Raw genomic sequence first — 72,089 nt, forward strand, 5'->3', positions numbered from 1 at the left:
AGAAAATAAATGCTACGTAGACATAAAAAGCATGCATAAAAACATCCAGTTCACCAAGGAAAAAGGAAAAACACACACAATGAAATGCAGCAATAAACACAAGTTTGGCATTTACAGAAAGCCACCAGCAGCAAATAGTTATACATGGTACATAAACCACTCAAAGTAGCAGCTTTCGAACACATGATACACATACTGAATAAAATCCCATTCAGCAGAGAAAACTGTGAAAAAGGGGAAGCAGAACAGTTCATAGCAAAAAATAATGGATGTAGCACACTCAACCACAGAACTAAAGGAAAAAAGAATAAGAAGGGGACATCAGGATCACAAAACTCCACAAACAGTATACAGTACAGCACACACAAGCACACGGAATATGAACACTTATGACATGAGTAACAGAAAGAAACGGTACAAATGGTTCTAATGGCTCTGAGCACTATGGGACTCAACTGCTGTGGTCAACAGCCCCCTAGAACTTAGAACTAATTAAACCTAACTAACCTAAGGACATTACACACATCCATGCCCGAGGCAGGATTCGAACCTGCGACCGTAGCAGCAGCGCGGCTCCGGACTGGAGCGCCTAGAACCGTACGACCACCGCGGCCGGCAAGAAACGGTACAGTTTAACATGCAAACACAAAACACACACAGTAGCAAATAGCCCGATGAAACAAGGTTCATACAAAACATCTTACATTTACAGATACTAATACAAAACGAAATACCAACACACACCAGTTACAATGTCGAGATTGCAAATCAATGTGTGTCGGAATGACAGGAAGGCATTTCAAAACAAGAGTATATACGAAGCTGAAAGGATGAAAATAACCGTTCTACTTTTTCTGAACACACTAATATTTAACAGGATATGAAAGCTATTAGAAAGAAAAATACTAACAGAAAAATCCTAACATTACAGGAAAGCTGTCATAAGTCATGGCAATAAACAAAAAAGTAATAAATGACAAAATCAGTATAAGTAACAAATCGTGGATCATGTTAGCCACTGAAGCAATAAGAGACAGCAGTAATCTCCCACAAAAACCGCGTGTATACATACAACAAATGAATACCAAACTAAATACAGACATCACAATACAAACAAAACACGAACGGAAAACACAGCGACAGTGGCCAATAAAAAAGTGTTCAATTGAAATGTGTGCGTAAAACGCCGAAAATCATTGTGTTGTATGCCGGCCAACAAGGCACAACCTCTGGACGACACGTACGGATTAACAAGATCACAAAATGGGAAGTAGAACCAAATAGTAATTTAAACTTTTGGAACTTGCGTCATAATAATTATTTCTCCCCTAATAACAAGAGAACAACAAAGAAAGCAGTATATAGTAACATATATGAACTAGATAAAGCAATTACTATGTGCATAAACCAACGCTTTGTAAATAGAGACGTGTAGGCCACAATGCAAATAGCCTTTCATTTGGTTGCAATAAACGAACTACGTTTCCAAGAAAACCACATTAAATGTATTTGTCTGTTGCCTTTTCTTTTATTCCACAAATTCATCACTTAATGTCAGTGTTAAGCTGCATCTATATTTGGTGTGTCCATTGATGTTGATTTGCCAACATCCCATCTCTGTACCTCGCTCGCGGCTTTGGTTCGACAGGTGAGTCCTTCCGTCCCTCTGCCACCATTTTTTGTGTGGCACATTTGGGGTAAAAGATTCAATGTACCGCACTGCAAGAGAATGGGTTTTCTTGTCCTGACATGATGCACATGCATACTTAAATTCAGATTAGCTCTCAATTTCATTTGAGGAAGACACGAGACTGAAGTAACTTTTAACATTTTTTACAGTGTCTTGACTTGAGCCTACACTTGTGGCTGGATATTCTAGTCGCCAACTTATATAGGTTTGTTATAAGTGGTGAGCGAGTCACCTGTATCGTATGTTTTTTAGGATCTAATCGTTAATTTTCTCTGCTGGAGGAATAATTCCACATTCCTGTGTTCCTCCACAAAGCAAAACTGTGTTGCAACTATTAAGTTTCTATACTGCTGCAAAAGACTGCATAGTAATCAGTACTAACGCTTTTAAAAAGAGCTGAAATTGCTAAAACTCGAGATGTCACTAGTGTTCGGCCCAGTTCATGTCAGGTTCTACATAAAAATTTTGTTCAGTTATCTTCGATCTCGACTATAATTTTCCCAAAAATATATAGACGGAGCTAATCCACAGAGATACAATCCTATACAGGGTGTTAAAAAAGTTTCTATATTTTGAGATGTGGTACTGTGGACGAAAAGGAGAAGAAAGGTCCAATAAACATTGGGTCTAAAATGCGTATCTTACGAGCTTTGAGCACTTGAATGTCTTGGCTGCTATGAAATACATCTCCTCTACTTCACGCTCTTTGGTGTTACGAACGACCCAGAATGCAGTAAATAAATGAGAACACAGTATTCCATTACTGTGAAACAGCAGGTCGTGTAACGTGATATGCTTCCTATAAGAGACGACATCCACTCGTGAGAGTGGTGCTCAATGTGGTGTCTCTCGTACTAAGATCTGTTCAAACGGTTCATATGGCTCTGAGCACTATGGGACTTAACTTCCAAGGACATCACACACACTCATGCCCGAGGCAGGATTCGAACCTGCGACCGTAGCGGTCGGGCGGCTCCAGACTGTAGCGCCTAGAACCGCTCGGCCACCCCGGCCGGCTAAGATCTGTTCCTGTCCACCATTTAGGGTATCACACACTTCACAAAAACTCGAGGTTGCACACGGATACGCTGGTAGGCATTAACGACGTGTTCTTGCAGTGTTTCCATTATCATCTGTGGGGATTGCATTCGACAAAGATTTCAAGGGTTCAGCCGGCCGCTGTGACCGAGTGGTTCTAGGCGCTTCAGTCAGGAACGGCAATGCTGCTACGCTCGCAGGTTCGAATCCTGCCTCGGGCATCGATGTGTGTGATGTCCTTAGGTTAGTTAGGTTCAAGAAGTTCTAAGTCTAGAGGACTGATGACCTCAGCTGTTAAATCCCATAGTGCATAGAGCCATTTGAACCATTTTTTTTCCAAGGGTCCAAACAACTAACAATTTATGGGATAAAGCTCAAAAAAGAGCTAGCCAACACACTGGATCTCCCAGACCAGTCGTAGTGATCATTACACTGAGGTGGCAAGTCATGGAAAACCGATACACACATTTAGATATGGTTGTAATATCGCGTACACAGTGGATTGGAGGAGCAGTCATTTGTACTCAGGCGATTCATGTGAGAAGATTTCCGACTCGATTGTGGACGCACGACGGCAATTAAGGCTTTGAGTGCGGAATTGCAGTAACAGCTAGATGCATTGGGATATTCCATATCAGAAATCGTTAGGGAGTTCAAAATTCCGAGATCTACAGTGTCAAGAGTGTGCTGAGAATACCAAATTTTGAAGTATTCCCTCTGATCACGGACAAAGCAGTGGTCGACGGCCTTCACTTAACGATCGAGAGCAGCGGCGTTTGCGTAGACTTTCCAGCGCTAACAGACAAAAAACACTGCGGGAAATAACCGCACAAATGAATGGGGGACGTACGACATTCGTACCCATTAGGACAGTGCGGCGAAAGTTGGACGTTAATGGGGCGTGGCAGCAGACGAACAGCGCGTGTCCTTACTATCAGCCCGGCATCACTTGCAGCGCCTGTTCTGGGCTCGTGCTCATATCGGTTGGACCGTGGACGAATGGAAAACCGTGGCGTAGTCAGATGAGTCCCGTTTACTGTTGGTTAGAAGTGACAGGATTAGAGTACAGCGCAGACCCAGTGAAGCCGTGGACCCAAGTTGCCATCAAGACACTGTGCAAGCTGGCACCCCATAATGGTGTGGGTTGTGGTTACGTGGAATTAACTGGGTTTTCTTGTCCAACTGAGAGGCAATGGCCTTGCCGCAGTGGATACACCGGTTCCCATGAGATCACCAAAGTTAAGCGCTGTCGAACGTGGCCGGCATTTGGATGGATGACCATCCAGGCCGCCATGCACTGTTGCCATTTTTCGGGATGCACTCAGCCTCGTGATGCCAATTGAGGAGTTACTCGACCGAATAGGAGCGCCTTCGGTCAAGAATACCATCATAATGACTGAGAGAGCGGTGTGCTGACCACACGCCCCTCCTATCCGCATCCTCCACTGAGGATGACACGGCTGTCGGATGGTCCCGGTAGGCCACTCGTGGCCTGAAGACGGAGTGATCTCGTCCGACTGAATCGATCATTGACTGGAAGTGTTTATGTTCTGCTACATGGAGACTATTTAGAACCATTCATGGATGTAATGTTTCCAAACGATGCATTGTGCCACAACTGTCTGCGATTGGTTTGAAGAACATTAGAACAGCTCGAGTGGATGGTTTTGTCACCCAGATCGCCGCACATGAATACCATCAAACATTTATGTGACAAAATGGAGAAGTCACTTCATGCACAAAATCCTGCAGTGCGAGTATTTCGTAATTATGGGCGGGTATAGACGCAGCCCAGGTCAGTATTTCTGTAGGTGACTTCCGACGATTTGTTGAGACCATGCCAAGTCGAGCTGCCACACTATGCTGGATAAAAGCAGGTCCACATGATGTTAGGAGATATCCTGCGACATTTTTCGCTTCAATGTAAGTGTCTGTGAGATGTGATCTCGGGCATTTTGGAGAAAACGGGTTGGTGCCCCATCACGGATGAGCCACGTCTCCAGCTGTTGTTGGATTCGTACCAGCCCTAGCAGGACACGCAAGTCGTTTGATAGAAACTGACGACACTTCTCACCAGGCAACCTGTTTGGTAGTACTGGACGTCGTAACTGCAAGGAGCTTCTGGCAGAAGAGACGTTTCACAGCAACTAAGGTTAACAAGCATTTTAGAGGGCACGTTTACTGGACTCTTTGTCTAGCTTTGGCACGCACCACCTCTCAAAATACGGAATGCTTCAATCAATTGTGTCGTTCTAGAGCAAATTGAGTTCCTGCATGATGGCCTGCATTTTAATGTACAGAAATATTGATATCTCGATAATGTGAACACACAACCGCACTCTTCACACACGAAATGCGACATACCATGAGCAGAAGGAACCAGATCGGTCCGGTGTTTCCAGAATTCTGTAAACGTTTCGAGGAACATAGTTGGATGTAACACAGAAACCAAGTTTTTTCACATTTGCGATTAGACTGAATAAGTTCCCGAGTACAAGCACGCTGCACTTCCTCCTGCATCATCTACAGCACAGAAACAGGAGTGACACCAGGTAAGTGTGATAGGACTGTTATTATTAATAGCATATACTAACGGCAAAGAGGGTAATGTTATTTCTAAGGTTAGACTTTTTTCGCATGACGTGGTCATATACTGTTCGCAGCTCGTGGTCGTGCGGTAGCGTTCTCGCTTCCCGCGCTCGAGTTCCCGGGTTCGATTCCCGGCGGGGTCAGGGATTTTCTCTGCCTCGTGATGACTGGGTGTTGTGTGATGTCCTTAGGTTAGTTAGGTTTAAGTAGTTCTAAGTTCTAGGGGACTGATCACCTCAGATGTTAAGTCCCATAGTGCTCACAGCCATTTGAACCAATTTTGGTTATATACTGAATGTGTCCGCAGTGACGTCACGCTCTTTGAGGAATGTTGCAGAACAACAAATGAACAAATTTATAGAATACTGGCCTGCAACAAACGAAACGGATCGAATGGGTCCAAGATTGTTGTGAGAATTATGAAACACAGTTTGATCCGTATGTTTCTTAGCGCAACTGAAACCAGACTGGTCATAGCTATCGTTTCACTACTAAGCAGCATATAATGATTCGACAAGACAGTGATTCAAAACTGAACAATTGTTGGTTTTTTCCCTTATAGCGTCCAGCTGTGCAAAAAATAGTTCAAATGGCTCTGAGCACTATGGGGCTTAACATCTGAGGTCATCAGTCCCCTAGAACTTCGAACTACTTAAACCTAACTAACCTAAGGACATCACACACATCCATGCCCGAGGCAGGGTTCGAACCTGTCACAGTAGCGGTCCCGCGGTTCCAGACGGAAAGGCTTAGAACCGCTAGGCCACAGCGGCCGGCCAAGCTGTACAGTTGAAAATGTTTCCTCTGTTAGGTAATCATTCATCTTAAATGCAAAGAATAACGAACCCATCAGAAGTGACACATTATTCATGAGTAACCTTTCCACCTAACATGACAGTAATGTGCGAGATTATTCCGCGCAGTATTTAAAAAGCAGCGTCAGTTGAAACAGCACCCGTCTATCTGTCTTGCCTGCTCTTAAAATCATATAACACGCACAGGGCAGGTAGTTATCAGTAATGTTTTGTGACTGCAACTCAGTACGTGGTTCCGACACGCCATACTACTCATGGACTGCGAGGCGCATCAATGTTGTAGAAGATGACGGCTTCGCAACTTGGCACTGTATTACGCGTAAGTAACGAAGAATGTTTTAGTTCGGGATCGAAAACAATTCAGGATGAATAAGGACATACTCTTAAAAAGCCGACATACTACGAAGGAATTGTCCCAACGGGACGGATATCGGCTGATGCAGAGGCTAACAAATGATTACAATTTCAGAAAAGTTGGATGGTTTTTTCAAGAGCTCTACGAACTGAGCAAGTCAATAATGCATTGACCCACCTATGGCCCTTACGCAAGCAGTTATTAGGCTTGGCATTGATTCATAGAGTTGCTGGATGCCCTACTGAGGGCTGTCGTTTTCAGTCCAGAGACTGGTTTGTTGCAGCTCTCCATGCTACTCTATCCCTTGCAATGTTCATAATCTCCCAGTACCTACTGCATCCTACATCCTTCTGAATCTGCTAAGTGTATTCATCTCTTGGCCTCCCTCTACGATTTTTACCCTCCTCGCTGCCCTCCAATACTAAACTGGTGATCCCTTGATGCCTCAGAACACGTCCTACCAACCGATACCTTCTTCTAGTCAAGTTGTGACACACATTTCTCTCCAATTCTATTCAGTACCTCATTAGTGTGTGATCTGATCTACCTATCTAATCTGAGGGCTATGGTGAAAAAATCCGTACAACCGGTGCCTTGGATCGTCAAAATGCGGAACCGGTTGGAGGGCCCATCTACATCTACATATATACTCCGCAATCCACCATACGGTGCGTGGCGGAGGGTACTTCGTACCACAACTAGCATCTTCTCTCCCTGTTCCACTCCCAAACAGAACGAGGGAAAAATGACTGCTTATATGCCTCTGTACAAGCCCTAATCTCTCTTATCTTTGTGGTCTTTCCGCGAAATGTAAGTTGGCGGTAGTAAAATCGTACTGCAGTCAGCCTCAAATGCTGCTTCTCTAAATTTCCTCAGTAGCGATTCACGAAAAGAACGCCTCCTTTCCTCTAGAGACTACCACTCGAGTTCCTGAAGCATTTCCGTAACACTCGCGTGATGATCAAACCTACCAGTAACAAATCTAGCAGCCCGCCTCTGAATTGCTTCTATGTCCTCCCTCAATCCGACCTGATAGGGATCCCAAACGCTCGAACAGTACTCAAGAACAGGTCGTGTTAGTGTTTTATAAGCGGTCTCCTTTATAGATGAACCACATCTTCCCAAAATTCTACCAATGAACCGAAGACGACTATCCACCTTCCCCACAATTGCCATTACATGCTTGTCCCACTTCATATCGCTCTGCAATGTTACGCCCAAATATTTAATCGACGTGAATGTGTCAAGCGCTACACTACGAATGGCGTATTCAAACATTGCAGGATTCTTTCTCCTATTCATCTGCATTAATTTACATTTATCTATATTGAGAGTTAGATGCCATTCTTTACACTAATCACAAATCCTGTCCAAGTCATCTTCTATCCTCCTACAGCCACTCGACGACGACACCTTCCCGTACACCGCAGCATCATCAGCAAACAGCCGCACATTGCTATCCACCCTATCCCAAAGATCATTTATGTAGATAGAAAACAACAGCGGACCTACCACACTTCCCTGGGGCACTCCAGATGATACCCTCACCTCCAATGAACACTCACAATCGAGGACAACGTACTGGGTTCTATTACTTATCTATAATACTGCAACTGTGCTGGACTGGGAAGATGTTCGGTGACCACGCTGGCCAAGGTGGGTGAAGTGAATCAATGGAAACCCTCGCCGTGTGCGGGCGAGCATTATTTTGCTGAAATGTAAGCCCACGATGGATTGCCCATGAAGGGCGACGAAAATGGGCGTAGAATGTCGCCGACGTAGTGCTGTGCTGTAAGGGCGCCGCGGATGACAAGGGATCCTGCTATAAAATGAAATGGTACCTCAGGACATCACTCCTAGTTGTCAGGCAGGCCGTATGGCTGGATACAATCAGGTTGGTATTCCACTGCTGTCTGGAGCGTCCACAGACACGTCTTCCCGCATCATCCGAGCTCATATCGAAGCAGGACTCATCACTGAAGATAGTTCTGTTCCAGCCAATAAGGTTCCAGATCAAATGTGCCCTACACCGCCGCAAACGGGCTTGTAGGTGTAAAGAGGCCCCCTTTCTACGAACCGCCTATGAAAGGCCCTTGTGGTCACTAGAGCATCAGATGCATATCGCATGGATGATAATGGTGAATCCGGTGCTGCGAGTGCCTCTTTGACGATTGGTCGGTCTTCAATTCTGTTTCTTTCTAGGTCAGCCGCTTCCTTCTTGATGCTGTGTTCAGTCATGGTTCACTCATTTCTGCCAACGTCGTGGAATGGTCGCATCGCTCCCGTTCAGATTTTGAGCTATTCGCATTTTACTCCAATTGATTTCTTTGAGACCAACTACATGTCCTCCCTCAATTGCTGACATCTGCGTTTATATATACAGGGTGAGTCACCTAACGTTACCGCTGGATATATTTCGTAAACCACATCAAATACTGACGAATCGATTCCACAGACCGAACGTGAGGAGAGGGGCTAGTGTAATTGGTTAACACAAACCATAAAAAAAATGCACGGGAGTATGTTTTTAACACAAACCTACGTTTTTTTTTAAATGGAACGCCGTTACTTTTGTTAGCACATCTGAACATATAAACAAATACGTAATCAGTACCGCTTGTTGCACTGTAAAATGTTAATTACATCCGGAGATATTGTAAACTAAAGTTGACGCTTGAGTACCACTCCTCCGCTGTTCGATCGTGTGTATCGCAGAGCACCGAATTACGTAGGGATCCAAAGGGAACGGTGATGGACCTTAGGTACAGAAGAGACTGGAACAGCACATTACGTCCACATGCTAACACCTTTTTACTGGTCTTTTTCACTGACACATATGTACATTACCATGAGGGGTGAGATAAACGTACACACGTGGTTTCCGTTTTCAATTACGAAGTGGAATAGAATGTGTCCCACTGGAAACGCGTCGACGTATGTGGTATCAGAATGATGGTGCACCTCCACATTCCGCAATTAGCACTAGGCTGACCCTTGACAGGATGTTCGACGGGCGTTTCATAGGACGTGGAGGACGCATAAATTGGCCAGCCCGTTCTCCTGATCTTACACCTCTGCACTTCTTTCTGTGGGGAACGTTAAAGGAGAATGTGTACCGTGATGTGCCTACAACCCCAGAGGATATGAAACAACGTATTGTGGCAGCCTGCGGCGACATTACACCAGATGTACTGCGGCGTGTACGACATTCATTACGCCAGAAATTACAATTGTGTGCAGCAAATGATGGCTACCACATTGAACATCTATTGGCCTGACATGTAGGGACGCACTCTATTCGACTCCGTAATTGAAAACGGAAACCACGTGTGTACGTGTACCTCACCCCTCATTGTAATGTACATGTGCGTCAGTGAAAAAGACCAATAAAAAGGTGTTAGCATGTGGACGTAATGTGCTGTTCCAGTCTCTTCTGTTCCTAAGATCCATCACCGTTCCCTTTGGATCCCTACGTAATTCGGTGCTCTCCGATACACACGATCGAACAGCGGAGGAGTGGTACTCAAGCGTCAACTTTAGGTTACAATATCTCCGGATGTAATTAACATTTTAGAATGCAACAAACGGCACTGATTACGTATTTCCTTATATGTTCGGATGTGCTAACAAAAGTAACGGCGTTCCGTTTCAAAAAACGTAGGTTTGTGTTAAAAAACATACTTCTGTGCATTTTTTTATGGTTTGTATTAACCAATTACACTAGCCCCTCTCCTCACGTTCGGTCTGTGGAATCGATTCGTCAGTATTTGATGTGGTTTACGAAATATATCCAGCGGTAATGTTAGGTGACTCACCCTGTATATGTCCGCAGCTCGTTGTCTAGTGGCTAGCATTGCTGCCTCTGGGTCCCGGGGTCCCGGGGTCCCGGGTTCGATTTCCGGCCGGGTTTGGGGTTTTCTCTGCCCAGCGACTGAGTGTTTGTGTTGTCCTCACCATCATCATCATCATCATCATCATCATCATCATCACCACTACCACTCAGTGCCTAAACTGGACTGAGTAAAGGAATTGGACTGTGTGAAACATTGGGACTTTGTATGGGCGCTGATGACCGCCCAACCAAAGCAAACACAATCATCTCATCTGCGTTTATCGTACACGCCTATCTGCAAGGTGTAGTTGCTGTCCAAGTGAGTATGCGGAATGAAATTCATGTCCATTACAATTATCCGGGGTGTTATACCGTGGGCGGTTGATGAATTATGTGTCAGTTGACACAGAATTCATCAACCGACCATGGCATAACAGCCCTGATAATTATAATTGACATAACATTTCCGGCCGTGAATGTCTACATTTTGGAATTAAATTCGCAAAGACGTAATGGCCTTCTTCAAAGTCAGTACCGCCATTAGATTGTGGTTTTTTTTTTTTTTTTTTTTTTTTTTTTTTTTTTTTTTTTTTTTTTTTGCATTTACACGATCATGATTTCGGCTTTAAGTTGCCATTATCAAGTGTTTTAATGTTATACAGTGCCTAAGATGGCATACTGTCGTATTTAAAATACACTATTAGACAAAATGTGTCTAATAGTGTATTTCAGTATGTACGTAGATAGGCATTTGTTTTTCTCTCCCACTCTCGCTGTTCAAAATAATAAATCAAAAGTTTCTCTTTTAAAGTTGTCTTCGAATGTGTAAGTAATTCTCTATCATTTTGTCGAACGACTTAAACACACCTCTCCAGGCTCCGGTGTATAATAAAAGTTGCAACGTTTTTCCATGTACAATTAATTTCTTTAAGTTTTATATATATGCAAACCCAGCATTAACTTTCCGCATTGAAAACATTTCTTTGATGTTTTGAGTTCTGTATATCTGAATGTAAAAAGGCAGTCTGATAAAACCGCATTCAACTCACAACTCTTTGAGATACGTAACGCTACATAAAAAAAATTACAATAAAAAATCTTACAGGTAGTTGTTCTGAGAAACGATGGACATTGGCGCATTACGACTTACGACCAGACATTGGAAAGCTTGGTCCGTTCTTAGAGGTGTCATTCAGTCTCTGGTAATCAGCTGTTACACGGAAAAAGAAAAATGCAGTTTCTGTATTTAGACGCCTTACAAATAAACATTTTAACGTACATACATTTGATCGACGATTTTGTGACACTACAGTGATCACTCACATACTGTATTATGAAGCGGGTTTAATAAATCTGTTTTGTACATGAATGCCGGAAATTCAACTATAATAACCATACATTCACCCTCATCATAATTATAGCTGATTTCTTATTTTAATTTTATATTTATCAGTGGAATCAAGGCCATGTAACTATCTATGGCAGAACACTTTGACAATCCTGAAATGAAACACTGTTTTACTTGAAGATTCGCGACACTAACAATCATTTAGTATAATTTTTCATGTGACATTGGAATCAACGCCACGTAAGTATCTCTAGACCAGAGGCTCCCAAGCATTTCCTCTGGTGAAACATTTTGAGAACCTTGCATGTGTGAATGGAATCAAGGCGATGTAAGTAAGTATCTCTAGAGCAGGGGTTCCCAAAATTTTCCTCTGGTGGAACGTTTTGAGACTCTTGGAACGCGGATGGAACACACTGTTTGGTGTGAAGGTTCGCCACATTTACAGCTGATAACTTATTTTAATTTCATATGGGTAAATGGAATCACATCAATGTCTGTCTGTCCAGAGCGTGGGTTCAGAATCTTTTCCTCTGGCAGAACATTTTGAGGCGCGTGGAACTTGGATGAAACTCGCTGATTAATGTGAAGAATTGCCACCTTTATACCTGATAATTTAATTTTACATATGTCAATGGACTCAAGGCCACGTAAGGATCTCTGGAGCAGGGGTTCCCAAACTACCCCACTGGCAGAACATTTTGAGAATAATGGAACTTGGATGGAACACATTGTTAAATGTGAAGGTTCAGTTCATTTACAGCAGATTACTTAGTTTAATTTCATATGTGTCAATGTAATCAACGCGACATAAGTATCTCTAGAGCAGGGGTTCCCAAAATTGTTCGAACATTTTGAGAATCCTGGAACTGAGATGGAAAACACAGTTTATGTGAAGGTTAATAACCTCTTTTAAAAAGAGAAAAACCTGATTGATCAAGTGATTACTTCAACTTTAAATCAAAACTAATAACACAGAAATCACAAAAATATTTTAAACGGCTTGTATCAATAAAACTTCGAAAAACCGCCATGTTATTAATAGTTTTCACACAGCATTTATTCACTCCCTGCATTGCACCAATGTTCCGTGGAAAACAGTTTGGTTCTCAGCCATTGAAGCAAGAAGTAAGTTCTCTTCATTACAAAATACGCAGGTAGGTTGCGTTTCTGCTCTCAAAAAGCACAAGCACCTTGGAAGGCATAAATGACAGTTTGTACGTACAATTCATACGACACAGTGACCAGAACAGTAAATTTGTGATATTACTTCTAGAAAAGACACAGGCGTGAATCAAGATGCAGCTTATTATTTTGTAAGCAATTTTCATTGAGGAGGTGCTGTACTTGTCATTTGCGGCTAGAATGTGTGGTGAAATGGACGCCTTTTGAAAATTAATCAGCCCGCATCTCGTGGTCGTGCGGTAGCGTTCTCGCTTCCCACGCCCGGGTTCCCGGGTTCGATTCCCGGCGGGGTCAGGGATTTTCTCTGCCTCGTGATGGCTGGGTGTTGTGTGATGTCCTTAGGTTAGTTAGGTTTAAGTAGTTCTAAGTTGTAGGGGACTGATGACCATAGATGTTAAGTCCCATAATGCTCAGAGCCAAAGCCAAAATTAATCAATGATTTATTTACTCAGTCACTTCAGAAACATATAGTATGACTTACACGCTACTGCAATCTTTGAACAAAATACTACAATGAGAATGATGGTATTGTTTCTACTGACAGTTAACGACACCAGCTAATTATATGCCGGAGAAATACACACAAAATACGATCAGACAAGAATGCAGTCAAATCCTCACGTTACAGTGAGAGCATGCAGTTGGGTACAACTTACTGGCAGGATGAGCATTGTCTCTTCTTCACCACATTTGGGTAAATGTAGAATTTCAGATCCCTCTACTTGTATCTTCTACCTTGTCGATATCCAGTTTCATAACAAACCATTCAGGTCAATTTGAACAAATACGAGCACAGGTTGAATTGTCCATGAAGTAAAAATTATGATAAAAAGTTATGATAAAAATGAATTTAGTAATTTTTTACTTTACTTCTCTTCAATCGATGTATTTTGAAGTCTTCCTTGGAACTGTAGGTAGAAGTATGATATTTCTACTGGGAGGAGGATATTCAGATTTCGCTTTAAAACATGTATGTGAAATAACTTATTGCGGGCGCATTGCCTTTCACACAGAACATTTAATTTCTACAACCAGTTGCAAGCAGAGGTTTATTGTTATTTTATCCATGTCGGATCTTGTGGACTCCTCGACCGTTAATGATTGTTGGTGAATGTCGCAAGCAGCCACAAATACTTTTTAAATGTTTTATTTTAGTGCCATAACCGGTTTTGGGCCACCATGCCCATCTTCAGGTGGCTAATATTTTCATTACAGATATGTTTTAATCAACAACATGTCGTCAGCTCCACACTGCACAAGAATATTTAAGTATTTAGTGCCACCTTAGCGTACGTTTATTAATCAAACAACTGATTAAGTGCTTACATTTTTTATATTTGTGTGATGTAAAATAATTGTGTAAGTGAACACATTTAATTTGTCCCCTGAAATAAATATATTTACGTAAAAAAAATTGTGTTTTCGTTGTTGGTATTATGTTGGTAACTGAAATGTTTTTGTTAGCAGACAAGAGTCTTTGGAACGCAAAGGTCTGAATGCGAAAATGTTGTTATTGGTGTGTTTACTGCTGCGCTCATTGTACCAGAAAAATAAAGTTTAAAGCAATAAATTGCTGCATCAGTGATTTAGAGATCTACCTCGCTTAACATATCCACTGAAGTAAATTAATCTTTCTGTGAAGTGTTAAATTCCGTTACACAACCTCACCTGCACGCAAATAACAATAAGAACAGATTACCCCCTTAAGTGTCAAAATGGCCCAGCAGAACAGTAAAACACATATTAGTAAGTACTCTTTGGGAATAGTAATTAGTAAAACTGTTGAACTTATTATGTATTTCCAAGCACGTCATGAGGTAAGGGGTGGTAAATATTCGTACCAGTGAATCAGGAGCAAAAAATCATTCATCGTAGTTTCACTTCTAAGTTTGAAAACACCTGCAGGAAATTAGCATCGCTAACTTGTGTTGGTAAACATATGAAGGGCTTATTTTAATAATGGTACAAGTGCATTACTCCACTTTTCTGTCTGTAATGCTTCTGAAATTAGTGAGCCAAACAAAAAGAAAGAAATGTCCATCTCTAGCAAGAAGCCATATGCTTGAATATTTCTGGTATCTCAACTGCAGATTTTTCAACACTTATTTAACTTTAGGACTCTGTATCTCAATATGAACAAAAATGGACTTGTACCACTATTGAAATAAGCCGTTCATATGCCCTCAGGAGTGGAGTTCACAGTCAGCTTTTGGCCATGTGTATAAATCCACATTTACAGCCATTTCAACATCAGAGTGAGTTTGACTTCCATGAAATAATTCGGCAAGTATAGCAAAGAGTCTACCGCACCTGGTGCATGTTTAGTAGACCTTTCGCCTACTGGTCCACTTGACACGATGTTACGCACACTACTCTCAGTTACTGTAGTTTGTTTCTCAAACTGTAGTAACAGTAGTGACATTGTATGCAACAAAGGCTCCTCAAAATTATGAATCTACTGCATGATCTTCTGTAATTAATTCCCATCAGTTCATTACATGTTCAGCCAGAAATTAATATGCCATGAAACTATGCCACCTCATTGACTCTTCTTATAGACCCAAAAGAAACCTTCACGATTGTCAGTATGATCTCTCTAATTGTATAAAAAACAAACAAAGTGCGTAAATAATGTGTCTGTTACATTCTACTGTGTACATAAACCGTTTTCGTTATGTCAATATTCTGAATAATCATCTTGCATGTGCACTGTCAGTGGAAATAATTTATTTTATCTCAGCAGCTAACATTTGCGACGTAATTTGTGGAACAATATTATCTGCAATATTCACTCTTCATTAGAAGAATGTTACGTACAAAGCTGGGATGCTATTTCAGTGAAAGAGAGCCTCGGCAATATTGACAATTTAAGAAGGGGAAAAATGGGATGAAGGTGTGAATTGAACTTTTAGTAAGGGCAGGGGGCGGGGGGGGGGGGGGGCATTCGAGTAGGGTAGCTCATGAAGTTGTGCTAACGACAGTGCACTGGTGGTGTGGTGGTTAGCATGTAAGCCTACTAAGCAAGTAATTTGGGTTCGAGTCCCGACTATAACACAAATTTTACATCATCGTTTCAGCTTCCATCCTTAGTGAAGATATTAAATTTGCGACTCACATCTCTCCAGGAAAATGTAATTCCATTACATCAGTACATCACATATTTCAGAAGTACAGACAGAATTTTCCTATGACATACAAAGTTCGGGTGCTATTTCAGTGAAAGAGAGCCTCGGCAATATTGACAATTTTAGAAGGGAAAAATTGGATGAAGGTGTGAATTGAACTTTTAGTAAGGGTAGGGGGGCGGCATTCGTCTAGGGTAGCTCATGAAACGAAGCTAACAACAGTGCAGTGGTGGTGTAGTGGTTAGCACATAAGCTTACTTAGCAGGCAATTTGGGTTCGAGTCCTGGCCATAGCACAAACTTTAAATTATTGTTTCAGCTTCTGTCCTTAGTGAAGATAAAGTTGAGACACACATGTCTCCAGAAAAATGTAATTCATTAAATCTGTAGATCACTTAGCCTGAGGTACAGACCGGATTTCCCCATTACATACAAGGCTGGGATGCTATTCCAGTGTCAGGGAGCCTTGGTAATGCTTACGAGTTTAGAAGGGGAAAATGAGTTGAAGTGGTGAATTGAACTTTGTGGTAGGGAGGGCAGTAGACTACAGTAGCCCTTGAAGGTTTAGTACCCACCTTGTGGTGGTGGTGTAGTGGCTATCACATCTGTTTCCCGAGCAAGAGACGTGGGTTCGAGTATCAGCTGCACTGCAGATTTTAACTCATTGCTTCGGCTTCTGTCATCGTCGAAGATAGAGATTCATATGTGTACAGGAAAATGTAGTTCATCAGATCAGTAGGTCACCTATGTCTGAAGTACAGGTAGGATTCTCTTATCAAGTACAAAGCTGGGGTGCTATTCCATTGTCAGAGAGCTTTGGTAATACTGACGATTTAAAAAGGGGAAAACTGGCTGAAGGGGGAATTGAAGTTTGTTTCAGGGAGGGCATTAGACAAGGGTAGATCATGAAGGTATCGCAGCTGCGTTGTTATGGTGGTGTATTGGTTAGTCCCTCAATCTACTGACGAAAAGGACTATGTTCAAGTCCTGGCTGTCCCACAAATTTTAATTCGTTTGCTTCAGCTTGTATCCTTATCAAAGGTACATTTGAGACTCACATATCTACAGGAAAATGTTATTCCATCTCATCAGTAGACCACTTGTACCTGAATTACAGGCAGGATTTCTTAATTACATACAAAACTGGGGTGCTACACCAATGTCAGGGAACCTTTGCAATACTGACGATTTAAGGATAGGAAAATGTGTTGAAGATGTGAATTTAAATTTGTGTTGGGGGGCTTTCTACCACAGTAGCTTGTGAAGGACTGCTAGCTACAGTGCTATGGTGGTGTAGTGGTTAGCGTCTTTATCTACTAAGCAGGCGACCACAGTTCAAGTCTCTACCGATGCATTAATTTTAATTCATTACTTCAGCTTATGTCTTTATCGAAGATCGGTATTCAAATAGCAGTGGAACAAGCGTTTTGGAAGCTGCCTACTTTGTTGATTGATTGTGTTTCATGAGTATTTATCCAATGAATTTCAGTCAGGCAGCCTGCTACCAATTTTATGGGTTAATTCCACTTTAGATCGCTCTCAGTAAGGAAAGTATATAAGTGGAGCAGAGACGAACGGAGTATATTTCGATTGATGGTACTGACCGGAAGCAGGACAACTGACTGGCCAGTCGCTTGTGTTTTCGCTCAGTCGGTTTTTTTGGTTGGTTGGTTGGTTTGGGGAAGACCAGACAGCTTGGTCATCGGTCTCATCGGATTAGGGAAGGATGGGGAAGGAAGTCGGCCGTGCCCTTTCAGAGGAACCATCCCGGCATTTGCCTGGAGTGATTTAGGGAAATCACGGAAAACCTAAATCAGGATGGCCGGACGCGGGATTGAACCGTCGTCCTTCCGAATGCGAGTCCAGTGTCTAACCACTGCGCCACCTCGCTCGGTCGGTTTTTTTTTTCAGTAGAATGAAAACAACCGAATGAAACTAGTCACTTTCCAGGTTTGAGTGGATTTGCTGAATGTGAGACAACCGATGGACACAAGTTCACCTCGGTTACGTCAATATTATGAGCATTTCCACGCAGTCTCCGGGTTCGAGTGATTTCACTAGGGATGACGGTTGTCGCTCAAACAAGCAGTTTTCGATTATATCGCTTGTTTTCCACGCCAGTTTAACCGAACTGTTTAACCGTTCAAAATAAAGGATTTCTGAAATAAGCGATTTTCGGTTTTTATTCCTATTATTTCCTATAATAAACGGAGAAATCCAACAAAAATCGAAAAATCTGGACTCAGTTTCGAGGTACACAGAATGAAATTTTTAATTTAAATAGGCAAATAAAAGAAAATTTAGCCAGGCCACAGCCACTGCTATTCTCGAAAAGTAATCAGTGGTTGAAAAACACAAAAAAGTCACCAGTATTCTCCTACTGATCCTAATTTTTTTTTAAACTCTGCTCAACAATCAGGTTGTGATCGGGGACTCTACCACATTATGAAATCAGTGCGAAAGGGGGAAAACCGAGTTTGAAGAACTCTGTTTTTTGTGTTAATTTGTCCTTTTCAAGGGGTACAAGCAGATAAAGACACATTACGTAGATGCAGGCACCAGACCAGCTACTTTCTATTTTTGTTGTTACCATGGATGAATTGTTGTTACGTTTTCAATTTCTTACCACAATTTCTTTTCTCTCCTATTATTCCACAGAAATTGCAAACTAATCTTCAAGCTTTTATAGCAGTACCTCGGCGCTACGTCACTTCATAAAAATTTTTCCAGTTGCTACCGTTCTGCAATACAATGGATGTCCGGCGACGAGAGCGACAACCTAACGTGTATGCGGGAGCAAATTTTGCACACCGCATGTGTCCGCGTGTACCTTAAGCCACGATACTCAGCAACAAGAACATTATTGTCTCAACAATACTCCACCAATTCTTATGACATGTGTTTCTGTCGACATCGTTATTAAAATAGCATTCATCACTTTGCCCATTTTCTTCAACAAAGAAATATTTCAAACCATTGCAAATTTTACAAATAAAAATTATTTCCTTTTTAAAAAATGGATTTGAGAACGAAAAATTTTAGATAGCGCTGATTGAGGTTATTAGGGAAAAAAAAATCTGTTGTAACCGAGACCAAACAAATTGAGGAAAATACCGGTTGTTGAGAACTAAAGTACGGCTTCGGTTTTAACTGGTCGGTTTTTTCATTATTTTCCGTGAGAAGCGCCGTAAACCCTCCTCGCGTTGCTGTCAGGGCCAGGGCTGTAGCCGACACGAGGAGGTGGTGCGGTGGCCGGCGATTTGCGGCGCATGCGCAGTAATGCGCAGTGGCGACTGGCCACTACGCCACCTCCTCACACCGGATGATACCCTGGCCCTGGCAGCAGCAAGACGTTGACGTGGAGCGTGCAGGCAGGACTCGGGCGCAATTGCTGCCTCTGCGATGCTAGGGACAGGGGAACATCCGGTGTGAGGAGGTGGCGTAGTGGCCAGTCGCCGCTGTGCATTACTGCGCATGCGCCGCAAATCGCCGGCCACCGCGCCACCTCCTCGTGTCGGCTACAGCCCTGGCCCTGACAGCAACGCGAGGACGTTTACGGCGCTTCTCACGGAAAAGAATGAAAAAAAAGTCATCTAGAATTGGAAAAATCGACCAGTTAAAGCCGAAGTCGTAGTTTTTTTTTTAAAAAAAAAAAAACAAAGAATCTTCTTCATTTGTAATTCTATCTTTCCCATGGGCTGCTAATTTATTTCTTACGATTTTCACAATCTTCCCGCTATGTGTTGTTTGTATCATTTATGTACTCACCCACTCGTTCGTTAATGGAGCCCCTCTGAATCTTGGAGTGCTTCCTTCTAAATCCTTCGCAGAATTTTTTTCATTTCCATGGCTTTGTTTTCGATGTATCCGGTTTTGTCCCAGCGTGTACACCATAATTAGTATCACTATTGTTTTGTATATTCTTGCCTTTGTAGCTTTTACTATATACGTGTTTTTCCAAACAAAATCATTAAAACACCCTGCCACTTTATCTGTTTTTGCTACTTGTTCTATAACTTTAAGTTTCCACTGCTGGACGGCTCAGTACCAAGATACTTAAATGTCATTTTAGCTGTTGGATAATTTTTCTATCCCCCCTCCAGTTTGCTCCTAACTTGGCTGGTTGGGTTGTTTTGGGGGATGAGACCAAACTGCGAGGCCATCGGTCTCATTGGATTAGGGAAGGATGAAGTCGGCCCTGACCTTTTCAAAGGAACCATACCAGCATTTGCCTGAAGAGATTTAGGGAAATCACAGAAAACCTAAATCAGGATGACCGGACGCGGGATTGAACCGTCGTCCTCAAGAATGCGAATCCATGGCGTCTAACTTGTACCGCCAGTGGGGTCGTAGATTTGATTATCTTTTTTTTTTTTTTTTTTTTTTTTTTTTTTTTTTTAAATGATATTACGATATTTAGTTTCTTGGGTGCCACGGTGTAAAAGTTTCTGCAGGTTGTCTTCACTGTTTGCCAGTAGAACTCCATGGTCGGCATGAAAAATGATATTTATTCTTTGTCCCCTGTTCTATAAATTCTACCAGCATTTTTAAATTAAAATGGTTCTCATTGACAGGACATCATCATACCTTTTACGTAAAACAGAATACAAACAGTTGTAATAATCTGACAACATTCCTTTCTCTTTCACCCGCTCTCACAAGAGAACTTTCATGATTCCCCAGCTTTGTACTCCCAACGAAGCTTTTTTATTAGTTACACGTTAATTGCACCTGGAAAACAGTTTAATGCACAGCAGTCTGTTTGTCAGTTTAAAATGGTGGAAACGAGAATTAGTCTTTCAGCACATAATTGAATGTCTAACCTGATGACTAAATGCTTATTTTTTTGACTTTGGGATACTCATAACATAACTGAATGATTATCTGTATATATGCGTGTGTGTTCGTGTAGAAGTGTGCAAAAACATAACAGGACATAGAGAATGCTCCACTGAACAATTTGAGGTTGGAAACCTGGGGTCGAGGAAGACAGATTAAGGAGATACGGAAGTAAACTTGTCTGCCGCTTTGTCTGGCATTACTGTTTTCCAAGTTATTTGCAACCAACATGCGTATATGTTTACATGTACTGTGCTGTTTATTTACATGTCATTTTTATTTCCGACTGCAAACGAGGAGGACGAGCCCGAATACTAGGAAGTCCCTCCTGATCGTTGGATTGGCAGAAGAAGAGGTCTTATTCCATGGCCTGCGAGGTCGCCTGACCCGACTCCCTTTGTTATTTACTATGGCGATATCTAAATTCACTTTTGTATGAGACCTCAGTGGATACGGAGATGGAATTAGTTGCCAGAACTGTAGCTACCTGTGATGTGATTCGAAACACTCCAGGGATATTTGTCAGGGTGCATCAGAATCTTATTCGCCCATGTCAAGCTTGCGTTGAGGTTGATGACCATCAGTTTCAGCACATTTTGTAAGATACAGTGCAGATGGTAGGTTCATTGTGTCAGTGATGGTATTTGCAGTTAACTGTAACTAATCTAAATAAACAAGTACGCAATAATGTGATTTTATTCCCGTTATCTCCTTAAGCTGGATCCGACTGCTGGTTCCCTACCTCAGATTGTTCAGTGGAGCATCCTCTATATACTGTTAAATTTTTGCACACTCTTACGGAAACGCCCTGTACATAATCGAATGACTCCAGTTTGTATTGTATACCACTGCTTTAACACTAATGAAAGTGCTACAGACGGGCTTCTCGCAGTAGAATAGCTGGATAATTCAGTCAACTAAGCCACTAAACAGTGCTTTCCGTTGAATGAAGGAATGAATAGATGCTTCAACTGACAGAAAAACTAAAGACTGCTTTCACTTGAAAAGAACGAATAACTCAGTCACTATACAAATCACAAGCAGTGTATCGACAATTTTTTCATTATGGTGCTCCCAGAGGCTGCTTTCACGCTAAAGAAATGAATGAATGAATGAATAATAATCCAACTGTTGCGTAAAACTACAGCCAACTAAATAGATTGTTTCGATTCAGTTGCTCCAATAGACTAGTTTTACTCAAAAGAATGAATGATATGTGAAACTCCAAGTGTCCATTGTTTTCCAACAACCGACTCAGTCGACTGATGCAATTCGATTGTTCCCTTCACTACCCGTAGCTGGGAACGGCGGAGCAGGTCGGTTGTTCGTGATTCGTGAACTACTGTTCTGAGGTTGTACGTAAACTGGTTGAAGGACAGTGAAACTTCGGGTAGTTGACAAGGAGTTGGATGTCGACGCCTCATCACAGATCTTAAAATCAGAGGCTTTCCCACTCTCTTAAGCGGGATGGATGGTGATCTGGGGCTTTGGTCATTATCATAGACAAAGCACAGTGGTTGTGCAGGCACAAATGTTTTAGCCGCACCGTCCCATGTAGATCATTCAAAGTGGGAATTCCCTTCAAACGACCCCTACATTCTACTATGTTGACCCAACATCGTCAATTACAACTGGGAAGGGATAATCGAGATTGGGCCATGGAACAGTGGAAACATGTCGACCAGTCTGAAGAACCCCTTTTTGTGTTAGTGCGTGTAGCATGACGGCCTGGTGCAAGCCTTCCAATTGGACACCACTTCGATGACTTGCATATCCTGAAAAAACCAACAGCAGCAAATTTTGCTTGTAGGGTCACCCGTCCAAATACTACCTGGGCCCAACGTTGCTTAACTTTGGTGAGCTGGCGGGAACCCATGTTACCGACTCAGTCGATCATAGTGTCCGGATCGGTTGTCAAACAGTCGACTGGATGCTCAGAACATCCACCACTGCATGAATGTGCAGTAATGGGGGAGTGTCATGCTGTGAGGGGTATTCAAATGGGCTTCCATGGGACTGTGGTAGTAATTGAATGCATTATGACAGCTGTGGACTATGTGAAGATGATTGCTGGCGGCTGTGGCCGAGTGGTTCTAGGAGCTTCAGTCCAGAACCACACTGCTGCTACGGTCGCAGTTTCGAATCCTGCCTCAGGCATGGATGTGTGTGGTGTTCTTAGGTTAGTGAGGTTTAAGTAGTTGTAAGTCTAGGGAACTGATGACCTCAGATGTTAAGTCCCATAGTGTTTGGAGCCATTTGAACAATTTCTTTGAAGATTGGTGCAGACTCGCTTGATGTTTTCCCTGACAATAATGGCATCTTCCAGCAGGATAACTGTCTGCATCACAAGACCTGAACAGTTCTTCAATGGTTTAAAGAAATTTGTAGTTAGTCACGTTGTTGTCTTGACCATCAAACTCGGCTGATCTGAACCTGATGCAACACGTTAGGGATGCTATCAGATGCCAGCTCCGCATTCACAAATCAGTGTCCCGTAATTTACACGAATTGCGTGACCTCTGTGAAACTACCAAGGACTTATATGAATTGCATGACATCTTGAAACTACCAAGGACTAGTACAAACCACACCATGTAGAACCGTGTAAGGTGGCTATAATTTCACACCTTACAAGCACTCATCTACATACTTTACCGTGATTTACAACTGGGATGAGGTATCGTTTGATTGGCTGTACATCGTATACTTGAAGAAGACTGACATTGTCATGTACACCTTGTCAATAGTTGTTAATGCTTATTGCATGAAAGGTGATGGAGTGTCTTTATTACAAATATGGTGTAATGAATGATTGCTTATACTAGTAGAGGTTGGAATGCCAGTGGAAATGAAACAGCAGGTGTAACTCAAGCCCTGGGTGGAAAATCCTGCACAGGTGTGTTGGTCCTGCTCCACACAGAAAGTAATCATGACTGACGGTTGGGGCAGCTGAGCGCTGAAGCACAATACAGCAGCGGCCGGCCGGTGTTGTAGCGGGGATGGAAGGATAACTGGATAATACTTGGGAAACTGAATATCTTGGACGCCACAGAAGAGTGTTACCTCAGAAATCACGCAGGCTGGGTGATGTCTGAGGGTTTTTACTCCGAGGAGCGTACCATTGTATGTATTCCTAATTAACGTTGATGGGTATTTCCTCGCAAACTTTCCGCTCTGGACGAGAAAAGACTAAAATATGGTTGGTCGGCGTTCAGAATGTAGAGAGGGTGGATATTTCGTGGTTTCGAGAATGTGATTCACCTTCTACAGTTACGAGGGAGGGGCGCAGAGCTTTGTTGTGAAGCCAGTGTTGGAGAGAAATGGTCTTCTATTTTGAGCGCTCGTGTTTGACGGCCGCTTAGTATCAGCTTTTGTTGCTACAGATGGACTTGCCGTCTTTGCTCTCAGGAGGTTTTATAGTCAGAACAATTAGGCACTATACTGTTGTGAACGAGTCTGGACTTGGCCTCTGGGTAGGCAGTCATGGTTGAGTACGCAGTGTTCAGTGACTGAGAGCACTTCTTCTGGCTACACTCACGTTGAGACGTTATCTGAACTCCATCCTTATGGCTGGGCGTTCACGTTTCTCGTCTGTAGAACACAGAGAGGAGAAGATAGTATTAGATTATACTAGTCAGAGGACCGCCTTCTGCCGTCCTAGTGTATGAATGAGTTTATCTGTGGCTGGAGTTCTTCCGTCGTCGCAGACGTGTACGAGAACCATCAGTCCGACGCACCGGACGCAGCACATACGGTGATATTGCTAATTGCTTCGGCTTATTAGGGCTATAAGGCTAAACAGCTGTGATCACGTGAATTTTATTTCCACTGAGGTTGCACACCACTGTAGATCATCTTTGAAAAATAGTGACTTCCAGTGTTTGGTATGTAGATGATGTCTGTCATCTCGCGGTATTTATATTAGATCACGTAGCCGTAAAAAAGGGACAGATTTGGGCAATTGATCAATCGTATTAGTTAGGAAATCCATTTGTATCTCTCTATGTCCATTGGACATCGACATAAAAACATTTGTAATGTATAAAGGGGTTTTAATCTACAATAAATGTATCAGCAGAAACAGCATTTATCATTTTGTAATCATTCATTTATGTTTATGTTGTAATTTATATGTTAAAAAACAAGAAGAAGGAGATAATATCACCATTGAGAGATCCTAAGATCTGCTTCAGGGGATAGTCAGACAGGGCCAAATCTTCATTTTCGCGTTCAGTATTTTCCGTTGCACACATTCATTTTATACCCACCTGCAGTAGTATCTTGGCAGCAGGTGAACCAGCACACTATTAACATGATGGTGACAAAAGTTGTGCCTCTTCAGTGAATGTCCCAAGTGGAAGTGTACAATGTGTTATCTTCTTACATATGTACCTCGTGAAATGATAAAGATGGAAATATTGGAACGCCTAGAGCTCATATGAATGCTTACAAACAGTGATTATCTTTATGCACAATCTGTGGAGCGGAGGAATAGGTAAGCGAGGAAATGGTAGTGCTACCAGAAATGGGCTGCTTAACGTACTGTAAGGTGGCACCCAGAATTTTAGTACGTAGAATATACATAGATACGGAAACCTCAAAATTGTACACATTTTTGAATCAATCCGCAGTATGCATAAGTAATTCCATGATGGAACAAATATGGAATGATGCAGTTGAACCATAGCCTGGAATTAATTACCTAACGCACACTGCAAATTTCTCTGTCCAACGTTTTCTACATTATATTCTGAAAATGTTTATTTACCGCAGAACATTTTGCTGTAACGAATTGGTATTATGCAATATACTTATCGATATTATGGCTTCTTCGTGTTAGTAATAAACTGCCACAATTTCCTTTATATTAAAATAAAACAGTTACAGTTGCAATAACATTTATAGGATAGTTATTTACCTAGCGTCCTTTTTGATTTCAGATAACCTGATGATGCCTAAGTAAGGCGAAAGGCGTTATTTTTAAATAAAAATAGCTTTGCAGCAGTGACTGTTTTATTTTAATATAACCGTCAGCCTAGGATGGAATGAAATGAATGCCACGATTTTGTTTGTTCGTATTTGGTGGTTTAATGCTGAACCTTAAACCATTTGTCAAATACACTTGCGTTACTAACGATGAATGTTGAATGCAAGCAAACAGACGTGCATGTATTGTGTTATACAGGTGCCGTATGTCAAGTTTGAGGGAAGTAGTATTATGGTTGTGGCATTTGTTCGGTCAGTACACGGACAGTTAATGCTGAAGTTTGACGATGTCCCATAATCATACGTACTCGAATAGAAATAGATATGGTAATCGAGCAGGCCAAGGCAACACGTCGACACACTGTAGAGGACGCTGGGTTACAACAGCGGTACGAGGGCGACTGTTATCCTGTTGGAAAATGAACTGGGCGTACTTACACTAAAGCAGCGTAATGCACTTTTAAGCGGTAGGGCTGGGTCAAAAGGCAAGAAAGCAGTGCTCACAGTTGAAAACATGCATAATCTTTTATTTAAATAACATTCAACACCTTATGACATCAGTAAAATAGCTTTAATAAAAAGAAAACAAGAATTTAAACAACTTGTTGAATATTAACCAGGAAATGAGATTAGCAATTGATGTCAGCAAAAGAGCTTTTAGACAATTCAGAAAGTAAGCAATTTGTGAAACATTAACAGGTATCTGAAGTCAGCTAAACTGCACATTAATAATCAAAACCTTGACATTTACAAACTTTTTCAATTGGCTTTTGAATATTAACTGATTGCAGAACATTTGGTAACAGTAGAAAGATAGGCAATACGTCACGACTGTTGGTAGCATAAGTTGAGAGCCAGGATAAGTCGTACAGCTACAATTTGGCCCCACAACAGGCGGGATAGCCCGACTGACTGTGTGGGCGGTGAGAACTCGCCACCCACGAGTGGGCTGGTGGATGCAGCAGGGCCTGTACAACGTGATCTACAACAGACCAAGAACTGACCTTAGAAAACTAGTAACAGTGCACTGTTTTACAAAGGGCGGCACATATTATATTATATAACCATTCAAGAGACAAATATACGCACCTAAAACACATCTAACCAATCAGAGAATATGGTGATAAGCAACAAAGCACTTAACAATTGGGTAGCACTCCGATTATAGGAAAGAGAAAAGCCGGCCAAAGTGGCCGTGCGGTTCTAGCCCCTACATTTGGAACCGAGCGACCGCTACGTCGCAGGTTCGAATCCTGCCAGGGCATGGATGTGTGTGATGTCCTTAGGTTAGTTAGGTTTAGTTAGTTCTAAGTTCTAGGCGACTGATGACCTCAGATGTTAAGTTGCATAGTGCTCAGAGCCATTTGAACCATTTTTTGAAAGAAAAAACAATTAAGGCTCACATGCCCGCAAAATTAATTGGCAAATAGTTACTTGTATTAATTATGCAGCAGGAACAGTCATTACACGCTATTTTGAAGTGGAAGAAAATTCAAACTCCCTGACTTCTATCATTTTTTACAGTTAAAAAAAAAAGTCAAATTTGGTTTAAGAACTTCTAACCTCGTGCAGCCCTGTCAGCAACTGTGGCAATTAAACATATAACACGTCAGCCTCAGTTGCAAATAGAAACCAATATTTACCTAGCTTTCAGACAAAATAATTTGGCTTTCTTCAAAAGCTATTGACACTAAACTGTTGCACGCCAAAGTGTGGCCATGTCAAGTGTAAAACTATAGCACAATAGTACCCAACTACAAATCTGCATTCGTAACACCCCACCCGTCACTTAGATGGTTTTGGCGTGTGTTCACCCCAACTAATTGACTAACAGATCAACAGAGAGTGCAAAATGCCGCAATATCGGATAACACAATAAAGTATTATGGCCCTGTGACTCCTGATTGAACTGCGGTGACAGTGTTTACATTAATTTATTCAGAATTGATCACTTTTAATTAAAAAGGGGTGCACATTGATGTTATATTCAGTTATTGAATACCAGATGCAAATGTGGAACATAAAATTAATTAAGAAAGTGACTTGGGATTTCAAGTACTTGATTGTAAACAGATGCAGTCGATTAGCAGAAATTTATTTTAACTCAAGACCTTCAATCATGACTTTACAAGACTCTCCTATCAGGCAGTGGTAATAAATTGCGTTTGCGTGGAGTAAAGCGCGATACTCAAAAGTAATTCCTATCGACTGACCCAGGCGTAATGCAAAGTTCGAGAAGAACTCTACAATACACGGCCCGTAAACCCTCACGAAAACTTTGCCGACGTGATCCAACAAATTAATCAGTGGCCGGAGCGGGCGCAATATCATCGAATACAGCATGGCGGAGCAGCGTCGTTGTGTGGATGTCGGTCGACCTCGTGGTGCTGCAAGGCTGCACCCGTCTATTCACTCCTAGCTATCTTGCTCAGTACATAGCTGAACCAAAACTTTCTATCTCCAAGCTCAATCGTGCCATTTGCTAAGTCCTAAACTGCAGAGATGCTCACGCTTTTTCAGGCCAGCTGAGTAAATAACGCCCCGTCTGCACTCTAGGCAAGCTGGGAACGGAAGACTTCTCACAGTCCGCTCTTCGCCTCAGTTTCCCCTCCAGCAAAATCACTTACGCCAATTGCAGCGCAAGTCGCGTTAATTATGTGTCGCTTCCCAGCGCCGACCAATGCCTGCTCTGGGAAGTAAACCAATTCCCGCGCGACTGCTACGGTCGCAGGTTCGAATCCTGCCTCGGGCATGGGTGTGTGTGATGTCCTTAGGTTAGTTAGGTTTAAGTAGTTCTAAGTTCTAGGGGACTTATGACCTAAGATGTTGAGTCCCATAGTGCTCAGAGCCATTTGAACCATTTTTTCCCCAGCTGGACGCGGTCAACTCTAAATACTTCCCTGGGGTAAACTAGCGTCCAGTAAATCGACTCGTTTCCACAAAGTTTTTATGTCGTGTGAATTACTTTAAAACCATCACACGACATTAATTATTCCAATACATCCATACTATACCCTCTACAAGATGCATTGTGCCTTGTCAGTCATTTTTGTTCAGCCCTACTTTTCGCTCAGCGTGAGTTATGTGATCTTTAATGACTTCATGTAAGGGGCATAGTTCTTGCCATCTTACACATTACTTAGCTGAAGAGAAACAGCAGGCCACACTGCGCGGACGAGGTCGGTAGGCCGCGATAGCTGCGCCGGAATTTCGGCGTTAGGCCATTTTCAAGTGCAGTGAAATACAAAATGTTTATAAAATATTTTACGAAAATCGCTGTGTACTTTGACATTCGGCCGATTACACTATTTGAAAAATGGAGCTATGTAACCATGCTTACTTACATATTTTGGCTTTAAGCAATGTTAACTTTATAAAAAATGGCTCTGAGCACTATGGGACTTAACTACTGTGGTCATCAGTCCCCTAGAACTTAGAACTACTTAAACCTAACTAACCTAAGGACATCACACACATCCATGCCCGAGGCAGGACTGCGCGCCTAGAAACGCTAGACCACCGCGGCCGGCCTGTTAACTTTATACACGCTGACACATTTATATCTCGTTGTCATTTGCTGTTATATTCATTCGTAACACTGCTAAGTAGAGCAAGCACACATGTGCAAGTTAAATTATTCTCGAAAATCATGCAATTTTTGGGACTCATCTCTTGCCAATATCTTTGTCGACAAAATACAAAAATGGTATTGATTCTGGGTTCCTAGAATGGATGAACAGTCTATATACGTAAGTAACCAATAACGTTTTGCCCCACCAGTCTTCTGACTAGTTTGTTGCGACCCATCACGAGTTTCTCTCGTGTACCAACCTCTTCATCTCAGAGTAGTACTTGAAACCTACATCCCTAGCTAGTTGCTGAATGTATTCCAATCTCGGTCTTCTCCTGCAGTTTTAACTCGCTAAACCCTTTAGTACCACGAAGATCATTGCCTGGTGTCTTAATACGTCTCCTATTATCCCATCCCTTCTTCTTGTTCGTGTTTTCCATAGGTTGTACACCTTGAGGATTGTACGGAGAACTCCCCCCCCCCCCCCCCCCCCCCATTTTTGCCTTACCAGCGCACCTAATTTTCAACATCCTTTACAACACCATAATTCAAACTCTTCGATTCTCTTCTGTTCCTGCTTTTCCGCGGTCAGTCATTTAATTCAATAGGCCACTGCGCTCCAGACATGCATTCTCAAAAAATTCTTCATCAAATTACGACTTAAGTTCGAATCCAGTACAATTCTTTCAGCACGCCGTGCCTTGATTTCTCACGCTCATTTGCTTCTTGTATTATTCTTGCTTCAATCACGTAATTTTGCTTTGAATGTGCCCATATTGCTTCATGTCTTCTTCTAGCTCCATGATTTTTATGTTTGTCGCTAGTCTCATTTCTCTTATTCCTCATAACTTTCGTCTTCCCTTAGTTCACTCTCAGCCATATACTATGCTCATTGGATCTTTCGTTGCATTCAGCATGACCAGTAAATATTTTTCATTTTCACTGACGATAGCAATGTCATCATCGAATCATTTCACTACCAACTTTTGTCGCAATATTGAATCTTTCCATCATTGCTGCTTTGATGTAAGAATTTAACGCTATGGGAGAAACACTGCAGCCCCATCTTACATCATTTTTAAACCGAGCACTGATTTCTTGTCTTTCCATTCTCGTTACTCCTTGTTACTTCTCGTCCGTATATGTAGGTCTGTAGTACCCATATTTCATTATAGCCAATTCAATCTCGAGCTTATATTTTATGAATGAAATGTGATGTTTCCGCTGAAGGTGGCGCAGGAAATACATCCAGGTAGATAATGAAGTTTGTTGTAACAAACATAAAAAATCTTCTCCAATGGGATATAGTTAGTAATAAAATAATTAAAAAGTCACTTCTTCAATATTGAAAGAACAATAATAGCATCTGAAGACTCAAGGCCTGAGAATGTCACAGCAAATTCAAGTTCCAGAATCCAATGTCCACACACAAAGTGTGCCACAAGTGAAGTCCGGAAGGGACGAAAGTCCCAAGAGGACTTGCACTTCTGAAGGGATGCACAAACGCTTAAGTCTGGCAGACTACCAATGAAAAACAAAGGCAAATATTACATAGCTGGTCATGGTGTCAGAGGTGACGTTCCTTCAGTGTATAGACCACAAATTAGCTCTGTAATTGGCAGCTGCTGGAGGTCTAGGTCGACCTGTACGGCGTCACTGTTGTAGCGGATGCTCCAGAGTGATGTACCGACTGCAGGAATGCTTTCACAGTCGCCGCCTGCTCTAAGAAACCCACACTGAGCAAGCTGGTCGAGCACAGTCCGAGCACCCTATAAATACTGCCCAGGCGCCACGATACTGCAGGCAGTAGCCGGCCGGTGTGGCCGAGCGGTTCTAGGCGCTTCAGTCTGGAACCGCGCGACCGCTACGGTCGCAGTTCGAATCCAGCCTCGGGCATGGATGTGTGTGACGTCCTTGGGTTAGTTAGGTTTAAGTAGTTCTAAATTCTAGGCGACTGGTGACCTCAGATGTTAAGTCCCATAGTGCTCAGAGCCATTTGAACCATTTTTTTTTTTTTTTGCAGTTAGTAAGTTCACTGAAATCGTTTGTGGAGGACAAAAAGTTTACACGGCCAGTGACCTCTGGTGCCTCTTGGGTTGCCGCCAGGTGGCCGGGCAGAGCAATGATATCCCTCGTCTATTTATGAAGTTCTGTCTCCCGCAAGGTCTGTGGCTGAGTAACCGGACTGTGTTGATTGTTGCTGATGAATAGGCGCAAGGCCTCGACGCAACAAAAAGCTCGTGTTGGTGGACATTGTCTTCTTCTGACACAAAACTTAACTTTGTGTTCTGCCTTACGGCATGAGCGTCTACGGAAGTGATTCCAGTGGTGGTTTCCCGTCGCCTTCCACTGATGACGATGAAATGATAATGAGGACAACACAACATTCAGTCCCTGAGCGGAGAAAATCTCCGACCCAGCCGGGAATCAAACCCGGGCCCCTTGGCGTGACAGAGACATAACAAGACTGAAATAAAATAAATTAAACAAAAATGTCACACCAAAATCATAGGACATCAAGAATCAAATATGTTTTTCATTATCCTAGTAATAAAATGTTTCCACGACTTACACTACTGGCCATTAAAACTGCTACACCACGAAGATGCCGTGCTACAGACGCGAAATATAACCGACAGGAAGAAGATGCTGTGATATGCAAATGATTAGCTTTTCAGAGCATTCACAGAAGGTTGGCGCCGGTGCCGACACCTACAACGTGCTGACATGAGGAAAGTTTCCAACCGATTTCTCATACACAAACAGCAGTTGACCGGCGTTGCCTGGTGAAACGTTGCCTCGTGTAAGGAGGAGAAATGCGTACCATCACGTTTCCGGATTGTAGCATATCGAGATTGCAGTTTATCGTATGGCGACATTGCTGCTCGCGTTGCTCGAGATCCAATGACTGTTAGCAGAATATGGAATCGGTGAGTTCAGGGGGGTAATACGGAACGCCGTACTGGATCCCATCGGTCTCGTATCACTAGCAATAGAGATGACAGGCATCATATCCGCATGGCTGTAACGGATCGTGCAGCCACGTCTCGATCCCTGAGTCAACAGATGGGGACATTTGCAAGACAACAGCCAACTTCACGAACAGTTCGACGACATTTGCAGCAGCATGGACTATCAGCTCGGAGACCATGGCTGCGGTTTCACTTGAAGCTGCATCACAGACAGGAGCGCCGGCGATGGTGTACTCGACGACGAACCTGGGTGCACGAATGGCAAAACGTCATTTTTTCGGATGAATTCAGCTTCTGTTTGCAGCATCGTGATGGTCACATCCGTGTTGGGCGACATCGGGGTGAACGCACATTGGAAGCGTGTATTCGTCATCTCCATACGGGCGTATCACCCGGCGTGATGGTATGGGGTACCATTGGTTACACGTGTCGGTCACCTCTTGTTCACACTGACGGCACTTTGAACAGTGGACGCTGCATTTCAGATGTGTCACAGCTCGTGGCTCTACCCTTTATTCGATCCCTGCGGAACACTACATTTCAGCAGGATAATGCACGACCGTAAGATGCAAGTCCTGTACGGGCCTTTCTGGATACAGAAAATGTTCGGCTGCTGCCCTGCCCAGCACATTCTGCACATCTGTCACCAATTGAAAACATCTGGTCAATGGTGGCCGACCAACTGGCTCGTCACAATACGGCAGTCACTACTCTTGATGGACTGTGGTATCGTGTTGCAGCTACATGGGCAGCTGTACCTGTACACGCCATGCAAGCTCTGTTTGACTCAATGCGCAGGCGTATCAAGGCCGTTATTACGGTCAGAGGTGGTTGTTCCGGGTACTGATTTCTCAGGATGTATGCACCCAAATCGCGTGAAAATGTAATCAGATGTCAGTTCTAGTATAATATATTTGTCCAATGTATACCCGTTTATCATCTGTATTTCTTCTTGGTGTAGCAATTTTAGTGCCCAGTAGTGTACTTGGATTTATTAATCTATAAAGCGAATATATTTATAAATAGGCAAGAGAAATATAATTTTGCAAGTATCACAATTTTTTTTGTTATTGCACAAGCTACGTACCTAGCATTGTCTGGGTATGTGTTTATTCACATTCCATTGGCTCACCTCCTCCTTCCTCTCTGCGTGTCCATCTCCTGTGCCCCTGTGTCTGTGTCCGTGTGCCTGTTGCCCCTTCTCTCTCCACGTTATCACCATCATCCCAATGACAGGTTGCCGGTTCTAACCTCCACACTATTTCTTTACGAACAGTTAGTAATATATGTACGAAGTTTGGTTGAAATAGATCTAGGGGTGCAGGGACACTTTTGCACCCACTGGTTTCCCTGTCTAAGCACATGGCACATATTTCACATGTATTTGACATATTTCACAAATATTTGTGCAACTACTTTATCTGTACCTCTAGTGAATTTCGCCCTGCAATTTCTCTTTCAGGCAGCTCAGTGTACGTGACACATATCTCCTGAACCATGAGGTACGAAAAGTCATGAGATACCGCCAAATAGCGTGTTGGACATGCTTTTTCCTGGTGTAGTGCAGAGACTCGATGTGGCATGGACTGCTGCACGGGGTAGCCGCGCGGTCTTGGACGGCTCGTCGCGGCTCGTGCGACTTCCCCCGTCGGAGGTTCGAGTCCTCCCTCGAGCATGGGTGTGTGTGTTGGCCTTAGCATAAGTTGGTTTAAGTTCGATTAAGTAGTGTGTAAGCTTAGCGACCGATGACTTCAGCAGCTTTGTCCTATAGTCCTTACCACAAATTTCCAACTTCCATTTGTCAGGGACTCAACAAGTCGTTGGAAGTCCTTTTGCAGAAATACTGAGCCGTGCTGTCTCTACAGCCTTGCACAACTGCGAAAGTTCGCTAGCGCATGATTTTGTGCACAAACTGATCTTTCGGTTATGTCCCACAAATGTTCGATGCGATTCATAGAGGGCGATCTCGGTGCCCAAATCCTTCGCTCGAATTGTCCAGAAAGTTCTTCAAACCAATGACGAACAAATGTGGCCCAGTGACGTGACATATTGTCATTCATAAAAATTGTTTGCGATCATGAAATCCATGAATGCCTGCAAACTGTTTCCATGTACCTGCATATAACCATTACTGTTCAATGATCGGTTCAGTTGGAGCAGAAACGCAGTACAATACCATGTAAACACAGCTCACACCATTATGGCGGCTCTGCCAGCCTGCACGGTACCTTGTCGACAAATGGATCCATACATTCGTAAGGTCTGTGCAAGTGTCAAACTATGTGACAAATTCTCGTATCTTTTGACTGAATTGACTTATAAGCTTAAAATTTTGACACCGCGACCATAGACGTTAGTACGTGTCACGAATTTGTACTTGACACGTCTACCCGATCTTGAGAAAAGTGTTCTTAACAGACAAACGGACGACGAAGGGATCCTGTAAGGGTCCCGTTTCTACAGTCTGAGGCCCGGAAACCTACAAAATAAATAGAATGTGACATTACATCCCGAAACTATGCTGACACTGTGACTTTTTAAAATTATTCTCGTCTCAGAAACATACAGGTACATGTACGTACATTTCACACAGTTATGATTAAATTACTTTTGACCAAAAATTGGCCACTTTCAGTGCATTTTCTGTTACTTGTTGAAGTTCATCTTCTGTACAGCAGACTGGCCACAATCGACACCGAAGCATGTGCCGGAATGTCTCTTCTCCTCCACAGTCACACTGAATATCATTTGCATCAGTGTATCCCCATTTTGCCAGCTTAACGTTTGATCTTCCAACTCCAGATCTCAGTCTACTCAGGGACTTTCAAGTTCTCCATTCCCTGTCATGGCCTGGACGTAAAGCTTCAACAATTCTTTTCCTACCAGGGGGAAGGCAGATCGTAGCCCTCCATAGTTGTAACCTAGCTTTCTCAGCAGCGGCAACAGCCTTGCCGCAGTGGATACACCGGTTCCCGTCAGATCACCGAAGTTAAGCGCTGTCGGGCGTGGCCGGCACTTGGATGGGTGACCATCCGGGCCGCCATGCACTGTTGCCATTTCTGGGGGTGCACTCAGCCTCGTGATGCCAACTGAGGAGCTACTCGACCGAATAGTAGCGGCTCCGGTCAAAGAAAACCATCATAACGACCGGGAGAGCGGTGTGCTGACCACACGCCCCTCCTATCCGCATCCTCAACTGAGGACGACATGACGGTCGGCTGGTCCCGTTCGGCCACTTGTGGCCTTCAGACGGAGTATATAAATATTTCCCAGCAGTGGTTTTAAGTTCCTTTGATGTCCTAAGGGAATTCCTCCTTGACTTCAGTCGTTGCGGGTGCGGTTCATGTCCATACAGAGGATGAGTAATTTCCTGTTCCACTGCCTATCTTTTCTTGTTCACAGCTCTCTTCGAACAGGTGGTGGTGCTAATCCTGCGAGGTGGTAAAGCCATTCGACTGGAGTGGGTTGCAAGCAACCTGTTATTATTTTTCAGGTTTCGTTGAGAGCTACATCCACCTGTTTGGCATGAGTTGAATTATACCAAACAGGACAGGCATACTCTGCTGCAGAATAGCATAGTGCCACTGCAGATGTTCGGATTGTTTCAGATTGACTACCCCACTGTGATCCGGTCAGTTTTCGTAGGAGATTGTTCCAGGTGGAGACTTTCGACTAGCATTTCATGCAGTGCTTTTGGAAGTGAGAGGTCTAACAAGTGTCACTCTTAGGTATTTTGGAGTCTCTTAGTGTTCCAGTTCAACCACCGACCGTAGTATTTTCAACTTGAGAGTGGCTTCCTTGTTCCTCAAATGAAAAGCACACACTTTAAAGGAGCCTCCGAGAAGATGGCGATGACCTGCGATCAGAATGATAAAAGCAACCGGGCGTACCATGGGCAACGACAGAACATGATTCAAAATAATCTTACGGCTGATCCTATCACACCCGAGCCCTTTTCAGGGCCACAGTTAACGATTATATACAGGGTGAGTCACCTAACATTACCGCTGGATATATTTCATAAACGACATCAAATACTGACGAATCGATTCCACAGACCGAACGTAAGGAGAGGGGCTAGTGTAATTGGTTAATGCAAACCATAAAAAAATGCACGGAAGTATGTTTTTTAACACAAACCAACGTTTTTTTAAATGGAACCCCGTAGGTTTTGTTAGCACATCTGAACATATAAACAAATACGTAATCAGTGCCGTTTGTTGCATTGTAAAATGTTAATTACATCCGGAGGTATTGTAACCCAAAGTTGACGCTTGAGTACCACTCCTCCGCTGTTCGATCGTGTGTATCGGAGAGCACCGAATTACGTGGGGATCCAAATGGAACGGTGATGGACCTTAGGTACAGAAGAGACTTGAACAGCACATTACGTCCACATGCTAACACCTTTTTATTGGTCTTTTTCACTGACGCACATGTACATTACCATGAGGGGTGAGGTACACGTTCGACGGGCGTTTCATAGGACGTGGAGGACGCATAAATTGGCCAGCCCGTTCTCCTGATCTTACACCTGTGGACTTCTTTCTGTGGGGTACGTTAAAGGAGAATGTGTACCGTGATGTGCCCAGAACCCCAGAGGATATGAAACAACGTATTGTGGCAGCCTGCGGCGACATTACACCAGATGTACTGCGGCGTGTACGACATTCATTACGCCAGAGATTGCAATTGTGTGCCGCAAATGATGGCCACCACATTGAACATCTATTGGCCTGACATGTCGGGACACACTCTATTCCACTCCGTAATTGAAAACGGAAACCACGTGTGTACGTGTACCTCAACCCTCATGGTAATGTACATGTGCGTCAGTGAAAAAGACCATTAAAAAGGTGTTAGCATGTGGACGTAATGTGCTGTTCCAGTCTCTTCTGTACCGAAGGTCCATCACCGTTCCCTCTGGATGCCTACGTAATATGGTGCTCTCCGATACACACGATCGAACAGCGGAGGAGTGGTACTCAAGCGTCAACTTTAGGTTACAATATCTCCGGATGTAATTAACATTTTACAATGCAACAAACGGCACTGATTACGTATTTGTTTATATGTTCAGATGTGCTAACAAAACTAACGGGGTTCCATTTAAAAAAACGTAGGTTTGTGTTAAAAAACATGCTTCCGGGCCGGCCGAAGTGGCCGAGCGGTTAAAGGCGCTACAGTCTGGAACCGCACGACCGCGACGGTCGCAGGTTCGAATCCTGCCTCGGGCATGGATGTGTGTGATATCCTTAGGTTAGTTAGGTTTAAGTAGTTCTAAGTTCTAGGGGACTTATGACCACAGCAGTTGAGTCCCATAGTGCTCAGAGCCATTTTTTTTGAACCATGCTTCCGTCCATTTTTTTATGGTTTGTATTAACCACTTACACCAGCCCCTCTCCTCACGTTCGGTCTGTGGAATCGATTCGTCAGCATTTGATGTGGTTTACGAAATATATCCAACGGTAACGTTAGGTGACTCACCCTGTATATTAACAGAACGCATAACACCAGCCAAAGAAGAGTTGCTACGAGAACTATGCAGTCAGCACCAGTACCCTATACTGTGCATACAAGAGACACATAGATGTTGTGACACTGTGATAAAAAGCTTTATTCAAAAAGCTGCTGCGACATTATTGGGAGCGTGCGCATACGAAAACATGAGATAAACACAAACATGAGATAAACGCAAACACACAGACTAAAATCAGTTATAGTGAGTTTAATTTACCCCTGAGATAAACAAATGGTAGTTTGATGGAACAAATGGTTCAAATGGCTCTCAGCACTATGGGACTTAACTGCAGTCCCCTAGAACTTAGAACTACTTAAACCTAAGGACATCACACACATCCATGCCCGAGGCAGGATTCGAACATGCGACCGTAGCGATCGCGTGGTTCCAGACTGAAGCCTGTAGAACCGCTTGCACTCCGGCCGAACATTTATGCTACAGTATGACTGAGAAGGATAGAGGGAGGTCAGTCCATGCCGTCTATCACCTGAGGTGGTACTGTTATTTTAGTCTCGAGTGCTCGGCTGCTACACTATTGCCAACCATATTTTAGTGCTTCAGATATAGGTTTTTTCTTAGGAAAAGAACTTAGCTGAGATCACCAGAAAAACCGTTTTCGGTAGAACTAAGCTCCAATCTTCAGACCTGTAATAAAATTACAAGATGTGCTACAAACTGAAACCTCCTGGCAGATTAAAACTCTGTGCCGGACCGAGACTCGAACTGGGTACCTTTGCCTTTCGCACTTGCCCGCAAAAGGTTAAAGTTCCCGACTTCGAGTCTCGGTCTGGCACACAGTTTTAATCTGCCAGGAAGTTTCATATCAGCGCAAACTCCGCTGCAGAGTGAAAATTTCATTCTGGGAACATCTCCCTGGCTGTGACTAAGCCATGTCTCTGAGGTATCGTTTCTTCCAGGAGTGCTAGTTCTGTCAGTTTCGCAGGAGAGCTTCTGTGAAGTTTGGAAGATAGGAGACGAGGCACTGGCGGAAGTAAAGCTGTGAGGACGGGGCGTGAGTCGTTCTTGGGTAACTCAGATGGAAGGTCCCGAGTTCGAGTCTCGGTCCGGCACACAGTTTTAATCTGCCACAGAAGAACCAAATTGCAACATATCTTCGTAAAGGTTGTTACAAACATCTTGTGCCATCTGCAAATAAAATCTCTCCGTCGAATTTCCAAGCACGTAAAACATGAGATGAGTGGTCGCTCTTTTACTATCTCCTGCTAAATGAATGAAAGTATAGGAATGGACCCTAACTTGAAATAACTTTGTACTCTTTGTTCTAGTTGACTTCAATAATGTTTGCATAAAGATTCAATTATACTCAGAGACGTAAAAAAAGTCTTGGAAAATTCTGAGTGAGAGAAGTTAGCGTATAATTTTTTCTTCTTGAGAAAAACGCCGGTCGCTTTTGGCCCAGCGGTTCTAGGCGCTTCAGTACAGAACCGCGCTGATGCTACGGTCGCAGGTTCGAATCCTGCCTCGGGCATGGATGTGTGTGATGTCCATAAGTTAGTTAGGTTTAGGGGACTGATGACCTCAGATGTTAAGTCCCATAGAGCTCAGCGCCATTTGAACCATCTTGAGAGAAATCTCCTGAACGGCGTAAAACTCTGTGCTACGCTTTGGATAAAGCTGGAGAATGTAACTGGCTGCTCGTCGATGAAGGCAGTGACTGCACAGCTTTGTGGAGACACTCGTCAGTCGCTCGTCGACGAAGTTACAACTACTCGGCGAAAGCTGAAATCTCGTGTGTTATCGTTACTCTATATAGAACGACCGGAATCTGTCGATATGCTACGACAGTCCAATAATGAAAATTGCACGTCGGGTTCTCAGATAGTTTTCGTTAATACATTCACAAAAGAACAACAGTCTTCTTCCAAATAAAACTGACAGTGTCTGCAGGTTCATGCTAACAGTCCGGAAGCAATAATCTGAACGATCTGTAGGACGTCTTAGCACTAAGTAATAAAGAATCAGAGTTTCTATGAAAATAATCACTAACACGTACTTTTTTGCATATGTATTAACTTGAATTCTTCAGACAACGCTTTCCCTACGTAAGTTCCAACAAATTCTAATTCTTTAATATTAATGACTTAAACTTTGAGATCAAAGTTTCCTCTATGGTGGGTTGATTCTACAAAGACTATCTCTAGTAAATCGACCCCATTCTCCGACGTCAAACTCAAAAGTGTCCGCTATATTCCAGCGTCGTATGAACACTGGTAATTCACAAAGTAATTACGAGAAACTAAGAGCGCCAATGGTACTCTCAGGCGTTGTTCTTTGTTTGTTAGGTATAAGGAATGCTTCAAAACATACCTACACGACTCTATACACTCAGCTGACAGTTGTTGCCAACTGCTGCCAACAATTACTTGAAGTCGCGAGATTGAAAGACTAGTTAAGGAAAGTGTCTCGAATTTGTGGTTCACGTTCACGTTCACGTTCACGTTCATTGAGCAAAACCAAGACAGAGTTGTGTGACCTGCGCATTGCTGCGTCCTCTGCTGTACTTCCTCGTCTTCTGTGTTTCATTCTACAATGGCGACTCACGAGTGGTCATCAGATCCATATTCAGTTTTTGTTAGAAACTGAAATTGGGAAAAACCTCTGTGGCATCCTTCTGGTTCTGCACATAAAGACAGATACAAAAGAAAAGATTTGTTGAAAGAAGTTTCGGATAAAAGTGATGTACCGCTTGTGAAATCTGAAAGGAAATGGACAGATATGGAAAAACACAGTGCAATCGTGAGCGTTCTAAAATGCTAGAAACTGAAAGTGGATATGGGACAAGTGACATCCTAAATGCATATTTCACAAGCATATGAAGGCGTGAACAAGTCAGGGAGAAAAATATTTGCAATCGTAAATAAAATGTCATTCAGTAGCGTAACTGAAGCTGTAAGATTTTTGGTCGAAAATTTTTGTAATTACGACTATATTTTCACTGGAAATTTATTTATTTCTCTTCTCATATCACTTTGACAAGAACTAATAAAATGCAGTTTGCAAATTAACTGGTTGTATTATTAATAACTAAAGCTGTAAGGGTTTTGTTTGGAAGTCTTTAATTACATTTGTCTTCTCACTAGATATTTATTTATGCATATTTGTCTTGCCATTTCCCTTTACCAATATCTGATACAATGCAGACTGCAAATTCATCCCTTATATTCTTTATTCTTTGTGGTTCCTCCTGCGTTTCCTCCGTCTCCCTCTATCTCAAGACATTTGTTTTTTGGAGACACTTCCAGTTAGCACCTGAAACTCTGCCCGTTTCTGGATCTTCCACTTCAAAACTGGTAGGTGGTGAGTAAACTACGTCACTTCTTTTATTTCTTCTAAGAAGACTGTACAAAGCCACAGCTGCAGAAATCATGACTTAAGTGAATAGTTTTTCTAAGACATCGAGAAACTGCTGACAATATTCCAAAAAAGTTCTCCACAGTTCTTCTGGCACGAGATATCCGATAAATAAACATTCTTTCATGGCTGCCTTTCTCTTGCCACCGTGGATTTACATCTACATCTACATGCATACTCCGCAAGCCACCTGACGGTGTGTGGCAGAGAGCACTTTGAGTACCTCTATCGGTTCTCCCTTCTATTCCAGTGAAGGTATGTTCTCGGAACTTCAACAAAAGCCCCTACCGAGCTACTGAGCGTCTCTCCTGTAGAGACTTCCACTGCAGCTTATCTATCATCTCCGTACCGCTTTCGCGATTACTAAATGATCCTGTAACGAAGCGCGCTGCTCTCCGTTGCATGTGGTTGCGTCAGGTACTCTGAAATAGCAAGAACATTATCTCCCACTATAACAAATGGCACATCCTTCTTCCTTCTAGGAAGTTGTCTCGGTGTAGATAAAGCAGACTTTGCCTTAAAAATTTGCTCCCCATCTTGGAGCGACTGAAGACACCACCATTTGAAACACACTACTAGACATTAAAATTGCTACACCACGAATATGACGTGCTACAGACGCGAAATTTAACCGACAGGAAGAAGACGCTGTGATATGCAAATGATTAGCGTTTCAGAGCATTCACACAAGGTTGGCACCGGTGGCGATACCAACAATGTGCTGACATGAGGAAAGTTTCCAACAGATTTCTCATACACAAACAGCAGTTGACCGGCGTTGCCTGCTCAAACGTTGTTGTGATGCCTCGTGTAAGGAGGAGAAATGCTTACCATCACGCTTCCGACTTTGATAAATGTCGGATTGTAGCCTATCGCCATTGCTGTTTATCGTAACGCGACATTGCTGCTCGCGTTGGTCGAGATCCAATGACTGTTAGCACAATATGGAATCGGTGGGTTCAGGAGGGTAACACGGAACGCCGTGCTGGATCCCAATGGCCTCGTATCACTAGCAGTCAAGATGACAGGCATCTTATCCGCATGGCTGTAACGGATCGTGCAGCCACGTCTCGATCCCTGAGTCAACAGATGGGAACGTTAACAAGACAACAACCATCTGCAGCAGCATGGACTATCAGCTCGGAGACCACGGCTGTAGCCACCCTTGACGCTGCATCACAGACAGGAGCGCCTGCGATGATGTACTCAACTACGATCCTGGGTGTACGAATGGCAAAACGTCATTTTTTCGGATGAATCCAGGTTCTGTTTACAGCATCATAATGGTCGGATCCATATTTGGCGACATCGCGGTGAACGCACATTGGAAGCGTGTATTCGTCATCGACATACTGGCGTATCACCCGGCGTGATTGTATGGGATGCCATGGATTACACGTCTCGGTCACCTCTCGTTCGCAATGATGGCACTTTGAACAGTGGGCGTTACATTTCAGATATGTTACGACCAGTGGCTCTACCCTTCATTCGATCCCTGCGAAACCCTACATTTCAGCAGGATAATGCACGACCACATGTTGTATGTCCTTTACGGGCCTTTCTGGATACAGAAAATGTTCGACTGCTGCCCTGGCCAGCATATTCTCCAGATGTCTCACCAATTCAAAACATCTGGTCAATGGTAACCGAGCAACTGGCTCGTCACAATACGCCAGTCACTACTCTTCCTGAACTGTGGTATCGTGTTGAAGCTGCATGGGCAGCACGCGTGAAAATGTAATTACATGTCACTTCTAGTATAATATATTTGTCAAATGAATACCCGTTTATCATCTGCATTTCTTCTTGGTGTAGTAATTGTAATGGCCAGTAGTGTATTTCCTTGCATACGTACTTCATAACTAATTACATTGTAACGTGCGTTTATCAATGCTAGCAGTACAATACCACATGTTCCAGTGTAATGGTAGCACAGTGATCCAGTTCCTGCAGGCTGCACTGCTTCAGTGTGTCGGCCACGTTTTGCACCAACGCAATGTGGGAAGTTCCATATGGTCCAGATCCATCTGAAACTTCTTCCGTCGTACATCGTGCCTGTGAAAACAAGAAAAAATACTGTTAAAATCGATGAATGTCTTAATAGTTAGCTTTAGGAGAACAGTGTTTCAAAGTTTGCATTTTGTGTGTTTCAGGATTCATCAGAAACATTTAATGTGCACCACCCATCCACCACCGAAGAGGATAATGATAATAACGGCGATAAGTCACATGAATTTTTAATCAACACCACTGAACGCCAATCTACAAGCTTTAATGAAGAAACCCAGCTGCTACGACAAACATCTTTGCACCTGCAGTACCACCACCCCCACCACCATCTGCGTACTCCCAGTGTAATATCTCTTTATATTCTACTAATCATCCCTGCACAATTCCACGAGTGAATTACGTTTCCTACTTGACCATCTATATACTCACAGAATCGATGCGCTAAGTAGTACAGTACTATGACTATTCCATGAGCGCATAATTATTCTTTGTAATATTCTCTCTGGTGTGTTGAGAGGACTTCTAGGATCTTCTCTGTGTCGAATAGCCGCACTGAATAATTGTAATTTTGCTATCGAGGTTACTGGAAGAAAGAGATTGAAAATATATTGTATGCTACTCAAGAAAATATATACTGAGCATTTACATCAAAGGTGTGTAATGAATTTTATTATATATGTATTCTCTAATTGGAAATTTGCACGGAGGTTGGGTTGGGTTGTTTGGGGGAGGAGACCAAACAGCGAGGTCATCGGTCTCATCGGATTAGGGAAGGATGGGGAAGGAAGTCGGCCGTGCCCTTTCAAAGGAACCGTCCCAGCATTTGCCTGGAGCGATTTAGGGAAATCACGGAAAACCTAAATCAGGATGGCCGGAGGCGGGATTGAACCGCCGTCCTCCCGAATGCGAGTCCATTGTGCTATGCACGGAGGTGTCGTTTCGTTGGTAATCAGAAGGGAACTTCGGATGAATTGGAAACGAACCTGCAATTATTAGATCCAAGAGTTCCATTATTTCATCGGATAATTAAACTCTATCAAAGCAAATTTAACGCTTGATCTGAGGTTTCCCGAATGACTACGCAACGCAAGAAAACCAAGACATTTTACTTACACAGGATTGCAGATCGCTTCGAGTCATCGAGAGTGCGGACAAGGAGAGTCATCTTCCGATTATGATTAAACACGTAAAGCTTAATTATAACTTTCTTGAGCAACTGTGATATGGCTGCTTATGAATTAGATCATTAATAAAGTGCTAATAACTAACTTTCCTCTTCACCAGCAACCAGTATAAACATAATATTAATTAAAATTATACCAGTCACCTTCAACGTCTGTCAGAGGTCCCAATTTTGCAAAGAAGGGGAAGAGGACCACTGCTACAAAGCAAGCTGTAACGTGCATGAAATCAATTGCTTCGTCATTACAAAATAAAAAACAGTTAAATACAACACACAAATACTTTGCATTTGTAGACTGATTGCATCTGAACTGAGAGACATGAGTGACGAGAAAGTGCTTATTAAAGTAAAACGAAGCGTTTCTGAGATGTAGTATATGACGCAAAAGAAATACTTGCTGAGCAAACTGAAGCCAAAGCTGCTGCTGCTTACTGACAAAACGTACTGAGGAAACAGAGCGATTTCTTTCATTTTCTAACAATTTTATAGAGCCAAAATCAGTCAATATTATTAAGAAAAAGTTACTTCAATTCAGAAGTCTTTTTATTTTACGTTTAAGACAGTAACATCCATTATGTTTCACTTTGGGTATAACTTCATTGCTTCCTTTCAGAGAGAAATGCTGGCAAGGTATACTGTATCTGAGTGTAGGTCCATGTATTTCGAATGTTTCTGGCAACTTATTTTACTTAAAGGCTGAGATATCTGACAACTACCCTGGCTATCTGAGACCTTAACAAACACTTTCTGTTCCTTGCCGTCAGATAGTGTGTTATTGGGAAGAAATTGAATGTGTGTTAAAATGTAGAGAACGTAAAACGACGCTACTCACTTTTACGAAATCATTGAGTACAGTCCTAATAACCCAGCGCACTAAAGGTACAGCTTCACTGATCTGCCCAGTGGTATCCGATGAGAGTACATTAAACTTGTGTGACTGTCACATGTTGCAAAAAAATCGAAGGGTTACAAGAAGTTGTTTTGCTGAATATACAGCAACTCTGAAATTGATATCTTTCCTTTGAATATGTGCTACCCTCCTGTGTCCCGTGAACCATGGAACTTGCCGTTGGTGGGGAGGCTTGCGTGCCTCAGCGATACAGATAGCCGTACCGTAGGTGCAACCACAACGGAGGGGTATCTGTTGAGAGGCCAGACAAACGTGTGGTTCCTGAAGAGGGGCAGCAGCCTTTTCAGTAGTTGCAGGGGCAACAGTCTGCATGATTGACTTTTCCGGCCTTGTAAGATTAACAAAAACGGCCTTGCAGTGCTGGTACTGCGAACGGCTGATTTTTGGTTCATGTTTTGCTCAGCACAATCAGGAGTACCTCCAAAGATGTCCAACGTAGCCTTGGACAAAACGTCAGGGATTGATGAGTTCCATGGACCATGGCCATACAACCCGGAAGTATTCTCAGCAGTTGATACATCCGATCGTCAAAGCCTTCAATGTATGAGTGGTAGTTCAGCAGCTTCAGCATACAGACCTTCAGACAGGCTAGTGTAAAAAGGGCCAGTGGCCAAACGGATGCCATGATGGTGGATAGTATTGAGATGGCGTATGAGAGATGAACGTGCAGACGCATAAACAAAGCACCCATAGCAGAGTTTCGAACAGACAAGGGACTGGTAGACACAGAGTGGGGTGGTTCGATCGGCACACCAGGAAGTACTATTAAGGACACGTAGGGTATTGAGGGACCACGTACAGCGGGCTACATGGGTACCAGTCCTCCAGCAGGTGTCGTAGGCCTTCTCCAAATCGAAAAACACGGCCACAATCTGGAATTTCCACAGGAAACCATTCGTGACATGGATGGACAAAGTAACGAGATCGTCAACTGCACAACACCACGCTCTAAATCCACACTGCGTCAATAAATTGCGAGACTCGAGACACCATACCAGGCGGGTATGAATCATACATTCCATCAGATTGAAAACGCAGCTGGTGAGAGGGATGGGGCAGTCGCTAGAAGGAAGGTTTCTGTCCTTACCGGGCTTAGGTGTGGGTATGATGGTGGCTTCACGCCAAAGTCCGGGAAATGTGCCCTCTGCCCAGATGCGATTGTATGTGTTAGGCAGAAGCCCGCAAGAGAAAGGTGCCGCAACATTGGACAGCGTCTGGCTCTGGGGTGGATGACTGGGATGAACATGATGCAGCTCCCTCATAGTAAAGGCGGCATTGTAGCACTCACGATTCTGAGAAGAGTATCGCCCGAGTCTCCTCTGCTCGTTTCCGATGGAGGAAGGCAGGGTGATAGTGGGAACAGCTCGAAACTTTCGCAAAATGGCGTCCCAAGGTGTTGGAGACAGCAATTGGATCCTACGAGGTGTGGCTGGAAAAAAACCGGACTAGTACTGGTGAAACAATAAAACGAATGCAATAAGGCTGAAAGTCGCGTGGCCTGTCACGTGACTCTCGCTCCGCCTACTGCTCGAGTTTCATCTGCCTCCTGCACTCAGTCTGCCCGTGGCGTCTGTTTTAAGTAGTTGACGTTTTGTCTGTGCGTCGGAAAATGTTGAGTGTACAGAAAGAACAGCGTGTTAACATCAAATTTTGTTTCAAACTAGGAAAATCTGCAAGTGAAACGTTTGTAATGTTACAACAAGTGTACGGCGATGATTGTTTATCGCGTACACAAGTGTTTGAGTGGTTTAAACGATTTAAAGACGGCCGCGAAGACACCAGTGATGACACTCGCACTGGCAGACCATTGTCAGCAAAAACTGATGCAAACATTGAAAAAATCGGTAAACTTGTTCGACAAGATCGCCGTTTAACAATCAGAGCAGTGTCTGAGTTAACAGGAGTTGACAAGGAAAGTGTTAGGCAGATTCTTCATGAAAGTTTCAACATGAACAAAGTGTGTTCAAAAATGGTTCCAAAGTGTCTCACAATCGAACAGAAGGAACGCCGAAGAATGATTTGTTCTGACATCCTGGAAAACATTGAAAGTGATCCCACCTTCTTACAAAATGTTATTATTTGCGATGAATCGTGGTTTTTTACTTACGATCCCGAAACTAAACGCCAATCGATGCATTGGAAAACTCCTGGTTCTCCACGAAAAAAAGCACGAATGTCAAAATCGAAATTCAAGGCAATGATGATTGTTTTTTTTTGACATCAAAGGGATTGTGCACATTGATTGGGTACCAGAGGGACAAACAGTGAATCAGCATTACTACATTAGCGTCCTGGCTACCCTACGTGAGCGAGTACGGAGAAAACGGAACGATTTGTGGAGAAAAAAGTCATGGATCCTTCACCAAGACAATGCCCCAGCTCACAGTGCGTTGTCAGTGAAGACGTTTTTGGCAAAACACAACATTCCCATCTTAGATCATCCACCCTACTCACCTGATTTGGCCCCCTGTGACTTTTCTTTTCCCTAAAGTCAAGTCAGCTTTGAAAGGAACTAGATTTGAGACTGTTGAAGCAGTAAAAGAAAAAGCGACGGAAGTAATGTATGGACTTACCGAAAATGATCTGCAGCATTGCTATGAACAGTGGAAAATTCGTATGGAGCGGTGTAGAGACCGAGGAAGAGAGTACATTGAAGGAGATAACATGAAATTGTAAATGATTGTAAATAAATGTTTTTTCCAGCATCAGTCCGGTTTTTTTCTAGCCGCACCTCGTACTGTCAGACCGATAATTGGCGAATGGATCTTGGGCCCAGAGAGCCGCCGGAAGTTGGCCCACACGACAGAGGAACGGGTGCAACTGTTAAACGAACTAGTGAAGAAAATCCAACTAGCTTTTTTGCTATCCCGAAGAACGTGAAGACACTTTACACGCATCTGCTAATAATGAATGCAGTTTGCCATTGTAGGGTGACGGTTAGAAACATGGAGAGCGCGTCTTCGTGCGCGAATTGCGCTGCAGCACGCCTCCGTCCACGAAGGGAGTGGGACATTGCGTGGCAAAGAGCAAGTGCGAGGAATGGAACGTTCTGAGTAGTAAGGATAACGTTTGTGACATATTCCACCTGGTCATCACAACTGGGGAAATCTTGTTCATCGAAGGTCGCCAGGGAGGAGTAAAGCCGCCAGCCAGCGTTAGTAAGCTGTCATCTGGATGTGCATGCAGGTGGGGTAGGAGTCAGCAAATGGATAGCACATGGGAAATGGTCGCTCGAGTAGGCATCAGAAAGAACAGACCACTCAATACGACGGGCAGTGCAGAAGGACAGGTCCAAATGGAAATAGATGTGTGAGGAGTCGGAAAGGAAAATGGGTGCTCTACTGTTAAGGCAGAAGAGGTTGAATTGTTGAGATCAGGCAAGAGGGCACCACTCTGACAGGTTTTGGGGGAGCCGCAAAGGCGATGATGCGCATTAAAGTCACAGAGTAGCAGAAATGGGGGAGTTACTGCCCAATAAGCTGAAGGACGTCTGCATTGATGACATCGAAAGACGGAGGGACATAAATGGTACAAAGGGAAAAGTCAGGTGGGGAAGAAAAAGGCGAACAGCGACAGCTTGAAGATGGGTAGTCGGGTTTACTATGAATGTCATCCAGTACGAGCAGCATAACGCCTACATGTGATGGAATATAGACCTCGGGGGGAAGGTCAAAACGAACTGAGAAGAAATGTGGAAGCTCAAAGCGGTCGTGAGGATGCAATTTCGTTTTCTGAAGGCAGAGTACAAGACGACACTGCAAAAGCAGCCATACATCCTCTTTGTGGGGCTGAAGGCTGCGAACGTTCCACTGAAGGAGAGTCACGATGAGGAAGAGATGTAGGCAGCTACTGAGTGACAGCCTGTGAAGAGTCACTGCCACAGGGCACAAAAGCAGGAGAATCCTGCTCCCTAGGGTCTACACAATCATCGGTTTGATTGTGCTGTCGGTCTGTGGAGTGCATCGCTGAAAAATGGTTAGTGGTGTGCACCAGCCACATGGAGGCCGGCTGGGCTAAGGTATCATGTGGCAACACCATCGAAGAGTATCTTCGATTTAGCGAAGGAGAAGACCGTTTGTCTTTGGTGGACTTCTTTGAGCCTTTCTGGTTAGAGGAAGACTCAGGTGTTGTTTCGCTGGAGGGATGTTCAAATGGAGCTAAGCACTACGTGACATAACAGGTCATCAGTCCCCTAGACTTAGAACTACTTAAACCTAACTAACCTAAGGACATCACACACATCCATGCCCGAGGCAGGATTCGAACCTGTGACTGTAGCAGCAGCGTGGTTCCGGACTGAAGCGCCTCGAACCGCTCGGCCACAGTGGCCGGCTGGAGGGATGTAGGGAGTCTTCACGGGAGAGTACTCCTTCTGCCCTTTCCGGCCTACCGATTGTGTAGTTGGTGGCTTCGCCCCTTGAGGTGAGAGTCTGATGGCTTGTTTCACAGCTGGACGGGCGGATGGCGAGGCTACCTTGACAATGGGCGATTTCACAACCTCAGAGCTGAATTTGAGGTGTCATGTCCAGGTGGCTATGGCTTTCAGCGAGCAAGAGGTGACAATAACTGTAAGTGCCAGATGGGAGAACACAGGGTTTGCAACTAACCAATAAGTTGCGAGCGACTGGGTAAGGCACATTTTACTTTACCCAGATCTCCTGGACAGCCTGCTCATGAAGGTACACGAGACAATCCCGAGAGGAGACAGCATGGCCGCCACTGCAGTTGATACAGCGGAAGGATGAGGTGGACAATCGCCCTAGTGAACATCCCTACCACGGGTAACACACTGGGCTGGGTGTCGATAAGACATTCTAGTGTGGCTGAAACGATGATGCTCGTGGCACTGCGTTGGGTTCGGGATTTACAGCTGTGCTGTGAAAATTTCATAGCCTGCTTTGATCTTGGATAGAAACACCACTCTATCAAAGGTGAGAAAAAGGGTGCAGGTGGGAACTAAGGAGGAATCTACCTTTTGTATCACACGATGGGTGGCAATGACATCCTGATCGGAGAGGTAAGATTGGCTTTCGGCCTAGTGTAAATAACACCACGGTAACAATTCAAAGTTCTATGTGTCTTGACACGAACTGGGTAGCAGTGGAGAAGTGAGGGGGCAGCCACTTGTGCTTGAGAATCAGAAGTAGTCTCCTAAAGCAAAGTGCCTTTCTGTAAAAGAGAGCAGGATTCCACAGGGCCAGCAATTGCATCATCACCTTTGTGAGTAATAAATGGATTTACGGTGGCAAAGGAGTGACCATTTTCGGTATGTGAGATCACGAGGAACCGTGGTGCAGCAGGAAGGGTCTTTGAATCGGTAGCCTCATTATCTTTACGTTTCGTAGACATTGATTGTGAAGATGATTGACTCATTGCGAGAAAATCCCCCGTGATTGCCAGCGTTTCCGATGGTGTGCTCCTTCCCATTGGGGACCCCATTCACAAGGGGGTGCACCCGCCTTAGGTGACTGTTCACACCTTCCAAACACCTGACAAGGGGACCGATCGGCAATTTGGGAAGGCTGCAGCTCAGGCGGTCACCCCTTCCTGGGCCTAATCTGTACCAGGGGGTACGTGCGAACCCTACCTGTCGACCTGGGGGGTGGGGATTACGCGCTACCCAGTCACCTGTTACCCGTCAGACGTGTGGGCTGCCCTTCGGGAGTGCACAGGGAGGAAGAAGAAGAAGAGGAACCTCAGGCGCCGAAGCGGAGGAACGAGAAGGGAAACAAAGGAAAAGAGAGTGAAAAACAGTGGGGAGACAGTTCTAACGTCAGCGACAGACAATGCAGAACATTCTCAATAATACCCCAGACATGTTCCCCAAGGGAGGGGAAAATAATAGCGACAAGATAGACATGCAGCATTGAATGGAAAAGATGCTGCAAAGGCTGGGGCTGCATGGTAGCCAAGCACGAACCTGCCAAAGAGTGGCGAGAGCCCTGGGGAGATGAAAGAAGGTTGTATACATGGAAGTGACCTGGAGACACCGAAAGGTTTCACGTTGATTATATAATGGTAGGAAAGAGATTTAGGAACCAGGTATTAAACTGTAATTTCCAGGGGCAGATGTGGCCTCTGACCACAATTTATTGGTTATGAACTACAGATTAAAACTGAAAAAAACTGCAAAAACGTGGGAATTTAAGGAGATGGGTCCTGGATAAATTGAAAGAACCAGAGGTGTAGAGAGTTTCAGAGAGAGCATTAAGGAACGATTGACAAGGAAGCGGGAAAGAAATACAGTAGAAGAAGAATGTGTAGCTTTGAGAGATGAAATAGTGAAGGCAGAATAGGATCAAGTAGGGAAAAGACGAGGGCTAGTAGTAATCCTTGGGTATCAGAAGAGGTATTGAATTTAATTGATGCAAGTGAAAATACAAAAATGCAGTAAATGAAGCAGGCATAAAGGAATACAAACGTCTCAAAAATGACATCGACAGGAAGTGCAAAATGGCTAAGCAGGGATGGCTAGAGAAGTAATGTAAGGATGTAGAGGCATATATCACCAAGGGTAAAAGAGATACTGTCTACAGAAAAAATTAAAGAGATCTTTGGAGAAAAGAAAACCACTTGTATGAATATCAAAAGCTGAAATGGAAAACCAGTTCTAAGCAAAGCAGGGAAAGCAGAATGGTGGAAGGAGTATATAGAGGGTCTATACAGGGGCGATGTTCTTGAGGACAATATTATGGAAATGGAAGAGGACGTAGATGAAGTTGAAATGAGAGATATGATACTGCGTGAGGAGTTTGACAGAACACTGAAAGATCTAAGTCGAAACAAGACCCCGTGAGTGAACAACATTCCATTAGAACTACTGATAGCCTTGGGAGAGTCAGCCATTTGGTGAGCAAGATGTGTGAGACAGGAGAAATACCCTCAGACTTCAAGAAGAATAAAATATTTTCAATCCTAAAGAAAGCTGGTGTTGACAGGTGTGACAAACAGTAACAGGAATTCCTTACAGACGAATGGAAAAAACTGGTAGACGCCGCACTTGGGTAAGATCAGTTTCGATTCCGTAGAAATGTTGGAACACATGAGGCAATACTGACCCTACCCTTATCTTAGAAGGTAGATTAAGGAAAGGCAAACCTACGTTTCTAGCATTTGTAGACTTAGAGAAAGCTTTTGACAATGTTGACTGGAATACTCTCTTTCAAATTCTGAAGGTGGCGAGGGTCAAATTTAGGGAACGAAAGGCTATTTACAATTTGTACAGAAATCAGAAGGAAGTTGTAATAGTCGAGGGCCTGAAAGGGAAGCAGTGGTTGGGAAAGGAGTGAGACAGGGTTGTAGCCTATCCCCGATGTTGTTCAACCTGTATATTGAGCAAGCAGTAAAGGAAACAAAAGAAAAATTCGGAGTAGGTATTAAAGTCCATTAAGAAGAAATAAAAACGTTGAGGTTTGCCGATGACATTGTAATTCTATCAGACACCAAAGGATCTGGAAGAGCATTAGAACGGAAGGGAGAGTGTCTTGAAACGAAAATATAAGATGAACATCAACAAAAGCTAAACGAGGGTAATGGAATATAGTAGAACTAAATCGGGTGACGCTGAGGGAATTAGATTAAGAAATGAGACACTTAAAATAGTCGATGAGTTTTGCTATTTGGAGAGCAAAATAAGTGATGATGGTCGAAGTAGAAAAAATATAGGCTGGCAATGACAAGCAAAGCGTTTCTGCAGAAGAAAAATATGTTACATCGAGTATAGATTTAAATATCAGGAAGTTTTTTCTCTTTGTATTTGTATGGAGTGTAGCCACGTATGGAAGTGAAACATGGACGATAAATAGTTTAGAAAACAAGAGAATAGAGGCTTTCGGAATGTGGTGCTACAGAAGAATGCTGAAGATTAGATGGATATATCACGTAACTAATGAGGAGGTACTGAATAGAATTGGGGAAAAGAGGAATTTGTGGCACAAATTGACTAGAAGAAGGGATCGGTTCTGAGAAGATGTTCTGAGGCATCAAGGCATCGCCAGTTAAGTATTGGAGGGCTGCGTGGAAGATAAAAATCGTAGAGGGAGACCTAAAGGTAAATACACTAAGCAGATTCAGAAAGATGTGGGTTGCAGTAGGTACTTGGAGATGACGAAGCTCGCACAGTATAGAGTAGCATGGAGAGCAGTATCAAACCAGTCTCTGGCCTGAAGACCACAACAACAATATGTGGTGCTACTAGCCCCAACATTTTTTCAAAGTGCCCACATGTCACTTTGACAAACTTCTTGAAATCTCGCCTCGCTTCAATACAAAATCCTGCAATAAAGAATTGTAAGTTCAATGAATTTCACTTTGTAACAAAAACTTTCTGAACCAAATACGTCCTTTTTTAGGCTGATTTTTGTGACAGACCAAGGAGTATAGCACAAAGTGCTAATGCATCCCCGAAGTCAGAATTCATTTCCACTGCCTTTCTGTAAGGAAGAAAAACGCCGAATGTGTGTTTACAAGAGTTTGAAAGTGTTGTCAACGTTTGGCAACAGTCGACAGCAGTTGGAAGTTTGTCAAACTCACCAACAGTTGAGAGCTTGCCGAATATACAACAGTTGTATATTTTTTGTTTTCTGGAGTTGGCTATTAGCGTGGAAGTACCTTTAATTATGAGAACATCGAAGTTGTCATGTCGAATGTGTAAGATTTGTTTAAAACGATGGTATTCATTGAACGGACATTGACCGCTCGACTTACCAAAGTTCCGATGTGGCAGTGCCCAAGGGACGTTGAATCGTTGTTCTTAACAACACAGGCAGTGAAAAAGTGTATCATCATTTGAAACAAATTTTAGTGATGCTACATGAGAATTATCATCTTGGAGTATTCCATCTGTCTTCTTTCATGTTGCATGACTAAAATTTGTTGAAAACGATGATATAGTTTTTCGTTGAAATTGAAGGAAATCGACCTGTCGTCTTTCTAAAGTTGCTGTATTGGAGTGCCGGTGCCAAAAAGAACGATCCAATGCTCCTTTGAATATGCGACTTTCGATTACAACGTCCTCCTCTGAACAGGAATTAGCTAATGTGTGTACGAGTACAGACTGTGACGCAGGTACGATGACACATGGAAGTTTGCGTGTGGCCATGAGTCATTGACCGACAGCCATAGCGGTTAAGGCGAGCGCTCTCACAATGAGCGAAGTCCGGGTTCGAGTCCCGTCCGGGACAATTTTTTTACCGTCTAAATTTCCTTATACTGCTGATGGTTGTTCGTGTTCGCAACTGCGAGTGTATTTGATTTATTACTAAGTTGACTGGCCGAGCACTGTGGGATACTATATGCTGGCCGAAACAGCGGCATTAAAGACAAGAAAACGAACGAATTTTGGTGCCTAGTGGTAGAGGGGGAGGGGGCTGGATGAAATGCCAGAAAATTAACATTGGTTTCCTAACATCATCAAGTTCCACCCCTAACTCGAAGACAACCACAAGTTATTCCTGGAGCAACCTGAAAGACTGATGGCGCATGTAAGAAGTTCATTATTCAGAGTTCTCTTCGGCGGATACGCTCCAGCAGGGTCTACAAACGATGGCGGAGGTGGGAGGGAGGAACTACTTTGTCCAACAACAGAGCAGCGGAGGGATAACGGACTGTGCGCATGCTTTGCATGTAAATTCAATTAGATATTCCGGTAAGAGGGGGCTGCCTGATTGAAAATGTTTTATTCATGGGCGTGGGTGTTAATATCCGCCGGTGGGCAGCTGTTGTATTCCTGTCTCGCATTAGCCAGAGTGCGAGGAGCGAAGTCCGCTGAAGGCTCCTGTTCTGCACTTGGGAGGGGGAAAAAATGTTTTACTTTTGAATGCATTATGGGAACAGCAGTGATCAATAAAATTGTAAATAATTACTATTAAAAACAGTCTTGATCACAATTTATTTTATAAGGTGACCGGTTTCGACCACTGCTGTGGTCATCTTCAGACCATTGAGTGGAAACCCCTTTCTCCAACAGAAAGGGGTTTCCACTCAATGGTCTGAAGATGACCACAGCAGTGGTCGAAACCGGTCACCTTATAAAATAAATTGTGATCAAGACTGTTTTTAATAGTAATTATTTGGAAAAAATGTTGCCTCGTCTGGGGAATTGTAAACGCTACGCCGTGTCTCTCCCCAGCGCACAGTGCAGTAATTTGTCGCGGAGCTGTTGCTCTCCTAATTCGTGAGTTCTGGCGATGCACCTATACTGAGAACCGGTCCGTCTAGCAGGTGGGAACCAAAAGAGATTTAGTCCTGTGTAGCCTCGGAAATATACTACTGGCCATTAACACTGCTACACCACGAAGACGACGTGCTACAGACGACAAATTTAACCGACAGGAAGAAGATGCTGTGATATGCAAATGATAAGCTTTTCAGAGCATTCACACAAGGTTGGCGCCGGTGGCGGAACCTGCAACGTGCTGACATGAGCAAAGTTTCCAAGCGATCCCTCATACACAAACAGTAGTTGACCCGCGTTGTCTGGTGAAACATTGTTGTGATGCCTCGTGTAAGGAGGAGAAATACGTACTATCACGTTTCCGACTTTGATAAAGGTCGGATTGCAGCCTATCGCGATTGCGGTTAATCGTATTCCGACATTGCTGCTCGAGTTGGTCGAGATCCAATGACTGTTAGCAGAATATGGAATCGGTGGGTTCAGGAGAGTAATACGGAAAACCGTGCTAGATGCCAACGGCCTCGTATCACTAGCAATCGAGATGACAGGCATCTTATCCGCATGGCTGTAACGGATCGTACAGCCACGTCTCGATCCCTGAGTCAACAGATGGGGACGTTTGCAAGACAACAACCAACTGCACGAACAGTTCGACGACGTTTGCAGCAGCATGGACTATCAACTCGGAGACCACGGTTGCGGTTACCCTTGACGCTGCATTACAGACAGGAGCGCCTGCGATGGCGCACTCAACGACGAACCTGGGTGCACGAATGGTAAAACGTCATTTTTTCAGATGAAGCCAGGTTATGTTTACAGCATAATGATGTTCGCATCCGTGATTGGCGACATCGCGGTGAACGCACATTGGAAGCGTGTCTTCGTCATTGGAAGCGTATTACCCGGCGTGATGGTATGGGGTGCCATTGGTTACACGTTTCGGTCACCTCTTGTTCGCATTGAAGGCACTTTGAACAGTGGACGCTACATTTCAGATGTGTTTCGACCCGTGGCTCTACCCTTCATTCGATCCCAGTGAAACCCTACATTTCAGCAGGATAATGCACGACCGCATGTTGCAGGTCCTGTACTGGATACTGAAAATCTTCGACTGCTGCCCTGGCCAGCACATTCTCCAGATCTCTCGCCAATTGAAAACGTGTGGTCATTGGTGGCCGAGCACCTGGCTCGTCACAATACGCCAGTCACTACTCTTGATGAACTGTGGTATCGTGTTGAAGCTGCATGGGCAGCTGTACCTGTACACGCCATCCAAGCTCTGTGACTCAATGACCAGGCGTATCAGGGCCGTTATTACGGCCAGAGGTGGTTGTTCTGGGTACTGATTTCTCAGGATCTACGCACCCAAATAGTGTGAAAATGTAATCACATGTCAGTTCTAGTATAATATATTTGTCTAATGAATACGCGTTTATCATCTGCTTTTCTTCTCGATGTAGCAATTTTAATGGTCAGTAGTGTATATTCGATGCCGCGAGAAAGCTCTCTGTATATGGTAACACTGGATTCTACCTGCAGCAGCAGTGCACCGATGCGACAAATATGAGTTGCGGGGATTCAAAAGCTTGCTAACACTGTCTCCCTCCCACCCCGCCATCACAAACTCAGAACACTGGCCTATGATGTGTCATTTCAGTCTACAGTGTCATTGAACTTCAGCTGATAGTGATTTGTCTTAACATCTTCAACTGTTGGTAGTCAGAAAACCAACAGCCACAGCCGATCGGGGTAGCCGCGCGGTCTAGGGCGTCTTGTTGTCACGGTCCGCGCCGCTCGCCACCCTCCCCCCCCCCCCCCCCCCACCCCTCGGAGGTTCGGATCCTCCCTATGATGGCATGGGTGTGCGTGTTGTGCACAGCGTAAGTTAGTTTTATTAAGTAGTGTGTAAGCTTAAGGACCGATGACCTAAGTAGTTTGGTCCCATGAGATCTTAACAAAAATTTACAACAGCCTCAGACCAATAATACATTTCACATACAATCATCTCCACAACCAGAAGGTTGCAGCGCTGTGACATGTGTTACACAAAACTTCCTCGCAGATTAAAACTGTGTACCGGACCGAGACTCGAACTCGGGACCTTTGCCTCTTTCGCGGGCAAGTGCTCTACCATCTGAGCTACCCAAGCACGACTCACGCTCCGTCCTCACAGATTTACTTCCACCGGTATCTCGTCTCCTACCTTTGAACAATTATACATGACTGTGCTGAAACTGACACACAATATTTTTTAGCGCAACGCAATCTGACTTTCAAAAATCCCTACAAAAGAATGGCCCTGACTAACAATTACCTATACCTTTCACGAATCACTTACCTCACAAAAATCTTCGTTACTCGAACTACTGCAATACAGCGAGCGCCAATACTGCCAGCTAAATAAAAGATTCGAACTACTGAAGGCACTAAGCCGGCCGAAGTGGCCGTGCGGTTAAAGGCGCTGCAGTCTGGAACCGCAAGACCGCTACGGTCGCAGGTTCGAATCCTGCCTCGGGCATGGCTGTTTGTGATGTCCTTAGGTTAGTTAGGTTTAACTAGTTCTAAGTTCTAGGGGACTAATGACCTCAGCAGTTGAGTCCCATAGTGCTCAGAGCCATTTTGAAGGCACTAACTACTGATAGGCATAGTTAGAAATGAAAGATTTTGATGCCGGCCAGTGTGGCCGAGCGGTTCTAGGCGCTTCAGTCTGGAACCGCGCGACCGCTACGGTCGCAGGTTCGAATCCTGCCTCGGGCATGGATGTGTGTGATGTCCTTAGGTTAGTTAGGTTTAATTAGTTCTAAGTTCTAGGCGACTGATGACCACAGCAGTTAAGTCTCATAGTGCTCAGAGTCATTTGCACCATTTTGAAAGATTTTGATAGAGAACAAACAATGTATTTACCTTAATAGTGTTCAAAAGTCATTATATATATATATATATATATATATATATATATATATATATATATATATATATATCAGTTCATGACATCCAGTCTTATAAATTTACTCTTTCTTAATGAGACACGTCCAGATCGTCCGCTCTCAAAATTCCACCATCTCTCTCCCCACATCCACCACTGCTGGCGGCTCACCTCCAACTGTGCAACGCTACGCGCTGTTAACATCCAGCTGTCCAACACTACAATGGCAGACAACAATGCAAACTAGCCACAGACTGCACACAGCACAGCCAGTGATTTTCATACAGAGCGGTACGTGGCGCTACCAACAAAAAAACCTAAACAGCCTACTTCCACTAGTTACGCAAGGTACGCAAGGTTCGCAGGAGAGCTTCTGTAGTGTTTGGAAGGTAGGAGACGAGGTACTGGCAGAAGTGAAGCTGTGAGGACGGAGCGTGAGTCGTGCTTGGGTAGCTCAGTGGTAGAGCGCTTGCCCGTGAAAGGCAAAGGTTCCGAGTTCGAGTCTCGGTCCGGCACAGAGTTTTAATCCGCCAGGAAGTTTCATATCAGCGCACACTCCGCTGCAGAGTGAAAATTTCGTTCTGGATGTGTTATATAGATTAATCAGGATCCCACTCAACAAGAGAAAATTTGAAAAAAATGGGTACAACAATATAAATAGCTAGGAACAGTGGGTAGGACACATATAAAGTACACAAACTCAGTCAAAAAATAAAAACACAAATACAAAACAAACACGACATTTCCAGGATGCAAGATAACTCACAAGCTGCAAACGCGCAAATATCTCAATATCCCCTCTACCCCCCCCCCCGCCCCCCCCACACACACACAATGACAAAATCACATGGAAAAGAAGCAGATGGTACACGGTGACTTACACAAATAAATTAACACACAGAGTGGCAAACGTATTAAAGAAACAGGGATTCCAAATAGCATAGAAAGTGTGCAAACCCTCGAAGCAAGCTGAAGCCACCAACAACCAAGACTGATAAATTCCAAGGATCAGGAATATACGTACTTCAAAGTCAATGTTGTGATGAAGTACACGTAAGCATGACACACAGGAATTTTGAAACACGGTACAAAGAACACATCAGGTGTTGCGAGTATGAGACAAGCCATTCCACATTTGCAGAGCACTTAAAACACCGTAATCACCATCATACAAACATGTATAAAATAATAAGCACTCCACCTTCAGGCCACGAGTGGCCTACAGGGGCCATCCGACCGCCGTGTCATCCTCAGTAGAGGATGCGGATAGGAGGGACGTGGGGTCAGCACACCACTCTCCCGGTTGTAATGATGGTTTTCTTGACCGGAGCCGCTACTATTCGGTCGAGTAGCTCCCTAATTGGCATCACGAGGCTGAGTGCACCCCGAAAAATGGCAACAGCGCATGGCAGCCTGGATGGTCACCCATCCAAGTGCCGACCACGCCCGACAGCGCTTAACTTCGGTGATCTCACAGCAACCGGTGTATCCCCTGCGGCAAGGCCGTTCCCCACAAACCTGTATAAAGAAATCAAAATAATGAGTATAAAAAGCCATCACAAATACCTAATACATACGGAAAAAGCTTCCACATCCAGAGAGCCATTGCTGAAAACAGACACGTGGTAAATGAGCAAACACGCATCAGTACAGATTGCCTACTACGCTTAATAAATGATAAGATAAAATTCATCTCTCTTGCACATGGAGCCACATTAAAAGAAATACATATCTTCCTCTCTCTCTCTCTCTCTCTCTCTCTCTCTCCTCCTCCTCCTCCTCCTCCCGCCTTCTGGTCACCGCCCCCCCCTTACACACACACGCACGCACACACGCACACACACACACACACACACACACACACACACAAAGACCACAGATATCTCAAAAACTACACTCGAATGTTAGCAAAAATATTCGATCTTTGCCAATAATGTACGACAGTCGGCAACACAAACCAAAATATAGCATCAAAATGAGTGTTCATTTCTCAGTGCTGCGAGGTGTGGAAAACAAAAACCCAAATGGCAATTGCAAGAAAAAGAACGGTGCCAAAAATGGAACAAAAACACAACATGTAGAAAACCATCCACGGAGCCTGTAAGTAGAATTTAAAATATCACGACGCCATAGAAAAGCCAACCACCACAGCCGTTTATAACCTATATATACCCAGTTCTAAAAAAAGAAGGGAAAGCAGAAAGGTGGGAGGAGTATATAGAGTGTTCTTGAGGACAATATTATAGAAATGGAAGAGGATGTAGATGAAGATTAAATGGGAGATACGATACTACGTGAAGAGTTTGACAGAGCACTGAAAGACCTAAGTAAAAACACGGCCCCGGGAGTAGACAACATTCCATTAGAACTACTGACAGCCTTCGGAGAGCCAGTCCTGACAAAACTCTACCATCTGGTGAGCAAGATGTATGAGACAGGCAAAATTCCCTCAGACTTCAAGAAGAATAAATAATTCCAATCCCAAAGAAAGCAGGTGTTGACAGATGTGAAAATTACCGAACTATCACATCAATAAGGCACAGCTGCTAAATACTAACACGAATTCTTTGCAGACGAATGGAAAAACTAGTAGAAGCCGACCTCGGGGAAGATCAGTTTGGATTCCATAGAAATACTGGAACACGTGAGGCAATACTGACCTTACGAGTTATCTTAGAAGAAAGATTAAGGAAAGGCAAACCTACGTTTCTAGCATTTGTAGACTTAGAGAAAGCTTTTGACAGTGTTGACCGGAATACTCTCTTTCAAATTCTGAAGGTGGCAGGGGTAAAACAAGGGGAGCGAAAGGCTATTTACAATTTGTACAGAAACCAGATAGCAGTTATAAGAGTCGAGGGGCATGAAAGGGAAGCCGTGATGTTATTCAATCTGTATATTGAGCAAGCAGTAAAGGAAACAAAAGAAAAATTCGGAGAAGGAATTAAAATCCATAGAGAAGAAATAATAATTTTGAGGTCCACCGATGACATTGTAATTCTGTCAGAGACAGGAAAGGACCTGGAAGAGCATTAGAACGGAATGGACAGTGTCTTGAAAGGAGGATATAAGATGAACATCAACAAAAGCAAAACGAGGAAATTGGAATGTAGTCGGAGTAAATCGGGTGATGCTGAGGGTATTAGATTAGGAAATGAGACGCTTAAAATAGTAAATGAATTTTGCTATTTGGAGAGAAAAATGACTGATGATGGTCGAAGTAGAGAGGATATAAAATGTAGACTGGCAATGACAAGGAAAGCGTTTGCGAAGAAGAGAAATTTGTTAACATCGAGTATAGATCTAAGTGTCAGGAAGTCTTTTCTGAAAGTATTTGTATGGAGTGTAGCCATGTATGGAAGTGAAACGTGGACGATAAATACTTTGGACAAGAAGAGAATAGAAGCTTTCGAAATGTGGTCCTACAGAAGAATGCTGAAGATTAGATGGGTTGATCACATAACTAATGAGGAGGTACTGAATAGAATTGGGGAGAAGAGGAGTTTGTGGCACAACTTGACAAGAAGAAGGGACCGGTTGGATGGACATATTCTGAGGCATCAAGTGATCACAAATTTAGCATTGGAGGGCAGCGTGGAGGGTAAAAATCGAAGAAGGAGACCAAGAGATGAATACGCTAAACAGATTCAGAAGGACGTAGGTTGCAGTGAGTACTGGGAGATGAAGAAGCTTGCACAGGATATAGTAGCATGGAGAGCTGTATCAAACCAGTCTCTGGACTGAAGACCACAACAACAACAAATATACACTGTCCAAAAATGTAAACTAAATAGTAAAATTATGTAGATGTTCCAGGCCACTGAAGATGCCTTGCAAAAAGTAAACGTGAAACGCGTATGGCACGAAAATTGTGTTTCATTCAGTTGTAATTAGACGGTCTAAACGTAAAAGTTACCACTATACCGTGATTTTTGTTATCGGTGACAATACAATATTTTTGTTAGTAGTAAGTTTCGCAATGGAAAAAAATTATGCGGGCTATAAATTGAAAGTAATAAGATATGCAGACGAACGTGGAAACAGAGCAGGCTTTCGGCGCCCCACCAACAGAAAAAGCCATTCGCGAATGGCGCGCTACTGAAAGGAGAACTAAAAAAAATGACTAATTGTGCTACTACAGTACTGAATGCAAAATGGCCAAAACTAGAAGATGGCGCATTGAAACGGATTCAAGGACACCGTCTAAAACTGCATTGGAATTAACACAAAAATGATTCAAATACACACTCGTATGCTAGCGCTACAGTGGAACTTTACAGACTTTAAGGGTGGAGTTCGTTGGTGCTACACGTTTACGAAGCGTCAAGGACTTGGCATGCGAACCAAAACCAAAATATCTCAGAATATTCCAGAAGAATACGAAGAGAAATTTTTGTCTCTCCATCGCTTGATTTTTTAACATCGAACGAAAACTAGCGTGGAAGTAGGCCAAATAGTTACATTTGATGTGGCGACTAATAGACCTGTTGCCTAAGACTTCAACTATAAAAACAAGTGGATACGAAAAAAATGCACAGCTGCCCTTTCATGTAAGGCTGACAGCACTAAACTTAATACAGTGATCATCTTCAAGCGCTAAACAATGCCAAAACCTTGTGAAATACCGCCAGGTGTTGCTCACGTACATGACAAGGGTTGGATGGACGAGGCTGGCACGAAATTATGGATTAACAGAGTGTGGGAGAGAAGAAAAGGAGCTGTATTGAAGAATAGTTCTTTTCTGTGCTAAACCAGTTTACTATTCATCTGAAACATTCTGTTGTTGTTGTTGTTGTTGTTGTTGTGGTCTTCAGTCCTGAGACTGGTTTGATGCAGCTCTCCATGCTACTCTATCCTGTGCAAGCTTTTTCATCTCCCAGTACCTACTGCAACCTACATCCTTCTGAATCTGCTTAGTGTATTCATCTCTTGGTCTCCCTCTACGATTTTTACCCTCCACGCTGCCCTCCAATACTAAATTGGTGATCCCTTGATGCCTCAGAACATGTCCTACCAACCGATCCCTTCTTTTGGTCAAGTTGCGCCACAAACTTCTCTTCTCCCCAATCCTATTCAATACGTCCTCATTAGTTATGTGATCTACCCATCTAATCTTCCTGAAACATTCTGTGAAAGAGAAATCGAGACAGGGAAATACAGAGCTTTCTGTTATTCTGGGAGGACTTATTTCAAAATTGCAACCTCTTGATGTCTCGATAAATAAACCATTTAAAACGCATATGAGAGAAGAGGGGAACAGACAGGAGATGGATGAAATTCACGCCGAAGGAAGCTTTGAAAGCGACGTAGAATCAAACAAGTGTGTCAGTGGATAAAACAGTCGTGGTCTAGAGTGAAAGAAGACATTATTGTTAGATCTTTCAAGCAGTGTCGCATGAGTAATGATGTCAGTGAAGACCATCTTATATATGAAGAGGACAGAGATGACAACGAAGAGGAAGTAGAAGGAGATGAGGAAGAAGAAGAAAATTCAGATTACGATTTCTCGGGGATCTTAAAGGTCAGTTCAGTTTTGTAAACTAAGAATTTCTTTTCTAGTGTGGCTTTGCGCTCTAATAATAAAAATGGTAAAAATTTTTTTTTAATTTCTTAAAAATTAAGGTGCGTCTCATAGTTTGTAGCGTCTCATAATTCGTAAAATGCGGTACTCATTTCTGAATGGGCTCACACAACACAAGAACACTTCTCAATGCTTCGAAAGAGTTCTCTCTCTTATAAACAGGAGCTATTCAAATCAAATTTGGTTATAGCAGCAAAGAGTATTTAAAATTTGCACAGGAAGACAAGAGATTGTAGGGATCCGCAGCTTGTGTAAATAAATAACTGTCCCTGTGTAACGTCCTTCGGATCTTCGGTCTTGGCTAACACTCAGCGGTAGAGCAATGAGATTGTTATTTCTTATGTATCGGTATCGGTATCGACGTGACAAACAGAACATTGATGAACTGAACTCGCGACTTATCGTAATTAAATCGTTTATAATCGATGGTTTATCAGTTGCTATTTAAATATTAATGATAAGTTCGAACTAGTTCCAGCGACACCAAATTCCCTATAGAGTGGTTGTAATCTCAAATCTATAATCAGTCATAACAGTGTTATTAATTCCTAACTTCAAGGAGTTTCTATATAAGCGCCGAGCGCTTCAGTCAACTAATATCGCAGCACGGTATCTCTATAAATAATATTGTAAAACTTGAATAACAAATGCGTGAATTGACACGATATGCTGGTTTATTACACAATATTAGTCACTTCCTAACAGAGCCGTGAGGAAAAAAGCTTTCCCAGGTGTTGGGGGAATTATAAATTATATGCTTCGTAACTATCGCCAAGTTCCATAGACCATTAGTTATTACGAATGAAATTGTCTATCTGTGTTCACTTCCTAAAGAGTGTTAATTAAAAGTCACTTCTGTCTAATATATGCAAGTCCTCTATCTGAATTCTAAATAACGTAATATCTGAAGTCAAAGTACCGTTTCACTGCGTCATAGTAGATCGCAATAATCAACTCTGAAAAAACAATCTAATTGCGCCTACATATACGAGCATTCAAAAGTATGACCTGCTTCGGCCAACTCTCGTAAGATAGTGACAATGGATTGAATTATCCTTAGCCATTACTCACGAATCTCAAAGAGTACTCACACGAAGTATTCTTTGGGAACGTTGGTTCTACTTTGCGAATTTTAATTATAATGATTTTGCGATTTACTATGATTTTGAATTTTGAGTTTGATTTTACTGGAATCTTATCTTTCTTTCGTATGTTAATAAATTACTAAGTATTAGATTCGTGATTCAATTACTGGTTAACATCCAGATAATAGTGTTAACTAGAAATTTGTTTGCTTGTTCATTTTACGTGGACTTTGGAACTTGTTTTAGGGAAATCTTTGGGAATTTTGGAGCTAATTTTTGATTTTCATTTCTCGTCCAAGGAAGTTGCATTACACCTGGGCACACGTGTGTGTGTGCGCGCGCGCAAGTATATTTAATTTTACTGAGATTATATTTGCGTATTACATGTAATTAATGAATTTATTATTTTGTTTGGATTGAAATGGAAATGAAGTCCCATGCTTCTCTACGGAGCGTAGGGGAACGATGCGGGAGACCCGCACCGCCTTACTAGGCAAGGTCCTCATGGAGGTGGTTTGGCGTTGCCTTCCTCCGACCGTAATGGGAATGAATGATGATGATGAAGAAGATGACACAACAACACCCAGTCATCTCGAGACAGGAAAAATTCCTGACCCCGCCGGGAATCGAACCCGGGACCCCGCGCTCGGGAAGCGAGAACGCTACCGCGAGACCACGAGGGGCGGACTTTGTTTGGATTAATCAGATTCATTTTTTATTTCATAAATCCAAAAATGATGGGATAGTTGTAGGCGTGGAAGATCTCAGAAAACATAACAAAAATATTCAGAACACTTGAGTGTAATACTAATTTCTGAATGTAGACCAAAAATTAGCGTTAGTACACGCTTTTTGATTTTAAAAATTTTCTCTCAGTTTGTGGAGCTACCTCAAAATGTGATACCAAAGAAAGTAAAACACGGCAGTTTTTCATATTTATATCTCAGTTGACAGCTTTTCCAAGAAAATTCGACGCAGTTGTGGCGTGAAATGTTTTGTGACTAAATCTGCCTTAATCCTCCCTTAAAATCATTTCAGATGTTTGTTATCTGCCTTAAGTCCGCCCTGGTAGCTGAGTGGTCAGCGTGACAGACTGTCAATCCTAAGGGCCCGGGTTCGATTCCCGGCTGGGTCGGAGATTTTCTCCGCTCAGGGACTGGGTGTTGTGTTGTCCTAATCATCATCATTTCATCCCCATCGACGAGCAGGTCGCCGAAGTGGTGTCAAATCGAAAGACCTGCACCAGGCGAACGGTCTACCCGACGGGAGGCCCTAGCCACACGACATTTCCATTTCATTTATCTGCCTTAAAATCGTGATCAATTTCTGGTCGCCCTAGGGTAGCGAGTAGAGATGGGAACTTAGAGGTATAGTGCTCCATTTATAAGAGATTTTTCCAGTCACTAATGTTGATTATGTGGAGTAGATGCGTGCGTTCTTTGCCAGATCTCCGTTTATTTCTGTACCACAACCTTCCACCGGGCAAGTTGCACTCAGGGACCACCGAACCGCTGCAGAGCTTCCCAGCCCGGCCGCCGCGCGGCGTTCCGGTCGGCGGCGCACGGCGAGCAGTGCGCGTGAAGGCCGCCAGATGTCAGGCTAGGCTGCGTCCGGGCGTCCGCGCTTGCTCACCGTCACGCCATCTCTGTCACGGCGCCAGCAACGTGAACATGAACGTGACGCGCGTCGGCTGTCGGCGCCGCCAGATCGGATAGCCGACGACGGCTGGCGTCGCGCTCCGGTGGGCGTCGCGTAAAAAGAAAAAAAAAAAAAAAAAGGAAAAAGATAAAGGGGGAATGGCGACAGCTCTTCGGACAAGCGCTTCGTCGTTGTCACAAGTGACACATCTCTACAGATCAAAGCAGTGTCAGACACGTTCCACATTTAGACGGAAAAGCCTCGCCGGTTTTACTGCGCGAACTTGTAGTACACAGAATTACATTCGAGCTGTCAATTTGGAATAATCATTGTTAGAGCTGTGAACAATGATGCCACCAAATTGTAACTCAACACATGGTTGTGTACACGGTGTCCGATTAGCATCACCCGAAAAAAAATTTCTTTCCAGAAACGAAATAAACAAAAAAGTATCAAAAAAAACTGTTTAGCTACTAGGTGGACAGTAATGTGTATGATTGTCTCTCATGAGGTGTTCATCTAGTGAGCCTTAATACGTACGTCGTATCGGGGGAAACTTTGGTTGTCGGACCTATGTTTATTGGGATTATTTGTTTGTTTCGTTACACTCTATTCGCCCCTTTCGTTTGTAATTATAATAGTCTAACAGCATACGCACATCACTGTCTGGCAGTTTTATTGACGTTGCCTGATGATTATTTGAAATCTTTTTGTTCGTGATTTTCGTTCCTGATCAAGAAACTACACAGTTTCTTGTTTGTTCTCATTTTGTTCGATGTTGCTCGTTGCATTTGTTCGGTGCGGATGTCTCAGGACACCCGTTGAAGTTCAGTGTTGAGCCGTTGACTCAGTTGTTTTTTATTAGAGAGGGCAGCTTACCCTCTGACCGAACACACCGAGCTGCCCAAGCACGACTCACGCCCCGTCCTCACAGCTTTACTTCCACCAGTACCTCGTCTCCTACCTTCGGAACTTCAGAGAAGCTCTCCTGCGAAACTGACAGGACTAGCACTCCTGGAAAAAAGGATATTGCAGAGACATGTCTTAGTCACAGCCTGGGACATGTTTCCAGAATGAAATTTTCACTCTGCAGCGGAGTGTGCACTGATATGAAACTTCCTGGCAGATTAAAACTGTGTGCCGGACCGAGACTCGAACTCGGGACGTTTGCCTTTCGCGTGCAAGTGCATCTTTTTAAAGATCACTATTATTGACACTAGTAATACTAAGTTAGCAATCCTTTTTTTTTTCTCAAACACCAGCATTACCTGTGAGACAATCTGTTTGAGGTTAAAGCTTATGAAACGAATGTATGAACATTTCTACTCACATAGCCCACTTTATACACACAAACCTTTTTACTTTGTGTCATGTATCTATGAGTCCGCCTCCGGTAGCTGAGTGGTCAGTGCGACTGAATGTCAATCCTAAAGGCCTGGGTTCGATTCCCGGCTGGGCCGGAGATTTTCTCCGCTCAGGGACTGGGTGTTGTGTTGTCCTAATCGTCATCATTTCAACCCCATCGACGCGCAAGTCGCAGGAGTGGCGTCAAATCAAAAGACTTGCACCCGGCGAACGGTCTACCAGACGGGAGGCCCTAGTCACACGACATTATTATTATGTATCTATGACAGTAAAACTGAGACGAACGTTCAAACGTGTGTGAATTCCTAAAGGACCAAACTGCTGAGGTCCCACAATGGACCACAAATTGCGTCACTATTCGTTTGGTATCAGGTAATCCATACAACAGCAATTGCGTAATGGTTACTAAATTATTACAGGGCCTTCGCAGTATTATTGTGAGTAGTAGCAGTTGTCAGACATAAAGCTTTGGCAGCCTAAGTAAGGAGTCTGACAATGAAGTAACTTACAAACAGCAAGCCGGCCGCGGTGGCCGAGCGGTTCTAGGCGCTTCAGTCCGGAACCGCGCGACTGCTACGGTCGCAGGTTCGAATCCTGCCTCTGGCATGGATGTGTGTGATGTCCTTAGGTTAGTTAGGTTTAAGTAGTTCTAGGGGACTGATGACCTCAGATGTTAAGTCCCATAGTGCTCAGAGCCATTTGCACCATTTTTTTGCAAACAGCAAGTGTATCGCAAGCATTTTAATTCGGTTGATTATTCAGCTTTCTCTTCTGGAGAGGAGTTATAGGTGGCACTCGCGGCGCACTGGTAAGTGTTTCATCATTCTGTAAAAAATAGTTTGTCAGAAATAAGCAAAATCATGTAATAAAGCACCACAAATTTAAAGGCATCAGGGGAAAATCACATAAAAGCCGAATTATGGAAGTATGACAGCAAAAATGCAATTGTCTTACTCCAGAAACTTTTTGAGGAGTTATGGAAGAAAGGAATCATCACAGAGGAATGTAAAATGGCTTTGCTACACCCTCATCACAAAAAAGGTCCCACATCCCAATAACTATTGAGGGATTTCCCTGGTGGATGTGACCTACAAGATATTGTCCAGAGCTTTACTAGAAATAGCAGAATCTCAGTTAGATTGCCAAATTGGGGAGTATCATGCAAAGTTTAGGAAATTAAGGTCCTGCCCTGAACATATCTTAAACCTCAGAAACATTTTAGCATATGAGAAGCAGAGGGCGAAACCGTGTGTAGTGTCTTTTGTAGACTTCCAAAAAGCTTACGATTACATAGACAGAGAGTCGTTGTTCAATATTTTGAAGAAGTTTAGCTTGGACGGGAAAACTCTAATCATCATCAAGGAGACCCTCACGAATACGTCCTCTAAAGCCAGATTCATGGGTGAACTACCGGAACCTTTTGAGATCAGAACAGGGGGTCCGACAAGGTAATGTCTCTCACCCCTGCTGTTTAACTTTCCACTCGATACAGTTGTGAGGGAATGCAATGCAAGAGCGAGAGGGGGAATAAGACTTGGAACAAAAAAAACAAAAAAAACAAAACAATGGAATCATGATTAAGTTCAAAATGGTTCAAATGGCTCTGAGCACTATGGGACTTAACATCTGAGGTCATCAGTCCCCTAGACATCCATGCCCGAGGCAGGATTCGAACCTGCGACCGAACCTGCGACTGAAGCGCCTAGAACCGCACGGCCACCACGATTAAGTGTTCGGCGTTTGCTGACGACATGGCGCTGCTGGCAGAAACGTGGGAGGAAGCCGAAGAACAGATCGCCGAGTTACAAGAGCCGGCAGATTATGACGAATATAGCAGAGACTCCTAAGAGAATTAAAGCAGGAACTCAAATAGTAGAAGTGGTCTGGAGTTTCAAGTACCTAGGAGAATGAATTGAATGGAACAGCCTTGGAGGGAAAGCAATGGAAGCAAGAAGGACCAAAATGGAACATTCCTTCCACAAAACATAAACACATACAATAAGAAAGCCCTCTCTTGGAACACCAAAATAAGACATTGTAACATAGGAATTAAGCCGGAAGCACTCTATGCAGGGGAGACATTAGTCATGGGAGAAAAGGGCAAATGGAGAAATGAGAAATCAAGGAGAGGAAAATTTCAAAGAAGATCACGGGTACCAAATTCCAAAATAACAAACAAGTTTCCTATTGAAACGAAGCCCTCTATGGAAAGTCGGAGAGAGCCCCGGAAACCATGAGGAAAAGTAGGATTGATTTCTATGGACACATGCTCCGAATGAATCCCGACAGACTAACTAAACAAATCTTTGACTTCTTTTACACAAAAAGAAAGACTAAACCCAGGTGGTTTAAGGAAATGGAAAAGGACTTGAGAGAACTCCCGATTACCAGTGTCATGTTAAACAATGGTGCAGCCAATACCGTGACCAAAGACAAAGCAAAGAGATTCCAAGTTAAGATCAACACAGGAAACCGATTCAGATATCAGAGGAGGAAAGAAAGAAGAGATGACATAGAATGAAGAACTATTGGGAGAAAAAGAGATCACTAGTATCTAAGAAGTGATTCTACACCTACATGGTTACTCTGCTATTCACACTTACGTCCCTGACAGAGGGTTCATCGAACCATTTTCATACCACTCCTCTACCATTCCACTCTCGGATGGCGCGTGGGAAAAAGGAACACCTAAATCTTTCCGTTCGAGCTCTGATTTCTCTTATTTTATTATGATGATCATTTCTCCCTACGTAGGCGGGTGTCAACAAAATATTTTCGTATTCGGAACGGAAAGTTGGTGATTGAAATTTCGTAAATAGATCTCGCCTTTGTTTCAGTGACTGCCACCCCAACTCCCGTATCATATCAGTGACACTCTCACCCCTATTGCGAGATAACACGAAACGATCTACCCTTCTTTGCACTTTTTCGATGTCCTCCGTCAATCCTACCTGGTAAGGATCCCACACCGCGCAGCAATATGCCAGCAGGGGACGGACAAGTGTAGTGTAGGCTGTCTCTTTAGTGGGTTCGTCGCATCTTCTGAGTGTTCTGCCAACAAAGCGCGGTCTTTGTTTCGCATTCCCCACAAAATTATCTATGTGGTCTTTCCAATGTAAGTTGCTCGTAATTGTAATTCCTAGGTATTTAGTCGAATTGACAGCCCTTAGATTTGTGCGATTTATCGTATACCCAAAATTTATCGGATTTCTTTTAGTACCCATGTGGATGACCTCGCACTTTTCTTTGTTTAGTGCCAATTGCCACTTTTCGGACCATACAGAAATTCTCTCTAAATCAGTTTGTAATTGGAACTGATCGTCTGATGGTTTTACTAGACGGTAAATTACAGCATCATCTGCAAACAATCTAAGGGGGCTGCTCAGATTATCACCTAGATCATTTATGTAAATCAGGAACAGCAGAGGCCCTATGGCACTACATTGCGGAACGCCAGATATCACTTCTGTTCTACTCGATGATTTACCGTCTATCACTACGAACTGTGACCTCTCTGACAGGAAATCACGAATCCAGTCACACAACTGAGACGATACTCCATATGCACGCAATTTGATTAATAGTCGCTTGTGAGGAACGGTATCAATAGCTTTCTAGAAATCTACGAATGTGGAATCGATCTGAGATCCCTTGTCGACAGTACTCATCACTACATGGGAATAAAGAGCTAGCTGTGTTGCACAAGAACGATATTTTCTGAATCCGTGTTGGTTATGTATCAGTAATTCATTTTCTTCAAAGTGATTCACAATGGCCAGCAGGAGTGGCCGAGCGGTTCTAGCCGCTTCAGTCTGGAACAGCGCGATCGCTACGGTCGCAGGTTCGAATCCTGCCTCGGGCATGGATGTATGTCATGTCGTTAGGTTAGTTAGGTTTAAGTAGTTCTAAGTTCTAGGGGACTGATGACCTCAGAAGTTAAGTCCCATAGTGCTGAGAGCCATTTGAACCATTTGATTCATAATTTT

At 43.3% G+C, this 72,089-nt stretch overlaps 1 pseudogene; it reads left to right on the forward strand.

Moving 5' to 3' along the window:
• The first annotated feature begins 35,279 nt into the window (after positions 1-35,279).
• Positions 35,280-35,397, forward strand: LOC124552912 (annotated as a pseudogene).
• Positions 35,398-72,089: the final 36,692 nt, after the last annotated feature.

Source organism: Schistocerca americana, chromosome 10, assembly GCF_021461395.2.
Source record: "Schistocerca americana isolate TAMUIC-IGC-003095 chromosome 10, iqSchAmer2.1, whole genome shotgun sequence".
NCBI lineage: Eukaryota > Metazoa > Arthropoda > Insecta > Orthoptera > Acrididae > Schistocerca > Schistocerca americana.